This window comes from Heptranchias perlo, chromosome 39 (genome assembly GCF_035084215.1).
Source record: "Heptranchias perlo isolate sHepPer1 chromosome 39, sHepPer1.hap1, whole genome shotgun sequence".
Taxonomy (NCBI): domain Eukaryota; kingdom Metazoa; phylum Chordata; class Chondrichthyes; order Hexanchiformes; family Hexanchidae; genus Heptranchias; species Heptranchias perlo.
In genome coordinates this window covers 17,205,399-17,277,487 of record NC_090363.1, presented here as the reverse complement: position 1 = coordinate 17,277,487, position 72,089 = coordinate 17,205,399, and the positions used below count along the sequence as shown (strand labels likewise).

At 44.8% G+C, this 72,089-nt stretch overlaps 1 protein-coding gene across 2 annotated transcripts; it reads left to right on the top strand.

Annotated features, from left to right (window-relative positions):
- Positions 1 to 40,315: 40,315 nt before the first annotated feature.
- LOC137304951 (uncharacterized) lies at positions 40,316 to 71,178 on the top strand. Of its 2 annotated transcripts, XM_067973731.1 has the most exons (8): positions 40,316 to 40,396; positions 45,014 to 45,379; positions 55,321 to 55,626; positions 57,548 to 57,601; positions 68,740 to 68,786; positions 69,304 to 69,333; positions 69,433 to 69,476; positions 69,866 to 71,178. In XM_067973731.1, the coding sequence occupies exons 1-8, from the start codon at positions 40,345 to 40,347 to the stop codon at positions 69,867 to 69,869; spliced, it is 903 nt and encodes a 300-aa protein (XP_067829832.1). In that variant the 5' UTR covers positions 40,316 to 40,344; the 3' UTR covers positions 69,870 to 71,178. The 2 variants fall into 2 exon arrangements, with proteins under 2 accessions (XP_067829832.1, XP_067829833.1); XM_067973732.1 differs by lacking the exon at positions 57,548 to 57,601.
- The last annotated feature ends 911 nt before the right edge of the window (positions 71,179 to 72,089 follow it).

The following is a 72,089-nucleotide window of genomic DNA, read 5'->3' as shown; positions in this document are numbered from 1 at the left end:
TGCAGCAGGTGATCAAGAAGGCCAACGGAATGTTGGCGTTTATTCCTAGGGGGATAGAATATAAAAACAGGGAGGTATTGCTGCAGTTATATAATGTATTGGTGAGACCGCACCTGGAATACTGCATACAGTTTTGGTGTCCATACTTAAGAAACGACATACTTGTTCTCGAGACAGTATAAAGAAGGTTCACTCGGTTAATCCTGGGGATGAGGGGGCGGACATATGAGGAGAGGTTGAGTAGATTGGGACTCTACTCATTGGAGTTCAGAATAATGAGAGGCGATCTTATTGAAACATATAAGATTGTGAAGGGGCTTGATCGGGTGGATGTCGTGAGGATGTTCCCAAGGATGGGTGAAACTAGAACTAGGGGGCATAATCTTAGAATAAGGGGCTGCTCCTTCAAAACTGAGATGACGGGAAACTTCTTCCCTCAGAGGGTTGTAGGTCTGTGGAATTTGCTGCCCCAGGAAGCTGTGGAAGCGACATCATTGAATAAATTTTAAACAGAAATAGACAGTTTTCTAGAAGTGAAGGGAATTAGGGGTTACGGGGAGCGGGCAGGAAATTGGACATCAATTTAGATTTGATGTTAGGATCAGATCAGCCATGATCTTATTAAATGGCGGAGCAGGCTCGAAGGGCCGATTGGCCGACTCCTGCTCCTATTTCTTATGTTCTTATGTTCTTATAAGGTGAGGAATGGGGATGTTCACTGACGATTGCACAGTGTTCAGTTCCATTCGCAACCTCTCAGAAAATGAAGCAGTCCGTGCCCGCATGCAGCAAGACCTGGACAACATCCAGGCTTGGGCTGATAAGTGGCAAGTAAATTCGCGCCAGACACGTGCCAGGCAATGACCATCACCAACATCAGAGAGTTTATCCCCATCCCCTTGACATTCAAAGGCATCTCCTTCGCCGAATCCCCACCATCAACATTCTGGGGGTTACCATTGACCAGAAATTTAACTGGATCAGCCACATAAATACTGTGGCTACAAGAGCTGGTCAGCGGCTGGGTATTCTGCGGCGAGTGACTCACCGAACTCCCAAAAGCCATTCCACCATTTACAAGGTACAAGTCAGGAGTGTGATGGAATATTCTCCAATTGCCTGGATGAGTGCAGCTGCAACAACACTCAAGAAGCTCAACATCATTCGGAACAAAGCAGCCCGCTTCATTGTGTCCCAATCCACCGCCCAAAACATTCATTCCCTTCACCAGCGGCGCACCGTGGCTGCAGTCTGTCCCACCCAGTGCAGGATGCACTGCAGCAACTCGCCAAGGCTTCCTCGACTGCTCCTGTAAGACCAGAAGGACATGATGTGGAGATGCCGGTGATGGACTGGGGTGGAAGGAGAAAGCCTCCGAAAGCTTGTGATTTTCAATAAAACTGTTGGACTATAACCTGGTGTTGTAAGATTCCTTTCCAGAAGGACAAGGCAGCAGACGCATAGGAGCAACACTACCTGCAAGTTCCCCTCCAAGACACACACCATCCCGACTTGGAAATGTATCGCCGCTCCTTCATCGTCGCTAGGTCAAAATCCTGGAACTCCAGATCTAACAGCACTGTGGGAGAACCTTCACCACACGGACTGCAGCGGGTCAAGAAGGCGGCTCACCATCACCTTCTCAATGGAAATTAGGGATGGGCAGTAATTGATGGCGTTGCCAGCGACGCCCACATCCCATGAACAAATATTAAAAAATCAAATGGAAACTTAGCCCTGGACCTGGATGGTGCTATCAAATTGACTTTGATCTCCAGATTGGTGTGAGCGGGGAGAGAGATTGTGAATGTTACTGCTCGCTACAAACCCGAGTGATGAGTGGGAGTGTGGAATTTACTGCTCACTGTAATCCCCAGTGATGAGTGGGAGGGAGAGTGAGGAATTTGCTGTTCACTGTAATCCCCAGTGATGAGTGGGGGAGAGAGTGTGGAATTTACTGCTCACTGTAATCACCAGTGATGAGTGAGAGGGAGAGTGTGGAATTTACTGCTCACTGTAATCAACAATGATGAGTGGGGAAGTATGGAATTCACTGCTCACCGTATTCCCCAGCAATGATTGGATGAGAAAGTGCGCAATTTATTGCTCACTGTAATCCCAAATGACGAGTGGGGGAGAGAGTGTGGAATTTACTACTCACTGCTCTCCCCGGAGATGTGTGGATTTGAGAATGTTGACAGTCCTGATATCTCCTCTATTTCCCGCCCCTGTAACACACGTGATACCAGCACCTTTGATCGTTGTTTATTTTATTACATTTTAAATTCTCCAATATGGTGAAATATTTAGTGCAATTAGCTGCGACATATTATTTTACAACTTATACTTTCTTGAGATATAAACTTTGATAAGCGCTGTAAATGAGTTGATAAAGTACCTCATTTTATAGTTGAGTATAGAACACATAGTGTTTGCAGGACGACAGCTGACTGGAGAGAAAATCAGATACCGAATGAGAGAAACCTGATTCTGCTCTTAGAAAGTCTTCTGATCTTCTCATTATTTCAGGAAATTAAAAATTGCAGTAAAGGGATATTTCACCACATTCTTCAACTGCGTTCTGAATATAGCCTGTGTCACGACATAAATACATGTGTTCGTGCAGCAACTCAGGAGCTGGAGCATGACTCCCAGTTCTTGTACAAAGTCAGGTCCAAATACAGACCCATACACAAAAAGCATCATCAGGTTCCATATAGAATTCAGAGTAAACACTGACCATAACAGGTTAAAGTTCGCTGATATAACAAACAGTAAAATTATGGATTTCTTTCGGCTTTCCATCTCTGGGTCATTTGGACTCTCCCCAGTGCTGTGAGCCGGATTCTCCTGCGGGCTCTGTTGGCCACTAAAATGTGTCTCACGGTGAAAGCATTGAGCAGCAGAATCAGAACGAATGGGACAGACGGGGTGAGGATGTTCGATTGCTGCCCACAATAGTGATTCTAAAAAACTGGTTGTTGCCCCACAAAACCAAGGTTGATTGGAAAGTATATACCGATACCTGAACATAAAGTACCAGAACATGTTCTTCAAACAGCCCATTACACTCACTGTTCCCATAACCACAGCCGCCCTTCTCTCGGTGCAATATTTACTTTTTATCTTCTCTCAAAAAATGGCCACCAAACGATCAAAGGTGCAAGTAACTGTGAACCAGACAGAACAGCCCAAGGCCGCAAAAAGCAGGACGGCGTTGATATTGCACACTGGGATTGAATCCAAGAACTGAAAATAACCCTGATAAGCAATCGGAATCTGCCTGAGTATCAGATCAGTGATAACGACCACTAGATCTCCCACTGCCATGGCCAATATGTTACGAGTGCCACATTTGGAGATACCGCACTTTCCTCGAGAGTGGATCATAATCGTCAATAACTGAACTGCAGTGAAGGGAAGTAAACAGGGCAATTATACATCAGGCTGGGACCCAATGTAAATATTAGAACTGTCTCTCGATCCCCTGTAATTATTAGTACTGGCTCTTGATTCCCTGTAAATATTACTATCATCGGCTGATCGCCTGTAAACATTAGTATGATCTCTGGATCCCCTGAATATATTAGTACCATCACTGGATCCGCTCTAAACACTTTAACAATCTCTGAATCCCCTATAAATATAGTTCATTCACTGAATCCCCTGTACGTAATAGTACCGTCTCTGGATCCACTCTAAATAGTAGCACGAACTCTATACCCCATGTAAATATTAACACCGTCTGTGGATCACGTGTAAATTTTAGTATCGTCTCTGGACCCCAGTAAATATTCGTACAACCTCTGGAACAACTTATTAATATTCGTATAATCTGTGGCTCCCCTGTAAATATTTATCCCGTTTCCGGATCCCCTGCAAATATTAGAACAGTCGGTAGATCACCTGTAAATGTGAGTACGATCTCTGGATCACCTGTAAATATTGGTGTTATCTCTGGACCCCTTTAAATATTAGTATAGACTCTGGATTCCATGAGTATTATTACCATTTCTGGGCCCCCGTAAATATTATTACCATATCTGGATGACCTTTAAATATTAGTAATGACTCTCGATAATCAGTAAATATTCGCAACATCTCTGGATTCCCTATAAATATTTGCACATTCTCTGGATGACTTGTAAATATTAGTACCATCTCTCGATCGCCTGTCAATATTCATAACATCTCTGGATCTCCAGTAATTATTTGTACAGTTTCTGGATCCCCTGGAGATATAAGTACTGTCTCTGGAATCCACGTAATCATTAGTACGATCTCTGGACCGATTGTAAATGTTAACACCTTCTCTGGATTCCCTGCAAGTATTGTACCATCACTGGATCCGCTGTAAATAAAGGTCACACATGTGGATCCCCTGTCAATATTACTACCTTTTCTGCATCTCCTTTAAATATTCGTACCGACCCTGGATTGCATGTGAATATTAGCACCATCCCTGGATCCAGTGTAAATATAAATACCATCTTTGGATACTCCGTAAATATTAGCACTGCCTCTGAATTACCTGTAAATATTAACATGAACTCTGCAACCCTGTAAATATTTGCACAATCTCTGCACCCCCTGTAAATATTAGCATCGTCTCTGAAACTCCTATAAATATTAGTACTGTCCCTGGATTCCCTGTAAATATTAGTCCCGACTCAGGATCCCCTGTAAATATTAGTAACGACTCAGGATCCATTGTAAATATGAGCACCGACTCTGTAACCCCTGTAAATATTAGTACCGTCTCAGGACCAATGTAAATAGTAATAACGTCTCTGTATCGACCTGCAAATATTTGTAACAACTCTTGATTCCCTGAAGATATTTGCACGATCTCTGGATGCCCCTGTAAATATTAGTACCGTCTCTGGATCGCCTGGAAATATTGGTACATTTTCTGGATTTCCTTTAAATATTAGTACTGTCTCTGGAACGGCTGTAAATATTAGAATGGGTGACCACCAGGAAGAGTAAGAGATGCAGGCAGGTAGTGCAGGGGTCCCCTGTGGCCATCCCCCTCTCAAACAGATATGCCACTTTGGATGCTGTTGGGGGGGATGACTTATCAGGGGAAGGCAGCAGCAGCCAACTTCCTGGCACCACGGGTAGCTCTGCTGCACAGGCTGGGAGGAAAAAGAGTGGCAGAGCTATAGTGATAGGGGACTCAATTGTAAGGGGAATAGACAGGCGTTTCTGCGGCCGCAACCGAGACTCCAGGATGGTGTGTTGCCTCCCTGGTGCAAGGATCAAGGATGTCTCGGAGCGGCTACAGAACATTTTGGAGGGGGAGGGCGAACAGCCAGCTGTCGTGGTGCACATAGGCACCAACGATATAGGTAAAAAAGGGGATGAGGTCCTAAAAGCAGAATATAGGGAGTTAGGAGGTAAATTAAAAAATAGGACCTCAAAGGTAGTAATCTCAGGATTGCTGCCAGTGCCACGTGCTAGTCAGAGTAGAAATAGGAGGATATTTCAAATGAATACGTGGCTAGAGGAATGGTGCAAGGGGGAGGGATTCAAATTCCTGGGACACTGGAAACGGTTCTGGGGGAGGTGGGACCAGTACAAACCGGATGGTCTGCACCTGGGCAGGGCCGGGACCGCTGTCCGAGGAGGAGTGTTTGCTCGTGCTGTTGGGGAGGGTTTAAACTAAAGTGGCAGGGGGTTGGGAACCTGAGCAGGGAGAGAGAGGAAGGCGTAACAGGAAGGGACAGAAGGTATGGAGTAATAGGTAAAGTGTTAAAAAAGGAAAAAGCAGGAACTAAGCGTCACAAAACAGATTTGAAAGTTCTTTATCTGAATGCACGTAGCATTCGTAATAAAATGGACGAGTTAACGGCACAAATAACTACGTATGGGTATGATCTTGTGGCCATTACAGAAACATGGCTGCAGGGTGACAACGACTGGGAATTAAATATGCCAGGGTATTTAACAATCAGGAAGGACAGGCAGGAAGGAAGGGGAGGTGGGGTGGCTATGTTAATAAAGGAAGGAATCACTGTAATACAGAGAAATGATATTGGGATAATGAAACAGTTTGGGTGGAGATAAGGAATAATAAGGGAAAAAAAACATTAGTGGGCGTAGTATAGAGGCCTCCTAATAGTTGCAACTCTGCTGGAAGAAGTATTAATCAGGAGATAGTCGGGGCATGTAATAAGGGAACAGCCATAATTATGGGGGATTTTAATTATCATATTAACTGGACAAATCAAATTGGGCAGAGCAGCCTTGAGGACGAGTTCATTGAGTGCATCAGGGATGGATTTCGTGAGCAGTATGTAACTGATCCTACAAGGGGGCAGGCAACCTTGGACCTGGTCCTGTGTAATGAGTCAGGATTAATTAATAATGTCCTAGTTAAGGATCCCCTTGGAACGAGCGACCACAACATGGTTGAATTCCATATCCAATTAGAGGGTGAGAAGGTTGATTCTCAAACAAGCGTACTGAGCTTGAATAAAGGAGACTATGATGGTATGAGAGCAGAATTGATTAAAGTGGACTGGGAAAATAGATTAAAGGGTAAGACGGTACATGAGCAGTGGTGTTCATTTAGGGAGTTATTTTACAACTTTCAAAATAAATATATTCCACTGAGGAAAAAAGGGTGTAAAAGAAATGACAGCCATCCGTGGCTAAGTAAAGAAATCAAGGATAGTATCCGACTAAAAACAAGGACATATAAGGTAGCCAAACTTAGTGGGAGGATAGAAGATTGGGAATTCTTCAAAAGACAGCAAAAAGTAACTAAAGGATTGATTAAGAAAGGGAAGTTAGATTATGAAAAGAAATTAGCAAAAAATATAAAAACAGATAGCAAGAGTTTCTATAGTTATATAAAAAGAAAAAGGGTGGCTAAGGCAAACATAGGTCCCTTAGAGGATGAGACCGGGAAATTAATGGTGGGAAACATGGAGATGGCAAAAATGCTGAACAAATATTTTGTTTCAGTCTTTACAGTAGAGGACACTAAGAATATCCCAACACTGGACAAACAGGGGACTCTCGGGGGGGAGGAGCTAAATACGATTAAAATCACTCAGGAGATGGTACTCAGTAAAATAATGGGACTCAAGGCGGATAAATCCCCTGGACCTGATGGCTTCCATCCTAGGGTCTTGAGGGAAGTGGCAGTAGGGATTGTGGATGCTTTGGTGATAGTTTTCCAAAATTCCCTGGACTCAGGAGAGGTCCTGGCAGATTGGAAAACTGCTAATGTAACACCGTTATTTAAAAAGGGTAGTAGGCAGAAGGCTGGAAATTATAGGCCACTTAGCTTAACATCTGTGGTGGGTAAAATTTTGGAGTCTATTATTAAGGAGACAGTAACGGAACATTTAGATAAGCATAATTTAATAGGACAAAGTCAGCATGGCTTTATGAAGGGGAAGTCATGTCTGACAAATTTGCTTGAGTTCTTCGAGGATATAACGTATAGGGTGGATAAAGGGGAACCAGTGGACATAGTGTATTTCGACTTCCAGAAGGCATTCGACAAGGTGCCACAGAAAAGATTATTACTTAAGATAAAAAATCACGGGATTGGGGGTAATATTCTGGCATGGGTGGAGGATTGTTTATCGAACAGGAAGCAGAGAGTTGGGATAAATGGTTCATTTTCGGACTGGCAACCAGTAACCAGTGGTGTTCCACAGGGGTCGGTGCTGGGTCCCCAACTCTTTACAATCTATATTAACGATTTGGAGGAGGGGACCGAGTGCAACATATCAAAATTTGCAGATGATACAAAGATGGGAGGGAAAGTAGAGAGTGAGGAGGACATAAAAAACCTGCAAGGGGATATAGACAGGCTGGGTGAGTGGGCGGAGATTTGGCAGATGCAATATAATATTGGAAAATGTGAGGTTATGCACTTTGGCAGGAAAAATCAGAGAGCAAGTTATTTTCTTAATGGCGAGAGACTGGAAAGTACTGCAGTACAAAGGGATCTGGGGGTCCTAGTGCAAGAAAATCAAAAAGTTGGTATGCAGGTGCAGCAGGTGATCAAGAAAGCCAACGGAATGTTGGCTTTTATTGCTAGGGGGATAGAATATAAAAACAAGGAGGTATTGCTGCAGTTATATAAGGTATTGGTGAGACCGCACCTGGAATACTGCATACAGTTTTGGTCTCCATACTTAAGAAAAGACATACTTGCTCTCGAGGCAGTACAAAGAAGGTTCACTCGGTTAATCCCGGGGATGAGGGGGCGGACATATGAGGAGAGGTTGAGTAGATTGGGACTCTACTCATTGGAGTTCAGAAGAATGAGAGGCGATCTTATTGAAACATATAAGATTGTGAAGGGTCTTGATCGGGTGGATGCAGTAAGGATGTTCCCAAAGATGGGTGAAACTAGAACTAGGGGGCATAATCTTAGAATAAGGGGCTGCTCTTTCAAAACTGAGATGAGGAGAAACTTCTTCACTCAGAGGGTGGTAGGTCTGTGGAATTTGCTGCCCCAGGAAGCTGTGGAAGCTACATCATTAGATAAATTTAAAACAGAAATAGACAGTTTCCTAGAAGTAAAGGGAATTAGGGGTTATGGGGAGCGGGCAGGAAATTGGACATGAAGCTGAGTTCGGATCGGTCAATGCCCTGTGGGTGGCGGAGAGGGCCCAGGGGCTATGTGGCCGGGTCCTGCTCCGACTTCTTGTGTTCTTTAGATTTGTGGTTGGGATCAGATCAGCCATGATCTTATTGAATGGCGGAGCAGGCTCGAGGGGCCGATTGGCCTACTCCTGCTCCAATTTCTTATGTTCTTATGTAACAGTCTCTGGATATCCTGTAAATATTAGAACCATATCTGGACCCCTTGTAAATATTAGTATGATCTCGGGATCCACCTGTAAACAATAATATCGTCTGTAGATACCCTGTAAGTATTAGTACAGTCTCTGGATCTGTGTACAGTTCTGTTCACCACATTTCGGAAAGATGTGATTGCACTAGAGAGGATACAGAGGAGATTTACAAGGATGTTGCCAGATCTGGAGATTTTTATCTTGAGGTAAGATTGGATAGGCTGGGGTTGTTCTCTTTGGAACAGGGGAGGATGAGGGTTGACTTAATTGAGGTGTACTAAATTATGAGGGGCCTAGATGGAGTGGATAGGAAGGGGCAATTACCCTTCGTAGAGAGGTCAATAACTAGGGGTCGTTGATTTAAAGTAATTAGTAGAAGGATTAGAAGGGAGCTGAGGCAGAAACTCTCAACTCATTTAAAAAGTACCTGGATGTGCACCTGAAGGGCTACGGACCAAGTGCTGGAAAGTGGGGTTAGGCTGGGCGGCTTATTTTCAGCTGTGCAGACACGATGGGCCGAATGGCCTCCTTCTGTGTGGTAAACTTTCTATGATTCTATGGTTCACCTCTAAATATTATTACCGTCTCCTGATACACTGTAAATATTATTATGACCTCTGGATCCACTGTCAATATTGTCATGAACTCTGGATCACTGTAAATATTAGTAGTGCTTCAGGATCCCTTGTAAATATTGGTACCATCCATGGATTCCCTGTAAATATTAATATCGCCTCTGGATCCCCTGTCAACATTAATACCGCCTCTGCATACCTTGTAAATATTAGTATCGCCTCTGGATCCCCTCTAACTATTACTACCGCCTCGAGATACCCTGTAAATATTAGTACCGCCTTTGGATCCAATGTAAACATTTGTATCTCCTCTGAATACTCTGTAAATATTAGTTCCCCCTCTGGATACCATGTAAATACTAATAGCGCCTCTGATCCCCAGTAAATATTAGTGATGTATCTGGATCTCCTGTAAATATTAGTACTGCCACTGGATCCCGTGTCAATATTATACCATCTCGGGATATCCTGAAAACATTATTAACGTCTCATGATCCCCTGTAAATATTGTACTGTCACTGGATCCCCTGTCAATATTAGTACCGCCTCTGGACACCCTGTAAATATTCGTGATGTATCTGCTGCCCGTGTTAGTATTAGTACAGCCACTGGATCACCTGTCAATAATATTGCCGTCTCAGGATATCCTGTAAATATTATTAACGTCTCTTGATCCCCTGTAAATATTAGCAATGTATCTGGATCCCCTGTATATCTAAGTGCCGTATCTGCATCACCTGTAATATTAACATGAACACTGGATCCAATGTCAATGCTAGTATCTTCTGTGGATCTAAATATTAGCACCGCCTCTGGATCACCTGTAAATATTATCACACACTCTGGATGACCTGTCAATAGTGGGTCCCTCTGTTGATCCCCTGTAACAGTTAGTACCGTTACTGGATCTCCTGTAAATATTAGTAACATCCTCGAATCCACTGTGAACAATAGAAAACTTTCTGGGACTTCCGTGAATATTAGCACCATCTCTGGAACCCCTGTAATTATTAGTATCTTCTTTAGATCCACGGAAAGTACAAGTACCGTATCTGGATTCACTTTCAATATTATTAGAATCTCAGAATTTCCCGCCGATTATTAATACCATCTCTGGATGCTGTGCAAATATTAGCACAAACCCTGGACCCCCGGTAAATACTATTGTCATCTTTGGATCAAATGTAAATATCAGTTCGGTCTCAGGATCGGCTGGAAATTTTAATGCCGATTCAGGATCCCCTGTAAATATTAGTGCGATCTCAGGATCCCCTGTGGGTATTTGTACCGTCTCTGGATTCCGTGTAAATTTTAATAACGTCTCGGGATCACCTGTTAATATCTGTGCCTTCTGTAGATCCACTGTAAATAATAGTATCGTCTCCGGATCCTCTGTAAATATGTGTAACATCTCTAGATCCCCTGTAAATATTAGTACCGCCTCTGGATCCCCTGCAATTACAAGTACCATCTCTGGATCCAATAACAATATTAGTAACAACCTTCGATCCCTATGTACATATTAGTTCCGTCTCTGGATGCCCTGTAAATATTTTACCTCTCTGGATCCTCTGTAAAGATTAGTAAAGTCTCTGGACCCATGCAAATTTTAGTAAAGTCTGTGGATCCCCTGTATATATTATCACCATCTCTGGGTCCCCTGTAAATATTAGTATGATCTCTGGATCCCCTCTGAATATTCGTATGTTCTCTGGGTCCCTTTTAATTATTAGTACCGTTCGTTGTACATCTAAAAATTAACACCGCTTCTGGATGGGCTGTAAATATTAGTACTCTCTATGTAAATATTAGTACCGACTCTGGATCCACTGTGAATATTAGTACCGTCTCAGCATCCACACTAAATATTTGTACAGTCTCCGGCTCCCCACAAAATATTAGTCGCATCTCTGGAATCCCAGTAGATATTAGCAACATCTCTGGATCCAGTGTAAACATTCGGGGAGAAAAATTGGATCGGGGCTGTTTTGTGGCACAGGTAACGTGATGTGCTGTTGTCCCGCGCCCAATGGCCTCTGCGCAGACAGGACACGACTTTCGACCAACCCGAAGACTCTGCTGCAATCAGCGATCCTTTCCAGGCCTTGCACGTGGAATCAATGCAATTCGCACTTTGCACCAACAGAGGGAGCTCAATCTCGTAAAGGGAGGATGTCTCTTCGAGATCTCTGAAAGGCAGCTGGTCCCTGTTACTTGCTTAAAATAACAGACCACTGTTTGCACGGAGTCTGAACGGAGATAAAACATCACACACATAAAACAGGTCCAATCCCTAATTTAACACACTGATGAGTTATGTTAAAACATTGAATAAAGCTTGTGCATCACTAAATCCCACACCCTTCAAAATGCAGGACAGACCTCAACAATTTGCCGATCTGAGTTGGTACCAGGCCTGCGAGAGTGCGTGCACCAAAGTTCTCTGCTGAAGCACTAGAGACCTTGGGTGCAAGAGGTGGACAGAGGGAGAGACATCCTATATCCACAGAGGAGTAGGGGTAAGAAGCCCTCTAGGCAGATACTCAAAAGGCAGTGGGAGGCAACGCGGACGAAGTCAATGTCAGGCACACAGCATCATGAACATGGGTGGAGTGCAGGAAGAAGTTCAATGCTTTGATATGAGTGGTCAAGGTGAGTGCGGTCAACTGTCAAGTGGTTTCTCCTACCAACTGCACCAAGCACTGCACACCCCGTCACCCATATACCAACAAACTCTTTCCATCAGTACTCAACTCTTCCGATCAGATGCTTCCTCTCACTCTGACACAGCATCACTGTTTCAAGCAGCCCACCCACAACTCACAAGCCACACACACTGTTAGCTATTCAACTATGACAGGCACATCACCCAGACATACGTCCTGCTTTCTTGCAGGAGAAGGTGGTGCATATCAAGTGGCAGCAAGTGACAGTGGCATTTAGCCCCTCGAGCATGTTCCGCCATTGAATGAGATCATGGTGGACCTGTGAACTAACTCCATATAACCGCTTTAGCCCCATATCCCTTAATATCCTTCGTTCACAGAAATCTACCAATCTCAGATTTAACTTTCACAAGTGAGCTCGCATCAACTGCCACCTGTGGAAGAGCGTTCCAGTCGTCTCACCCCCTTTGCGTGTAGAAGCGTTTCCTAACTTCACTCCTGCACGTCCTGGCTCTAAATGTTAGGCTATGTTCCCGTGTCCAACTATTCAATTCTTGGAGACCTCCAAAAACAGTTACAAATGTCTCTGCAGCCGGAAGCAATAATCCAGCCACTAACCTGTAAATCGTGCATGGTCCCTTTAAATAGTACTGGTGGGGGTCCTCCAGGCACTCTAAGACACGTTCAAATGGTCAGGGTTAAGAGTGTCCGCTGAGTTGAGAGTTAAGTCCCAAAATGTTGTCAACCACTTCAAATCAGCGTTGTACACTGATTGAAGCCATTTTCTCCCTACTTTACATGCTTCCAGCGTTCATTAACTGCGCCTGCCCCATCTCCTATACAAAGATATACAGGAATACTGCATACAGTTTTGGTGTCCATAATTAAGAAAATACATACTTGCTCTCGAGGTAGTACAAAGAAGGTTCACTCGGCTGATCCTGGGGATGAGGTGGTGGACATATGAGGAGACGTTGAGTAGATTGGGACTCTACTCATTGGAGTTCAGAAGAATGAGAGGCGATCTTATTGAAACATATAAGATTGTGAAGGGGCTTGATCGGGTGGCTGCAGTAAAGATGTTCCCAAGGATGTGTGAAACTCGAACGAGGGGGCATAATCTTAGAATAAGGGGCTGCTTTTTCAAAACTGAGATGAGGAGAAACTTCATCACTCAGAGGGTAGTAGGTCTGTGGAATTTGCTGCCCCAGGAAGCTGTGGAAGCTTCATCATTAAATAAATTTAAAACAGAAATAGACAGTTTCCGAGAAGGAAAGGGAATTAGGGGTTCCGGGGAGCGGGCAGGAAATTGGACATGAAGCTGAGTTCGGATTGGTCAAGGTCCTGTGAGTGGCGGAGCGGGCCCAGGGACTGACTGGCCGGGTCCTGCTTCTACTTCTTCTGTTCTTTAGATTTGAGGTTGGGATCAGATCAGCCATGATCTTATTGAATGGCGGAGCAGGCTCGACGGGCCGATTGGCCTACTCCTGCTCTTATTTCTTTGATCTTATGTTCTTAAGATGGCGTCCGGCGCACGTCACGCTGCAAGCATGCGTGCGCATCCACGACGCCATCTGGGATGTCGGAGAGGACAAGTTGGGCCGAAACAAAGGGCGTTCCATGGCCCAATTTCCCACCCAATGATTCAGAACCCAACTTCAATAATAGATTAATTACAATGCTCGCTTTTTCCATGTTTGTTGCAGAAGCGTTTTCTCTGGAAACTTCAAAGATTGTGGGTATTATCCTGGCGATTACTACTGTTTTTATCATTCACAAGAAACCAACACCTATTCAGCAAAACCAGCCTGGTAAGTGTCTGATTGATATGCGAATATGCTGATGAAATATATCAGAGAAAAACAGAGGCAGCGAGTTGCCCATATGCCCTGAACATGCCATGATGTTGTTTGCTCTGCTTCGTTTTGTTTCGGAATCAAAAGACCTCACCGTAGGCAACATGGACTAACTGCTCAGTCAGTTAATTCACAATATGATCGCACAAATGATTTCACTCTAGAGGTGCATCTAAGATCAAATTATGCACATCAATTATGCTGATGACGTATGCAAGTAATAATGCAAGCAGGGGTGAAAATGGACATGGGCGGGACGCAAAACAGGCGGTATCGCATCAATCGCCCGTTCTATGACCTGCCCTAAATTCGCTCCCAGTGACTTCAATACAAATGAATGTCGGGCGTGTCATATAACAAGCGGAAAAGCGATTCCACCTGTTTTGCTTCCCGATCCCTGTCCAAGTTTACTATTATTTGTCCACTGTGAGCTATTTATCGGGAAAGTAAAAACCTAAATTTAAAGGAGTGGGACGGTCTTCGGCCTTAACAGATGTTTGTGTGTGTAGATTTGAAGCGATTTTAGAAAGGAAGTTTGTAACTCGCCATTTTTCTATTGCAACGACATGACAGGCGATAACTGGAAATGTTAGAAGAAGCCAAATGCTGTGGTTGCTGGAAATCTGAAATATTAACATAAAATGCTGCAAATGCTCAGCAAGTCAGGCAGCGTCATTTTTATATTCGCACATGGGATGTGGGCGTCTTTGGCAAGGCTGGCATTTATTGTCCATCACTAATTGCCCTTGAGAAGGTCGTGGTGAGCCGCCTGCTTGAACCGCTGCGGTCCGTGTGGTGATAGTTCTCCCACAGAGCTGTTAGGGAGGGAGTCCCAGGATTTTGACCCAGCGACGATGATGCAACGGCCGATATATTTCCAAGTCGGGACGGTGTGTGACTTGGAGGGGAACTTGCAGGTGGTGCTGTTCCCCTGTGCCTGCTGCCCATGTCCCACTAGTTGGTAGAGGTCTCGGGTTTAGGAGGTGCTGTCGAAGAAGCCTTGGCGAGTTGCTACAGTGCATCCTGTAGCTGGAACACACTGCAGCCACGTTGCGCTGGTGGTGAGGGGAGTGAATGTTAAAGGTGGTGAATGAGGAACCAATCAAGAGGGCTGCTTTTTCTGCATGGTGTCGAGCTTCTTGAGTGTAGTTGGATCGACACTCATCCAAGCAAGTGAAGAGTATTCCGTCACATTCCTGACTTGTGCCTTGTAGATGGTTGAAAGCCTTTGGGGAGTCAGGAGGTGGGTCACTCGCCGCAGAATACCCAGCCTCTGACCTACTCTTGCAGCCACGGTATTTATGTGGCTGGTCCAGTTAAGTTTCTGGTCCATAGTGACCCCCAGGATGTTGATGGTGGGGGATTCGGCGATGGTAATGCCCTTGAATGTCAAGTGGAGATAGTTAGACTCTCTCTTGTTGGAGATGGTCATTGCCTGGCACTTGTCTTGTGCAAATGTTACTTGCCACTTATCAGTCCAAACCTGGATGTTGTCCAGGCCTTGCTGCATGCGGGCACGGACTGCTTCATTATCTGAGGGGTTGCGAATGGAACTGAACACTGTGCAATCATCAGCGAACATCTTAATTTCTGACTTTATGGTGGAGGGAAGGTCATTGATGAAGCAGCTGAAGATGGTCGGGCCGAGGACTCTGCCCTGAGGAACTCCTGCAACAATGTCCTGGGGCTGAGATGATTGGCCTCCAACAACCACTACCATCTTCCTTTGTGCTAGGTATGACTCCAGCTACTGGAGAATTTTCCCACTGATTCCCATTGACTTCAATTTTACTCGTGCTCCTTGGTGTCACACTCGTTCAAAAGCTGCCTTGATGTCAAAGGCAGTCACTATCACCTCAACTCTGGAATTCATCTCTTTTGTCCATGTTTAGATCAAGGCTTTAATGAGGTCTGGAGCCGAGTGGTCCTATGTCTGTGGGGGAAGAAACAGAATTCACGTTTCCGGTCGAAGACATTTCATCAGAACTGGAAGAAGATGAAGAATTAATTGTTTTTAAGCAAAAACAGAGCAAGGGAAAGAGGTGGGGAGGGAGGAGGGAGTGGAGGAAAGAACAGAATGGAAAGTCTCTGGGGGTGGAGGCCAGCAGTGATTAAACGTCAAAAGTGATGATGGTGCATGGCATGGAGGGCAGTAATGGGACAAGTTCAGAAACAAAAAATAGTTCTAGAGGAACTGTAAATTACAATAACAGAATCATAATTAGGAGTTGCTCTCTCACAAAACAATGGGAGCTGTGGTTATAATCTGAAGTTATTGAAATCAATGTTGAGTCTGGAATCTTGCAAAGTGCTAAACGAAAGATGAGGTGCTGTTCCTCGCGGGATGCAATATAATTATTGCAGTTGTGGAGTGGGAAACTATGGGAAATTAAGGAAAACAGCGAATTGAACATCAACATTCAGTAACACAGTCATTGCTGAATATCTTTATCCATGTGCATCTTCAATATTTAAATTGTTATTTTCCGTTACCAACAGGAAATGCGTCAACGATCCTCTTCAACCAGCGTGGTCCAATCAGGTAAACTCAACTCACGGAAGCTACATTGGAGGGAGGGGGCTTCCTCTGAGCGGTAGCTGTACCAAAATCATAAACTAATTCTTCATGCTGCATTTGACGAACAGGTGGAATCTCGTGATACGTTTGTTTTAGCATTGAGTGTCTTGGAGAACTGCTTCACCGGAAGCTCTTTAACGTGAATTTCCGGCCGCCAATTTGTCCCAAATGTGACCCCTTCCCAAAACTGCGGGAGGGGATGGATCATAAACATAGCAGGGATAAACCGGGGACTTTTTGTTTTTTATAGTTCTGTATATCACAAGGCAGTGCTTTAGTCAGCAAAACCTTTCTCAAAATGAGTGCAAGCAGAACCTATATCCCGAATGTCCTCGTTCCATTATGATTTGTCAACCATTCCTGAAGCAACTGCATCTTTCGGCCCAACGTCTCCCATTTGTAATGATAAATAATGAACTAATTACAGACTATTTTTTATACCAAAATTTTTATGTACACGGTTGCACATATGCCTTAGTATTTGCACAGATGTCGATGCAAATTGTTTGTATTTTCCATACCTATGTTCACATTGTGTTGCAGAACACATCTGAGTTGAGCTCCACACACATGGTGAGTGTGTTTGAGAAAAATGCAGCTTCCATTGCAACCTTATTTTAAACAAATTAATCGCGGTTTGAACGCGTCATGTCTGCTTTGTATTTTTTATAAACAAACAGTCGTTATACAACCAGCTATAGAAGTAGCATTCATTAATTTACCACATATCCACATTGTCTGTCTCCTTTGTTTCGATCACTCAGTAATTCTGTCAAAGTGGCAGATAGAGTTCGGATCAATTGTTCGGTCTTTCAATGTATTCCACACACACAAGCAATTGCAAACGACCTTGTAACTATTTATGGGTTGGTGTTTTCAGTTGGATTTTTGCAAATTCTGTATTATGTAGAAGCTTTACACAGTGTAAATTAAGTTTCTTTTCCATTAATTACCCAGGCAATAAATTATCTCATAGATAACCTATCATTTGATGCTCGGGACCGTGTAACATAGTTTCTGAATGTTGGAATAACAGCATTATATCAAGTGTCCCGCGATTTGCATCGCCATCAGAGGCGCGACCTCTCTCATTCCAAAGCTACGACCAAAAGTGTTTCTGTGATATTTTCGCAGCCAGTTGTCTCCCCTCAGTTAATCACCCGAAGGCGTTCAATCTTTGCTGCGGGACGGCTTGTCAGATCTCGTCATCCTTAACCAGGAAAGAACGCGCACTTACGTAGGGCCTGCCACGCCTTCAAGGCGACCATAAAGCGCTTCAGAGACAATGAATTCCGCCGATAAACTGTCCTTCATGCTTCTTCCGTCTCTGCTCAAGGCTGGGCTCGCTCTGATATTGTTAATATTGAAAACATGGAAATAAAGTGAAAGAGATAGAGAATAGTTTCCTTTTTTTGTTTGATTTTCCTGTACCTGGCTAACGTAAAGCAGGTTATAAATTAGACTGTATATACGTGCAATTATAATTAATTCAGCAACAAATAATATTATTATGCACATCCGATTATCAAAGGGGTCCTTCCTGTCCGCTTGAAGCGAAAACTTGGGAGTGGGGTTAAATCGTCAACTTGCCGCCTGGGCATAAAACTGGCGTTGCGGCTTGGCAATTTTAAAATGAACCCCGTATCCTCTGATCGCACATCGTTGTTGGAGATAAAACCTGGCCGTATAGAATTTTAACCATGATCGGTTTCGGTGGTTCAGAGCAGTCCCGAGAGTCACGATAGTTGTGACTTACGCAAATTTGAAATATTTACACGTGGCAGGTAAATTAAATCCATATGTACAGTACTGCCTTCTGTAAAGTTTACATACAGAGTCTGGGAGCGCCCCAGCTCATCGTTATCTACATATCACATGTATTTATTATTTGACTTTACATATTTATATATCAGTACACGTCTGAAATGATTCATTTGATGATGTATCACATGATTTTAAATCTATTGACTATTTATTACATTATCGGGATAGTTTGTTTGTTATCAGCTTGGATGAAGCGAAATATTTTGGCAATAAAGTTTTGTGTGTGTGACCAACGTGACATTTAAGGATTATTGAATCGCTACTTAGGAACAGTTTGAGCTGGTTAAGCAGAATCTGTCTCCAGTCACTGAGATGTAGAAACGAACCCGGGTCGATGCACCCGCGAAACAAAAAAAATTACATTGGAATAGAGTACTTCACGTCCTCGGGACGTCCCAAATAGAGCCAATCAATCGCTCTTTGAAGTGTAGTCACGGCAGTATTGTGGGCAAGCGCGGCCGACAATCCGCGGGCGGTTTGATCCAACAAACAGCAACGGAATGGAAAGACGCAAATTATGGAGGTGAGCCGCAAACGTACACGCGCGCCTGCACAGATATACACATTTACATGAGTGCGCGTGTGTGATTTTCCACGCACGGTTTACTGAGTTCATAGAAATCATAGAATATTTACGGCACAGAACGAGGCCATTCGACCCAACATGCCCATGCCGGCCGGAAATGAGCCACCCAGCCTAATCCCACTTTCCAGCACTTGGCCCGTAGCCCTGTAGGTTACGGCACTACAAGTGCACATCCAGGTACTTTTTCAAATGTGATGAGGGTTTCTGCCTCTGCCATCCTTTCAGGCAATGAGTTCCAGAACGCCACCACCCTCTGGATGAAAAAAATGTCCACAGCTCCCCTCTAATCCTTCTACCAATTACTTTAAACCTATGCCCCCTGTTCTTTGACCTCTGCGCTCACGGAAACAGCCTCTTCCTATCCACTCTATCTAGTCACCTCATAATTTTATTTACCTCAATTAAATCTCCCCTCAGCCTCCTTTTATCGACGAAAGACAACCCCAGCCTATCCAATCTTTCCCAAAAGCACACATTCACCAGCCATGGCCACATCCTCGTAAATCTCCTCTGTACCCTCTCTGGTGCAATCACATCTTTATTGTAATGTGGTGACCAGAACTGTACGCTGTACTCAAGCTGTGCTTAACTAATGTTCTATACAGTTCCAGCTCAACCTTCCTGCTCTTATATTCTATCCTTGGCTAATAAAGGAAAGTTCCATTAGTTCCCTATCACATCACATATGTAATCAACAACCCTCTTAGATGCATTTCAAAATGAGCAATCAACGTTCTATTGCATGGTAATAAACGATGAATGGCGCCTGGGAATGCACAGATGTTTATTGACTCCTCTACATGAATCATCGACGATGGGAAAAGTGAAGAATCTTTTGTATTTTCCGACGAATCCCCCACCATCAACATCCTGGGGGTCACCATTGACCAGAAACTTAACTGGACCAGCCATATAAATACTGTGGCTACGAGAGCAGGTCAGAGGCTGGGTATTCTGCGGCGAGTGACTCACCTCCTGACTCCCCAAAGCCTTTCCACCATCTACAAGGCACAAGTTAGGAGTGTGATGGAATACTCTCCACTTGCCTGGATGAGTGCAGCTCCAACAACACTCAAGAAGCTCGACACCATCCAAGATAAAGCAGCCCGCTTGATTGGCACCCCATCCACCACACTAAACATTCACTCCCTTCACCACCGGCGCACTGTGGCTGCAGTGTGCACCATCCACAGGATGCACTGCAGCAACTCGCCAAGGCTTCTTCGACAGCACCTCCCAAACCCGCGACCTCTACCACCTAGAAGGACAAGGGCAGCAGGCGCATGGGAACAACACCACCTGCACGTTCCCCTCCAAGTCACACACCATCCCGACTTGGAAATATATCGCCGTTCCTTCATTGTCGCTGGGTCAAAATCCTGGAACTCCCTTCCTAACAGCACTGTGGGAGAACCGTCACCACACGGACTGCAGCGGTTCAAGAAGGCGGCTCACCACCACCTTCTCGAGGGCAATTAGGGATGGGCAATAAATGCCGGCCTTGCCAGCGACGCCCACATCCCGTGAACGAATAAAAAAAATAAAAAATAATCACATATGTAATCAACAACCCTCTTAGATGCATTTCAAAATGAGCAATCAATGTTCTATTGCATGGTAATAAGCGATGAATGGCGCCTGGGAATGCACAGATGTTTATTGACTCCTCTACATGAATCATCGACGATGGGAAAAGTGAAGAATCTTTTGTATTTTCCGACGGTTCTGGTCCGGTATTGCACGCCTGCTTTTGATCGGTGCTGGAGCCACAAAACAGTTTGTTGGGATGGGAAACGACGTTCCCCAAACCACAGTAGAAGCAGCATTTAGAATTCTCAATAGGGCGAGGAGCCGTTGCCCAGATCGTTTACATCGTCACTAAACAGATTAACAGTCCGGAAAGACTGAATTCCTTCTCGCAAAACTAGGCGCAGGTTGCTGTATGATGCAATGGATTGAATATCGTGCGTTGTTTATACCCTAATTTAGAATGACAATATGCACTACGAACCCCCAAGTTCTTACGCCGTTCGCGATGAGGAGGAAAATCACTCTTAAATTTCGTACTTTGAGAAATTTGTCATAACGTCATTTAGATACCTGCACTGTCTAAAACACAACTCCTAGTATTGGAGTCTGTTTGGGAATTGACTTCCCTGGTCGTCTATTAGATAGACCTATTGTCCAAATTCTAAGAGGATGGGAAGCGGAATTTGAGTTTGCGCTGCATTGGACACAGAAGAAGCTGACTGAAATTGTGACGCGTAATAAACATTGCAGTGAAAATTCTTCCACTGCCATCCATTTCGCAATACTTCGCTTATTGTTAACGAGGAACGTCTAGAATCCTGTTTTGTGTTGTGCTGAGTCGATTTTAATTAAACCGTTATTGTTATGTCAAACTTGAATATTTTCCACACCACATCTTCTGATCGGCATATTACCGATTTCGGTATGTGATGGGTAAATTGCGATATGTAATCATATTAAAGTGGGGAAGTTTTCTTGCAAAGGAACAGAGAACTTGGCGTTTCTAATTCAATCATTCGGCTGTCTTTGGCTTCGCGGCGCAGTAGCAGACGTGAAATTTGGGCCCCCCACTGTCTTTTGTTTATTCTCAGCACAGTGAACACACGTCTGGCGCATTAAAATTCCATTTAATGCAATTCAAAAACCATTTATGGTTGCCTAGGTACGTGAGAATGCATTTATAAAGCAATGAATCCATTTCTATCGGGCGATCTGATGATTTATTGCACAAGAACGGTGAACTGAAAATTTGGAGTTATGCTAACATGCAAACTTCGAGTTTAAAAATAAACTTAGTTAAAAACACCACGTATGAAATTTTATTTTGAATATTCGAAACAGCTGCCCAGCTATTTGTGTTTTATTTCAAACGACTGCAGAGACCGCTGCACCAGGGAGCATACAGAATACGTGGAAACCCAACAAGGCATCTCTCACTCTTTTGCATTGATGCATTGGTTTCTGAGTTGATCCACGATGCTGTCCTTTTGTACAGTGGTTGGTGGGACCGAAGTACTTTTGCAGATGGGCGTGTTTCATGTTCAAATGTTCCTTAAAAGCAGAACACTTTGCTCGAGGGATGAGTCTGCTCAAGCTCCAGATGAGTTAGAAACCCACTGAAGATGTTGTGTGACTTTTCAAACGTTTCATTTACTTGCTTTTCGGGATTATCCCCTCATAAGCACTCATAAAAGAGCAACTAATTAGGGGAGAGAGTTATACATTACTTATATAAACAGAAACGCAACAGCAACATCAAATTCCATGAATGTCGGAAAATATCCAAACCCGCATTACAAAGACGTACTCAGAAATAAATGCATGCTGAGACAAAATAATAATTATCAGGAAGGGATGATCAAAAAGCTTGGACAAGAGCAGGATTTTAAGGAGGGTATTAGAAGGGGAACGGGGTGCAAAGGCGGAGAGGCTTAAGCAGGAAATTCGGGAGCTTGGGGCCTAGGCGGAGATTGAAGGATATAATGGTTTAGCGTGGCGAGGGACATGAGGAAGTGGTCGGAGAAACTCAATCAAATTGATCAAGAGGGAGAAAATTCAATCTGAGAATAAACTAGCAAGAAATATAAAAACACATTGTAACATTGTAAAAGCTTCTGCAAGTAGGTAAAAAGGAAAAGATTAGCGAAAGTAAACGTTGGACCCTTAGAGGCAGGGGCAGGAGAAATCATAATGGGGAATAAGGAAATGGCAGAGACGTTAAACAAATATTTCAAATCTGTCTTCACAGTAGAAAACACAAGAAACCTACTGGAAATAGTTGGGGTACGGAAGCATAGTGGTTATGTTACTGGACTAGTAATCTGGAGTCATGAGTTCAAATCCCACCACAGCAGCTGGGGAAATTAAATTCAATTAATTATTTTTTTAAAATCTGGAATTAAAATACTAGTGTCAGTAATGGTGGCCAAGAAACTACCGGATTGTCGTAAAAACCTATCTGGTTCACGAATGTTCTTTAGGGGACTGAAAACTGCCATCCTTACCCGGTCTGGGCTAAATGAGACTCCAGACCCACAGCAACGTGGTTGATTCTTAATTGCCCTCTGAAATGGCCCAGCAAGCCATTCATTTGTAAAATCTCGCTTAAAAAAGTCACAATAAGTAATAGAACGGGACAGACCATCCGGTATCAGAACACGAGGCACCGGACACGACAACGGCAAACCAAGCCCAGTCGACACTGTAAAGTCCTCCTCACTAACATCTGGGAACTTGTGCCAAAATTGGGAGAGCTGTCCCACAGACGAGTCAAGTAATATCCATACTCACAGAATCACATCCTTCAGCCAACGTCCCAGACTCTTCCATCACCATCCCTGGGTATGTCCTGTCCCACCGGCAGGAGAGATCGACTAGAGTTGCAGGTACAGTGATATACAGTCAGAAGGTAGTGGCCCTGGGAGTCCTCAACATTGAGTTTGGACCCCATGAAATCTCATAGCATCAGGTCAAATATGGGGAAGGAAATCTCCTGCTGATTACCACCTACCGTCCTCCCTCAGCTGATGAATCAGTCCTCCTCCATGTTGAGCACCACTTGGAGGAAGCACTGAGGGTAGCAAGGGCACAGAATGTACTCAGGGTGGGGGACTTCAAAGTCCATCACCAAGAGTGGCTCGGTAGCACAACTACTGACCGAGCTGGCCGAGTCTTGAAGGACATAACTGACAGACTGGGCTTGCGGCCGGTGGTGAGCGAATCCAACACGAGGGAAAAACTTACGTGACCTCGTCGTCACCAATCTACCTGTCGGAAATGCATCTGTCCATGAAAGTATAGGTAGGAGTGACCACCGCACAGTTCTCGTGGAGATGAAGTGCCGTATTCGCTCTGAGGGCACCATCCAACGTGTTGTGAGGCACTACCACCGTGCGAAATGGGATACATTCAGAACAGATCTAGCAGCTCAAAACTGGGCATCCATGAGGCTCTGTGGGCCATCAGCAGCAGCTGAATTGTATTCCAGCACAATCTGTAACCTCATGGCCCGGCATATTCCTGATTCTACAATAACCAACAAGCTAGGTGTTCAACCATGGTACAATGTGGAGTGTAGAAGAGCATGCCAGGAGCAGCACCAGGCGTACCTAAAAATGACGTGCCAACTTGGGGAAGCGATAACTCAGGACTACATGCATGCGAAATAGCGGAAGCAACATGCTAAAGACAGAGCTAAGCGATTCCACAACCAACGGATCTGATCAAAGCTCTGCAGTGCTGCCACATACAGTCGTGAATGGTGGTGGACAATTAAACAACTAACGGGAGGGGGAGGCTCTGCAAACATCCCCATCCTCAGTGATGGCGGAGTCCAGCACGTGAGTGCAAAAGACAAGGCTGAAGCGTTTGCAACCATCTTCAGCCAGAAGTGCCGAGTGGATGATCCATCTCGGCCTCCTCCCGATATCCCCACCATCACAGAAGCCAGTCTTCAGCCAATTCGATTCACTCCACGTGATATCAAGAAAGGGCTGAGTGCACTGGATACAGCAAAGGCTTTTGGCCCCGAAAACATCCCAGCTGTAGTGCTGAAGACTTGAGCTTCAGAAATAGCTGTGCCTCTCGCCAAGCTGTTCCAGTACAGCTACAACACAGGCATCTACCCGAAAGTGTGGAAAATTGCCCAGGTATATCCTGTCCATAAAAAGCAGGACAAATCCAATCCGGCCAATTGCCGCCCCATCAGTCTGGTCTCAATCGTCAACAAAGTGATGGAAGATGTCGTCGACAGTGCTATCAAGCGGCACTTACTCACCAATAACCTGCTCACCGATGCTCAGTTTGGGTTCCGCGAGGACCACTCAGCTCCAGACCTCATTAAACGATTAGTCCAAACATGGACAAAAGAGCTGAATTCCAGAGGTGAGGTGAGCGTGACTGCCCTTGACATCAAGGCAGCATTTCACCGAGTGTGGCACCAAGGAGCCCTGGTAAAAATGAAGTCAATGGGAATCAGGGGGAAAACTCTCCAGTGGCTGGAGTCATGCCTAGCACAAAGGAAGATGGTGGTGGTTGTTGGAGGCCAATCATCTCAGCCCCAGGGCATTGCTGCAGGAGTTCCTCAGGGCGGTGTCCGATGCCCAACCATCTTCAGCTGCTTCATCAATAAACTTCACTCCATCATAAGGTCAGAAGTGGGAATTTTCGCTGATGATTGCGCAGTGTTCAGTTCCATTCGCAACCCCTCAAATAATGAAGCAGTCCGAGCCCGCATGCAGCAACACCTGGACAAATTCCAGGCTTAGGCTCATAAGTGGCAAGTAACGTTCGCGCCAGACAAGTGCCAGGCAATGACCATCTCCAACAAGAGAAAGTCTAACCACCTCCCTTTGACATTCAACGGCATTACCATCGCCGAATCCCCCACCATTAACATCCTGGTGGTCACCATTGACCAGAAACTTAACTGGACCAGCCATATATATACTGTGGCTAAAAGAGCAGGTCAGAGGCTGTTTATTCTGCGGCGAATGACTCACCTCCTGACTCCCCAAAGCCTTTCCACCATCTACAAGGCACAAGTCAGGAGTGTGATGGAATACTCTCCACTTGCTTGGATGAGTGCAACTCCAATAAAATTCAAGAAGCTCAACACCATTCAGGACAAAGCAGCCCGCTTGATTTGCACCCCATCCAACAGCCTAAACATTAATTCCCTTCACCACCGGCGCACAGTGGCTGCAGTGTGTACCATCCACAGGATGCACTGCAGCAACTCGCCAAGTCTTCTTCGGCAGCACCTCCCAAACCCGCGACCTCTACCACCGAGAAGGAGAAGGGCAGCAGGCACATGGAAACAACACCACCTGCACGTTCCCCTCCAAGTCACACACCATCCCGACTTGGAAATATATCGCCGTTCCTTCATCGTCGCTGGGTCAAAATCCTGGAACTCCCTTCCTAACAGCACTGTGGGAAAACCGTCATCACACGGACTGCAGCGGTTCAAGAAGGCGGCTAACCGTCGCCTTCTCAAGGTCAATTCGGGATGGGCAATAAATGTCGGCCTCGCCAGCGACGCCCACATCCCATGAACGAATGGAAAAAAAAGAAACCAAGGATCTAATGGTACTCATGAACTTAAAGTAATTTCGATTCGTAAAGGAAAAGTATGGAAGCAATTAATGGGACGAAAAGCCGACAAATCCCCGGAACGTGATATCCTACATCCTACGGTTTTAAAAGTGGTGGCTGCGGAGGTGCGGGATACATTAGTTTTGATCTTGCAGAATTCCCAAGATTCTGGAACGGTCCCAGCTGATTGGAATGTGGGAAATGAAACCCCGCTATTCAAGAAAGGAGGGAGAGAGAAAACAAGGAACTATAGGTCAGTTAGCCTAACATCAGTTGTAGCGACAATGCTGGGATCCATTTGACGGCAATGCTAACAGGACACTTCGAAAAAAATAATATGATTAGGCAACACGGTTTTATGAAAGGGAAATCATGTTTGACAAATTTATTAGAGTTTTCTTAGGATGTAACTAGCAGGGTAGATAAAGGGGAACCAGTGGATATAGTACATATTTGAATTTTCAAAAGGCATTCGAAAAGGTCCCTCACAAGAGGTGGTTGCACAAGATAAGGGCTCAGGGGTTGGGGGTAATACATTATCATCGATTAAGGATTGGTTAACGAGCAGAAAACAGAAAGTATAAATAAACGGGTTATTTTTGGGTTGACAGGCTGTAACTATTAGGGTACCGCAAGGATCATTGTTTGGACCTCAGCTATTTACAATCTATATTAATGACTTCGATGAGGGGACGGAATGTAATGTATCCAAGTTTGTTGATGATATAAGCTAGGTGGGAAATTAAGCTGTGAGGAGGACTCAAAGGGATATAGACAGGTTAAGTGAGTGGGCGAGAAGGTGGCAGATAGAGTATAATGTGGGGAAATGTGAGGTTATTCAATTTGGTAGGAAGAATTGAAAAGCAGAATATTTTTAAAAGATGAGAGACTAATAAATGTTGGTACTCAGAGGGATTTGGATGTCCTTGCATACTAATCACAGAAAGTTAACATGCAGATACAGCAGGCAATTCGAAAGGCAAATGGTACATTAGCCTTTATTTCAACGGGGTTGGAGTATTAGAGTAAGGAAGTCATGTTGCAATTCTATAGAGCTCTGGTAAGACCACACCTGGAGTACTGTGTACAGTTTTGGCCTCCTCGCCTAACGAAGGATATACTTTCCTTAGAGGCAGTGCAACGTATGTTCATTTGATTGATTCCTGGGATGAGAGGATTGTCCTATGAGGAGAGATAGAGTAAAAGGGGCCTATATTCTGTGGCGATCAGAAGAATGAGAGGAGTTTTCACTGAAACATATAAAATTCTTAGAGGGTTTGACAGGGTAGTTACTAAGAGGTTGTTTTCCCTGGCTGGAGCTGAGGTAAAATACAATAGTAACATAGCCTACAGGTATTTCAACTTAGTGCTGGGATTTAAAAGTTCTCCGCTCCACTTTCCAACTTTCTTCGAGGTGTTCAGTTTCCTGATCTTATCTAAAACCAAAAGAAAAATAAGAATTTATCCACTCTGTATGTGTAGCGATCGTGTAAATGTGTTCTTCAAGAGATCCTATGTTGGTTATGTCAGCGAAGCCTTGGCACTATCGCCTCTCCCCTCCATGCTCACCTCCCCTCTCCTCCCCTCTGTTCTCCTCATCTCCCCTCTGCACTCCTCGCCTCGTCTCTGGCCTCCTCGCCTCTCCTCTGATCTCCTCGCCTCTCCTCTACTCTGCTCTGCTCTGCTCTCCTCTCCTGTCCTGACCTCCCCTCACCTCTCCTCTACCCCTCACCCCTCATCTACCAATGTTGGAATGTTGATATGATACCTCATGTTATTTTGCTTTGTAAATGAGTTTCTGGCATGTGTGTTGTTCTTAGTAGCACGCTGAGTAATGTGCTGAATGGCCCCCACATCAGTTGACTGCAGACATTCAGCTCCTCCAGTATGTCGGGCAATTGGCAAAACATTTTATCCTATTGAGACTTTTGTCCTTCATTATTAATTCGAAAATACTGTTTGAGAAATTTGCGTAGCCACGCTTACCGCCTTGCTGTGACATTCTTTAGAGTGCTGCTGTATCATAGGCTTTGGCTCGTTTCATTTACATGGAGTTTTAAATCCGTGAAACTCACACGAAATTCTACCCAATAATCACGTGACCAAGTCTGATATTTTTAAGGAACGAAAACCACATCTTCCTCTTGCATTGTCAGCTGACACGCTGGACCATCTCTCTCTATGTTTAGTACACACTGAACAGCAGCAAGTATGAAGTGTTTCATCCTCGGCATCGCCCTTCTACTCGGCTTTCAAAATTCAGGTATGTTTTCAGAGCAAATTTGCATGTTTTTCATTGATATAGCGACAACCATGGTCTCTCTCCCTCCCGCTTGTGTGGATATATCTATCCCTATCGATCTAATTATTCGGTGATGCGGTCTCAAAACGGTAGCTACAGTTCAAAGTGGTCTTTGGTTATATTCTGCTCGGTATTGGCGAAGGCGTAACATGAATTATGAAATTCGTCTCAAAGTTATTTTCAACGTGAAAATGACAGAAAATGTAATTTCCTTGATATTACTGACAATCCAATCCGGCCAATTACTGTCCAATCAGTCTACTGTCATTCATCAGTAAAATGATGGAAGGTGTCGTCGACAGTGCTTTCAAGCGGCACTTACTCACCAATAACCTGCTCACTGATGCTCAGTTTGGGTTTCGCCAGGACCACTCGATGGATTTAGCTTGATTTCAGTTTAATTTGTAACGAATTATTTTTGTTTATTAACTTCTTTATTTTGGAATCCCCTTAACTCCTATTTATTATTTATGGATATCATATTTTTATTTAATGCAATCCTAATCCTTTTAACCTTGGTATCCTCTATTTAGTTAATTTTAGCCCCTTAGATCAAATTAATTACTCTGATTATTCTTTATAAATTTACTTATTTACCGTTGCCCCTTGGTTTAAATCATGTTGCGAGCTAGATTTTTCCTTCCATTAACTTGAACACAAAGTAAAATCGGGCGTGGCTCAAAACGGACGTTTAATTGGCTAGCGCCCATTTTACATAGTCGTCAAAAGTTATCATTACCCCATCTCCAAATCTCTGCTAATTTGTCAATCGAGAGGGAGGCGTAATGAAAGCCACTGCGGTGACTCATCGTCTAAGTTTCTCTTGGACAAAGTGCAAGAAAAAGCTTTTATCTGAATACAATGTTTTCACAATTCTAGTGTACAGTCTCTATCCCTCTCTTTCAATCATTCTTCACACTCTCTCGCTGACAATCTCTCTACCTTTCTCTATCCATCTATATCTATCTGTCGATCTATCTGTTGATCTATCTATCAATTCATCTATCTCTAGCTCTATCTCTCTATCTATCCGCCTCTCCATCTGTCAATCTCGATCTATCTATCTATCTAAATCTTCTTCATAGTTTTACTTTCCCTCCTAATCTGAACTTCTAATGTAGGACATTATATGAATATTAAATTTAGATTGATTGACGTGGAGTACGTATATAACAAGAAAAAGAAAATCACAACAAATGTTTGCAACAGAGGTCAGGAATACTCCATCCATTTTTTATAGTGAGATGTCTTCGTTGCCTTCTTCCCAGCGGTTATTGGTCAATCTGGGCTTCAGAATCTCAGTGTGATGCGCATTGGTGATAAATGTTACGTCTATATTGACAGCAGTGAATAATGAGCCTCCTCTTATTTGAATCTTGCAGTGGAATCTTTGACGTTAACCTGATAGGGCAGACAGGGCCTCGGTTTAACGTCTCATGTGAAAGACTGTACCTCCGTTAGTGCAGTGCTCCCTCAGTACTACACTGAAGTGTCAGCCCAGGTGACATGTTCAGGTCTTTGGAGTGGGACTCGAACCCACAACCTTATGGGTCAGGGGTGAGAGTGCTACATAGAAGCGAGGCTAACGCCTATTTTCAGCACATATCTTTAAAACTCCACCCTACCCCCTACAATTAAACATCTGATACTTGAGTCTCAGTGGGACGGTAGAGTCAGATGTAATAATGGCAGGCATTATCAGTCATCAGCGCCACTTTGCAGACTCGTTTCATAGAGGCACAGAATCTATTCTGGGATAAAGTTGGGAATGCTGGAGATACACACCCAGTCTGTGAATGTCTGTAGAGAGAAATGGCAGAGAGTTTTATACGCTTCTTCAGAATTGATGAGCTGGTTTACATCAGATAATATCTAGCATTTATCAGGCAGAACAGCAAACGTGAATTTGCAATGATTGAAGCCTACTACTTTAAGCTTTCATGGGACCCGACATCAACGTTCCTCTTCAAAGGAAGAAAACTGAGCAGGTAAATCCAATCCTGTATTGATAATTTGTCAATCCGCGCTCCTCTTTGAAAGGTGTCCCTTGAAATGTTGACAAACTGAATCGTCTGCTTCCAAAGGTTTATGAACAAAACCGATTCCTTAAACACAAACTCACTGTCGAATTATTGTTTAAAGCAATCGTTTAGCAACTCATAGCGCATTTCACATAAACGATTTCACTTCTTAATTAAAATAACAAGCCAACAGCTTAAAACGCGGCTGAGCCTTCCCTCGCTGTTATTTTATACAGTTATCTCTGATCGATATCGCCGCACATCAATTGCATCGTTTTGCATCGTTCCTCAGCAGTTCCTTACAGAAGATGAATTAATTCTGTCTGTTGATTTCGTCTACAGAGCTCCTGCAAGTGTTTAGTTCTGTAGTTTTGAGATCATTGTTCATTGAACACATTTAGACACGCCTCTTTCCATGTATGTATCGCCATTCTGTCGATTCCAATGTCTGAATGCTCCTGAATTTAACTGTATTAACGTTATGTTCCAGGATTAGACTGATGTGAACTCGACTTACATGGTAAATGTACAGAACAGACTAACCGTTTCCAGCGTAACCTAGTTTTAACTGAATTGTCGAGCGATCAAGAATTCTCACTTTTTGCTGTAACTTTTCACAGGGTTTGAACTAAGAGGAACAGTCAATTGCAGAGGTATGATTCACACACTGCTAATCTATCTATTTATCTATCTTTCTATCTAAGTTTCTATCTATCTCTCTATCTATCTGTCTGTCAAAAAATCTCTCTGTCTTTCTATCTATCTATTTATCTATCTATCTGTCTCTCTATCTATCTATCTGTCTATCTGCCTGTCCAGCTATCTTTGTATCTCTCTGCCTGTCAATCTGCCTGTCTATCTATCTATCCATCGATCTATCTGCCTGTCCATCTATCTCTCTATCAATCTATATATCTATCTATCTGTCCATCCAGCTATCGATCTCCCCAAATTTTATTGATAGCATTTCTTACCTTCCTAATCTGAACGACTTTACGAATTTCCACTCAGCTCAATTCCTCCTGGTATTCTCTTATAAATAACTATTGCACTGTGTCCACTTATTCTGCACATATTGCTCCTCTCACCGTTACACGTCTAACTCTTTTATTTATTTCAGATAAGGTGCTCGTATATTTGTTGGAAATGTGAGAACAAAGACAACGCACCCAGACCCCAGAGAGTGTCCAATTCTCCACTGGGTGTTGCTCCTTGTATTCAATTATATGGGCTCCCTTGTGGAAATTGCGTTCCAAAGGACACTCTATATCAGCGCTTATGCTACCAGACCAGTAAAACGGACGTCGTGAGTTTAAATCCCACCATGCAACTTCGGAAAACGACTTCGATAAATTTAATAAATTGTGAGTTATGTTTTGCTACTTCGTGCTCCAACTCTTGAACACCAGCGAACCTTGTGTTAGATTTCCAAATTCTCAATTCTGTTTTGTATCATATCTTTCAAAGATCGGCAATCATATTACGGAGAACAGTTTACAATGCATGCTGGGTAAAGATGATGAATGTTGTATTTTGATCGCCACAGTGACGATAGTAATCAGTGTGGCGGGGTTCCTGTGATCATTGACTTGATGCAAACAGATCTGTATCGCTGAAATCGTGAACAGGACACTGAGTCTGGCGGCTACACAGAACAACGAAGGATGCACAAAATCTGTGATTGTCAATAGACTTCGCAATCCCCCCAACAGCTCATTGATGCTTATGGCAACATGTACAAACAAAACAAAAATCAGTGCAGCGAAATCGTTCCTCAGAGAGTCTCCTGATGCTGCACCTCTTTGCACGTTGTAGCCAAATATGAATTTCGTGACAGTAATGTCCTTACCTCTGAAGCTGATGTTTCTGAGCAAAATGGAAAGCAAAGATGAAGTGTTGAAGCGCCAGGTTTTATTTACTTCTGAAAAGTTTTTAGAAGTGATTGAACACAATTTGCCAATTTAGACGGGAATCTCTTTAATTCGATACTTGACTAGGTACTCCTGCAGGCGCTTCTGAAACACTCCTGCAGCGTTTGCCTCGAGCGAGAATAAGTCTGAGGATTGGTTGGTGTGCCAGGGGCCGAAAGGAAAAATGAAATAAACCTCGTGTTTCAAAATTCATCCAGTCTCGGTTTGTCACGTTCTTAAAGATTTCCTATGTTGTGGTATTTTAGTGAAGCATTGGAATATCACTGGGAATATGGAGCAGAGGAAATGTTCACGGACAAACGTTGGATGTTGCAGCCTGTTGTAACCAGAGCAAATATTATCCCAGACGTGTTACAGAACGTAAACTGTAACCAAATTTCAGTCCGTCAAACTCAGCCGCAAAGTTCCTATGTTTCTGGTCATGCAGCTTTTCGGATGTGTCTCCTGAACGATCTGAATATGTGTCGCTTTAATGTTTGCACATACAAATACACAAGAATGCTGAGACTGCATTTTAAGAGATGTAATTTATTGTAGATGTGCTCTTCAACAATCGATTATATGATAAACCGATGTGCTCTCCCCGGTCCAATGCTCCGGCAACAGGACGTGGCGTTGCACGCTAATGTCACGTGACACGTAGACGACCGTGAGATGTCACCTCATTTCACATGACAGTCCGCCACAGAGGCCTAAATATGCAGAGTCAAAGCTAATGACAATTAAATCGTGACATGCGTCGCCATAAATTATCCTCCATAAAAATTATCGTTAAAGTGACAAGCAGAGCAGGAATCAATCTCACCGGATATAATGTACGCAATCTCAAAACAGTCTGCCTGAGCCTTTCCAGTTGTGCGAGGCAATAGGAACAATCGCCAGCCTCTCTCATGAGATACAAAAAATCAAATGAGACATCCCTCTTCTACCCACAAAGGCAACATTTACTCCCAGCAAACCGCCACCCCTCCATCCTTGGATCCCCTCACAGAATCAGGCTTCAATCAAAACGAGCGCTGAATGTGAAGAAATAGTGAACTCAGTTTGAGTGATATTCAGTGCAAGAACAAAACTCAGTGAGCCAGGAAACAATCACTCACCAACCGACCTGCCCAGTGACACCCACTGGACAAAGAGAAGGAAATCATCCAAGGCAAACTCCCACACCCCGCTGTGACGGTGATTGCCCACTGCTGCCTCCAAACTGAGTTCAAGAATTCCACCTTACAATGGGTCTTGACCCTCCAGTCCACTGACAGCAGATTCAGCCGCTCGCCCCTCTCCCCCATGGCTAAAAAGCATCACACTTCCCCACCTCTGGCCACTTTCACTTTCCCTCAATTTTCATCTTCCTCCACGATCTCGCCCTTCCAACTCCAAACCCCTATTTTCCCTGCTCCCACGGTTCTGCACTTCCTCCTCGCACTCCACTAACCCTCGTCCCCATTCCTCCCTTGCATCTAACCCCCGCCCCACCCCCTTCCGCCCTCTTGCCCTTCAAGGCAGTTTCTGACTTAATCTCCGACCTTCCGACCTTCCGCTCGATGATCTCTTCTTCCCCTCTCCCCATCTGCCCTATTGTGTTCCTCATATCCACTTTCCCCTCTCCTCTTCTCCACGCCTCCAATCTCACATCTTCTCTGCTCTTTACCGTTCCACCCCTAAACTTACTTGATTCCCAAATGTATCTCCTTCTCGATCTCCACTCTCTCTCTACATCCCGCCTACTCCACTCTCTGTTTCTCATCTGCTCTGTACGTCTCCCTTCCAATTCTCTCCGCTTCTACCAGCTTCTCTCTGCCTCCTCTCCCTTTTCTGATCGCAGTATTTTGCCTAACTTTCCCTCCCTCCTCCTCACTTCCCCCCTTCTCTCAGACTCTCTTCTCTCCTCCCTCTCTTCCCTGCTATCCACGTCTCCTACACTCTCGCCTTTCCTCTCCCCTCCCCACTCCACCTCGCTTCAAAATTCCCCTGGCCCTCTTTCCTCTCCTCTAGCCCCCGACCTACCTGGCTTTTAATGTATATGTTATAATTGATATTATTTTGCATTGAAGATGAATTTCTGACCTGAATGATGTACTCAGTAGCGCCCTGTGGAATATGCTGAATGGGCGCCACGTCAGGTGAACTCAGACATTCAGCTCCTCCAATATGTCGCTCAAGTGCCAAAATCTTTTGCTCTCATGAAACATTTGCCCTTCATTGTAGTTTTGAAATTACCGGTTTACATACTGGTGTTGCCGCCCTTAACGCCTTTCCGTGACGTTAATTTCAATGCTACATTATAGAATCATAGAATCATAGAAGTTACAACATGGAAACAGGCCCTTCGGCCCAACATGTCCATGTCGCCCAGTTTATACCACTAAGCTAGTCCCAATTGCCTGCACTTGGCCCATATCCCTCTATACCCATCTTACCCATGTAACTGTCCAAATGCTTTTTAAAAGACAAAATTGTACCCGCCTCTACTACTGCCTCTGGCAGCTCGTTCCAGACACTCACCAACCTTTGAGTGAAAAAATTGCCCCTCTGGACCCTTTTGTATCTCTCCCCTCTCACCTTAAATCTGTGCCCCCTCGTTATAGACTCCCCTACCTTTGGGAAAAGATTTTGACTATCGACCTTATCTATGCCCCTCATTATTTTATAGACTTCTATAAGATCACCCCTTAACCTCCTACTCTCCAGGGAATAAAGTCCCAGTCTGTCTAACCTCTCCCTGTAAGTCAAACCATCAAGTCCCGGTAGCATCCTAGTAAATCTTTTCTGCACTCTTTCTAGTTTAATAATATCCTTTCTATAATAGGGTGACCAGAACTGTACACAGTACTCCAAGTGTGGCCTCACCAATGCCCTGTACAACTTCAACAAGACATCCCAACTCCTGCATTCAATGTTCTGACCAATGAAACCAAGCATGCTGAATGCCTTCTTCACCACCCTATCCACCTGTGACTCCACTTTCAAGGAGCTATGAATCTGTACTCCGAGATCTCTTTGTTCGATAACTCTCCCCAACGCCCTACCATTAACGGAGTAGGTCCTGGCCCGATTCGATCTACCAAAATGCATCACCTCACATTTATCTAAATTAAACTCCATCTGCCATTCATCGGCCCACTGGCCCAATTTATCAAGATCCCGTTGCAATCCTAGATAACCTTCTTCACTGTCCACAATGCCACCAATCTTGGTGTCATCTGCAAACTTACTAACCATGCCTCCTAAATTCTCATCCAAATCATTAATATAAATAACAAATAACAGCGGACCCAGCACCGATCCCTGAGGCACACCGCTGGACACAGGCATCCAGTTTGAAAAACAACCCTCGACAACCACCCTCTGTCTTCTGTCGTCAAGCCAATTTTGTATCCAATTGGCTACCTCACCTTGGATCCCATGAGATTTAACCTTATGTAACAACCTACCATGCGGTACCTTGTCAAATGCTTTGCTGAAGTCCATGTAGACCACGTCTACTGCACAGCCCTCATCTATCTTCTTGGTTACCCCTTCAAAAAACTCAATCAAATTCGTGAGACATGATTTTCCTCTCACAAAACCATGCTGACTGTTCCTAATTAGTCCCTGCCTCTCCAAATGCCTGTAGATCCTGTCCCTCAGAATACCCTCTAACAACTTACCCACTACAGATGTCAGGCTCACTGGTCTGTAGTTCCCAGGCTTTTCCCTGCCGCCCTTCTTAAACAAAGGCACAACATTTGCTACCCTCCAATCTTCAGGCACCTCACCTGTAGCGGTGGATGATTCAAATATCTCTGCTAGGGGACCCGCAATTTCCTCCCTAACCTCCCATAACGTCCTGGGATACATTTCATCAGGTCCTGGAGATTTATCTACCTTGATGCGCGTTAAGACTTCCAGCACCTCCCTCTCTGTAATATGTACACTCCTCAAGACATCACTATTTATTTCCCCAAGTTCCCTAACATCCATGCCTTTCTCAACCGTAAATACCGATGTGAAATATTCATTCAGAATCTCACCCATCTCTTGTGGTTCCGCACTTAGATGACCTTGTTGATCCTAAAGAGGCCCTACTCTCTCCCTAGTTACCCTTTTGCCCTTTATGTATTTGTAGAAGCTCTTTGGATTCACCTTTGCCTGATCTGCCAAAGCAATCTCATATCCCCTTTTTGCCCTCCTGATTTCTCTCTTAACTCTACTCCGGCAATCTCTATACTCTTCAAGGGATCCACTTGATCCCAGCTGCCTATGCATGTCATATGCCTCCTTCTTATTTTTGACTAGTGCCTCAATCTCCCGAGTCATCCAAGGTTCCCTACTTCTACCAGCCTTGCCCTTCACTTTATAAGGAATGTGCTTACCCTGAACCCTGGTTAACACACTTTTGAAAGCCTCCCACTTACCAGACGTCCCTTTGCCTGCCAACAGACTCTCCCAATCAACTTCTGAAAGTTCCTGTCTAATACCATCAAAATTGGCCTTTCCCAATTTAGAATATTAACTTTTGGGCCAGACCTATCCTTCTCCATAGCTATCTTAAAACTAATGGAATTATGATCACTGGTCCCAAAGTGATCCCTCACTAACACTTCTGTCACCTGCCCTTCCTTATTTCCCAAGAGGAGGTCAAGTTTTGCCCCCTCTCTAGTCGGGCCATCCACATACTGAATGAGAAATTCCTCCTGAATACACTCAACAAATTTCTCTCCATCCAAGCCCCTAATGCTATGGCTGTCCCAGTCAATGTTGGGAAAGTTAAAGTCCCCTACTATTACCACCCTATTTTTCTTGCAGCTGTCTGTAATCTCCTTACATATTTGCTCCTCAATTTCCCGTTGACTATTTGGGGGTCTGTAGTACAATCCTATCAAAGTGATCTCTCCCTTCTTATTTTTCAGTTCTACCCATATGGACTCAGTGGGCGAACCCTCGGATATATCCCCTCTCACTACTGCCGTGATGTTCTCCCTAATCAAGAACGCAACTCCCCCTCCTCTCTTACCTCCTGCTCTATCTTTCCTATAGCATCTGTACCCTGGAACATTGAGCTGCCAGTCCTGCCCCTCCCTTAGCCATGTTTCAGTAATAGCTATAACATCCCAGTCCCATGTACCCATCCATGCCCTGAGTTCATCTGCTTGCCCATCAGACTTCTTGCATTGAAATAAATGCAGTTTAATCTAGACTTCCCTTGGTCTTTGTCCTGCTTTCTCAGACCATCTGTCCGGTCATGTTCTGTACACTCTCCCTTACTGCCTTTTGTTTCTGTCACCACTTTATTTCCCACTGACTTCCTGCATCGGTTCCCATCCCCCTGCCAAATTAGTTTAAACCCTCCCCAACAGCACTGGCAAACACTCCCCCTAGGACATTGGTTCCAGTCCTGCCCAGATGCAGACCGTCCAATTTGTACTGGTCCCACCTCCCCCAGAACCGGTTCCAATGGACCAGGAATTTGAATCCCTCCAGCTTGCACCATCTCTCAAGCCACGTATTCATCTTAGCTATCCTGTCATTCCTACTCTGACTAACCCGTGGCACTGGTAGCAATCCTGAGATTACTACCTTTGAGGTCCTACTCTTTAGTTTAACTCCTAACTCCCTAAATTCAGCTTGTAGGACCTCATCCTGTTTTTTACCTATATCGTTGGTGCCTATATGCACCACGACAACTGTCTGTTCACCCTCCCCCTCCAGAATGTCCTGCAGCCGCTCCGAGACATCCTTGACCCTTGCACCAGGGAGGCAACATACCATCCTGGAGTCTCGGTTGCGTCCGCAGAAACGCCTGTCTATTCCCCTTACAATCGAGTCCCCTATCACTATAGCTCTGCCACTCTTTGTCCTGCCCCCCTGTGCAGCAGAGCCAGCCACGGTGCCATGAACCTGGCCACTGCCACCTTCCCCTGGTGAGTCATCTCCGCCAACAGTATCCAAAACGGTACACCTGTTTTGGAGGGAGATGACCGCAGGGGACCCCTGCACTGCCTTCCTACTCTTCCTCTGTCTGTTGGTCACCCATTCACTATCTCCCTCAGTAATTTTTATCTGCGGTGTGACCAACTCACTGAACGTGCTATCCACGACTTTCTCAGCATCGCGGATGCTCCAAAGTGAGTCCATCCGCAGCTCCAGAGCCGTCAAGCGGTCAAACAATAGTTGCAGCTGGACACACTTCCCGCAGGTGAAGGAATCAGGGATACAGGAAGGAGCCCTGAATTCCCACATCCCACAAGAGGAACATGACACGGCGCTGGGATCTCCTGCCATGACTTAACCCTTAAATTAGCTTAAGAACAACTACAATGTCAAGAGAAAAAAAAAGGAAAGAAAAACTACTTACCACTCCCTTTAAGGAGTTTACTCCTTTAAATTGTTCTCAATTTAGAGAATGTTAACTACACTGGGGACCTTGATTCACTAAAAAATAAACGCTACTTCCTATAAGACCTGCAGACCTTCCCTTTCCTTTTACTTCAGTTACTGTAGATAAGGAGAAATACTCACCTGAACCTACTCACCAATCAGGTGCCTCCCCTGTGTCGCGTCCCGATCTGATTCCTGACGTCACTTCGAACTCGGTCGCAGCTCCGCTCGGCTCCTCTCAGCGCTCTGAAATCCCGCCTTTTATCGGACGCAAGGGGTTTTATCTCCTTAAAGTGCAGAGAACTGACGAACTAACCTTTTATATCAACACCGCCAATCGTAAGTTCTTGGGAGATCTGTCATGATCTTTCCATGATAGGAATGTGTTGCAATGCGTCTCAGTATTGGCGCAGTTAATCCACGTCACTTCCTTGAGAGATAGAAGCAGACAGAAGCAGAGGAATTCTGATATGTTTCTCTGAGATCGATATGCTGCCACTGCCGGCTGGCCGCAACCAAAGAGGCTCACCAAGCAGAAGATAAACAGTTGAAGTTAACAGATAAAACCTCCTGATGTTGAATCGTGAAGACAACGGTATTCAAAAACTGACGAGTGCTTTCCCTCCACTGGCGCTGTTTTGGCAACTCTGTAAATAGCAAAATCGTCAAAGTAATGTAAAGGGATTTAAAAACGAAGTCGGTAGAAATCACGAGCAGTGGGCACCTTGCCCAATTTTAAAGGTTTTTAAAAGTTTCTTCGTGAAATTGAGGTGATTCGGGCAAGGACCCATTTCTATTGCCCAACCCCGGTTGCCCTGAGAAGGTGGCGGTGGGAGTCCTTGGACCGCCGGTGCTTTTGTGTTAATGGTGACCCCGCCATGGTGTTATGTAGCGAATTACAGGATTTTGATCCAGCGCTGATAAAGGATCGGCGATATATGTCCAAGTCAGGATGGTCTGTCGCTTATAGGTGATAGTGTTCACATCATCCTGCTGCACTTGTCCATCTTAGTGGTAGAGGCTGTGGAGTTAGGAGGTGCGGTCAAGTAAGCTTGGTGTGATTCTGCACTGACTGAGTAGATAGTACTCAGTGTGCAGGTGATAGAGAGAGGGCTTATTGAGTCCAGTGGCAGGAGCGAAGATCAAACAAACTTATTTTTCCTTGATTATATTAAGCTTCATGAGCGCTGTTGGGGCTGCAGCCATGCCGGCAAATCGTAAAATTACATAAGACTCTCCTGACTTGCGCTTTGTAAAGAGCGGAGAGAAAATGAGGGGTCAAGAGGTGAGTCACTCGTCGCAGAGTCCTCAGCCTCTGCCCTGCTCTTGCAGTCACTGTGTTGTTACGCTCGCTCCAGTTCAGCTCCTACGCACTGATGACTCCCAAGAAGTTGTTGGGGTCGTGGCAATGGTGGTGCTGCTGAGGGTGTGAGGTGATTGTTGCGTCATTGACTTCATTGAAACTGAATTTTGGACGGCGCAATAACTGGCGGCCTTCGCGGAAATCGAATTTCACCCTGATGTCGAAAGAACTATCTTTGGATTCCGTTTCGTGACTGAGGAAATGCTTACCAATAATCATGTGATGGAGCCTCATACAGTTCCAAGAAACGGAAACGAGAACTTAATCTACTTTTGCGAAGAGACATGCTCGGTCATTTCCCCATACTTAGTTTGCACTCTTTACCAGCAGGTATGAAATGTCTGATTCTCGGCGTCTCCCTTCGACTCGGACTTCTAAATTCAGGTACGCTTTAAAATCAAACTAGCGTTTTTTTCATTTATGCAGTGAGAGTCATCGTCTCGTCCTCTCCCAGTTCTGTGCATGCATCTGTCCCTATTCACCACATCTGGAGTACCGTGTACAGTTCTGCACACCGCACCTTAGAAAGGATACATTGGCATTTGCAGCAGTGCAGCGCTGCATCACCAGAATATAACCAGGGCTCCAAGGGTTAAATTCTAACATGAGATTACATAAACTAGGCTTGTATTCCCTGGAATATAGAGGTGATTTGATTGAGGTTTTCAGACTTTTGAAGAGGTGAATGATCGGATAGAGAGAGGGACACGTTTTCTGCTAGTGCGGGAGTCCAAGGCAAGGCAAAATATCCTTAAAATCAGAGCCAGGCCCGTTAAGAAAGAAATTAGCAAACATTTCTTCACACAAAGGTGGTAGAAGTGTGGAACTTTCTCCCCCAAATAGCAGTAGATGCGAGCTCAAGTAATAATTTTAAAACTGACATCGATATATTTATTGTAGCCAAGGGTATTGAAGGATAGGTTCCCAAGACGGGTCAATGGAGTTAGGGTGCAGATCAGCCATGATCTCAGTGAATGGCGGAACTGGCTCGAGGGGCTGAATGGCCTCCTAAGTTGATGTTCCGATGGACGTATATTCATTCATGTTACGGTGTCAAAAAGGCTCAAAGTGGCGTGTGTACATACTCTGTTCGCGATCACGGAATGCGATTTATAAAATTACTCTCGATGCTCCTTTAAACTGACAGATGAGTGCAAATGTGACTTCCTTGATCAGACTCTCGAGCTGTGCAGAACCAGCCCTTCATGAAAGCGAGAGGCAAAGTATTTGCACGATCTCGCAGTCACTCGGTGTCCTTATTCGCTAACTTTACCATCAATGAAGAAGCAGTAACTTAATCTAAAGGCAGATTTATTTCCGCCTAGGGAAACTTTACGTTGGACAAGGCAGCACATTTTGCAATGTGATCTGAGTGGGGAGGCTCTGTAATATTCAGTGAAAAGGCAAAAGATGGCGCCAAGGTGGATTTCAGGAAGTTATGTTTTCAGCTAATCTTCGTGCTTCCTGGTCGGAGCCGAGACCCGCCATTGTCATGTGAGGTGGCACCGCGCTATGGGATGACACAAAAAACATTAATTGTACGATACCATCGTGGTAAAATAGGGGAGAGGCGAATTTCCTAAGACGTGTTAATGCTTTCACTAACAGCGCGGCCATCAATTATTTGTTCCGACCTCTGTTGTTAAATTGACACCGTGACCGTTTTACTAAAACATACAGTCCTTTCCATCCCAGTATGATCCAAACACATCACACTTTACGTTTGAAAGTATTTCCCTATTTACATCGATTTGATCCAGGCTGGAGAAGAGACACCAAGAAACTGTCAGTCTCCAAGTTCCGCTTTTTCTGACCACACAGGACACAGCTGTCAGTATCTGATAGCAACACACAGTGTCGCGGATGATTCAATGTCCAACGTCTAAGGAGATGAACCAGATAATGAGATACTGAGATCCACTCAATGCTGGAGTGTGGGGGAGGCGGCGGCACAAACAAGCTGAAATTTGCCCCTGGAATTTGGATTCTTCAACTAAAATGACAGCGCTTCACCGACGAGACCTCGCATTGGTCCAAATATATTATAGCAACAATAAAAGGCCATATGTGAGGTACCGCCTCGAATGGGGCTGCACAAGGAAATTTGAAAGCTGCAAATTATTGTTTCAAGTTTAACGTAGAATATACGAACATACAAATTAGGAGCAGGAGGGGGCCATTCGTCCCCTCGAGCCTGCTCTACCATTTGATAAGATCATGGCTGATCTGATAATGACCTCACCCTACTTTTCCATCTACAAACAATAACCTTTGACTCCCCTGTTAATCAGGAATCTATCGAACTCAGCCTTAAAATATTCAATGACCCTGCCTCCACCGCTCTCAGGGGAAGGGAGTTCCACAGACTGACGACGCTTTCAGAAAAAAAAACTTGTCGTAATCTCTGTCTTAAATGGAAGAAACCTTATTTTTAACTGTAGCCCCCAGTTTTAGTCGGGCCCACAAGGGGAAAAATCCTCTCAGCATCGACCCCTTCTAATCCCCTCAGGGTCTTACATGTTTCAATAGGATCACCTTGCATTCTTCTAAACTCCGGTGTATAGAGACCCAACTTGTCCAACCTTTCCTCATAAGATAATCCCCTCAACCTTTCCTCATAAGATAATCCCCTCATCCCAGAGTGAACCTTCTCTGGACCGACTCCAAAGCAACTATGTCCTTTCTTAAATTTGAAGACCAAAACTGCACACAGAATTCAAGATGTGGTCTCACCAATGCCCTGTACAACTGTAGCAAAACATCTCTACATTTATATTCCATTCCCCATGCAATAAATGACAACATTCCATTTGCCTTCTTAAACACTTCCGGTACATGCATACTAACTTTTTGTGATTCATGTTAGGTCACCCACATCCATCTGTACCTCAGAATTCTGCAATCTCTCTCTATTTAAATAATGTACTGCTTTTCAATTCCTCCTGCCAAAGTGGACAAGTTCATATTGTCCACATTATTCTCCATCTGTCACATTTTTGCCCACTCATTTAACCTATCCATATATCTTTGCGGACTCCCTATGTCCTCTTCACAACTTATTTTCCTACCTACCTTTGCGCCATTAGCAAATTTAGCAACAGGACATTCAGTGCCTTCATCCAAGCCATTGATTTAGATTGTAAACAGTTGAGGCCCAATCCCTAATCTCTGTGGCACTCCACTCGTTACATCTTGCCAACCTGAAAATGACCCATTTATGCCTACACTCTGTTTCCTGTTAGCTAACCAATCCTTTATCCATGCTAATCTGTTACCCCCTACACTATGAGCTCTTATTTTGTGTAGTAGCCTTTGATGTGGCACCTTGTCAAAAGCCTTCTGGAAATCCAAGTACACCACACCCACAGGATCCCCTTCATCCACGTTTCCTCAAAGAACTCTAATAAATTAGACAAACACGATTTTCCTTTCACAAAGCCGTGTTGACGCTGCCTGATCGCATTTAGATTTTCTGAGAGCCCTGCCATAACATCCTTTATAATAGTTTCTAGCATTTTCACCATGACAGATGTTAAGCTAACTGGCCTGTAGTATCCTGCTTTCTGTCGACCTGCTTTCTTGAATAGAGGAGTTACATTCGCTATTTTCCAATCTGATGGGACCCTTTCAGAATCTAGGAATTTTGGAAAATTAATCCCAGTGCATCTATTTTCTCTGCAGCCACTTATTTTATGATCCAGTGATGAAGTCCATCAGGACCTGAGGACTTGTCAGCTTTTAGTTCTAATAATTTTTCAAAACTTCCTAGTGATTGTAAATGTAAATCTAAGTTCCTCCCTCCCTTTCACCACTTGATTCACCATATTTCTGGCATGTTATTTGTATCATCTACAGTGAAGACGGATGCAAAATATCTGTTCAATTCATCCGCGATTTCCATGCTCTCCATGATTAATTCCACAGACTCACTCTCTAGAGGACCAACGCTCAATTTATTAACCCGTTTCCTTTTTAATTACCCGTAGAAACTCTGACTATCTGTTTTTATATTTCGATTGAGCTTTCTCTCGTACTCGAATTTCTCCCTCCTTATTATTCTTTTCGTCATCATTTGCTGTTTTTTACATTCTGACCAATCTTCATCGAAATCCTACACTTACCAAACTCTCATGTTTATCACTGTGTGCTCGCTGCACTCACAGGCCCCTGTATTATACTGTGTGTGACTCAGATGAGTCAGCACCGCTCTGCTACTGTTACATGAACACAGTTTAAACTAGCTAACTAATTAACGAATTACAGCAGCCCTCCATTTGGAGAGCTTTATTGTTTGTCTCCACTTAAGCCTGACAAAAACTTAAAAATTTAAAGTTTAAAATGTAACTTGATCAGTTGATCTTACTTAAAAGCTAATAGCAATTACTACTAGATTTTAAAAGAGATTAACCCTTACAAAAGCGATTAACCCTTAAAACTCCCACACTTTCCAACTTCTCAAGTTGCTCACTCTGTGCCCACTCAGAAACTTTTACCGTGTTTGTTTGGCGTTAATCCATCAAGTCACTTAACTGAAGTTTGGTGTCTTTTTCATTTGTTTTTAACGCATTAACGACTCCGTTAAACTATTGGACAGAGTAATGTCACATCAATGAGCTGAGCGCCTCTACTATAACATAGGCTGAAGTAGGTTTAAATATTTTGAAAGTTAGAGGCCGGCCAGGAGAGCATTGGAACAGTTGAGTCTAGAGGTAAAAAAAAGCATGGATGAGGGTTTCGGCAGATGAGCTGAGGGAGGGGCGGAGATGGGCGATGTTATTGAGGTGGATATAGGCGGCCTTGGCGATGGGGAGGATATGGGGTCGGGAGCTCAGCTCAGATTCAAACATGATGCCGAGATTGTCAACGGTTTGGTTCAGCCTCAGACAGTGGCCAGGGAGAGGGATGTACTCGGTTACTCAGGAAGGAAGTTTGTGGGTAAAGGCGGATCTTCATCCAGACGTGTACAGTCCCGTTTAATCTCACACTTTGCTTCCTGTGCAGGTACCGCTCAGGATGAACATTGCCATGAGATTGGAAATAGTCCCAGACTGGTTATTACCAACGGGTCCAGGCCAGTTTTGCTGCCTTGTTCCGACCCATCTCCCGATCAGATTACAAAGGTTCAGTGGATATTTTCACGTGCCCGGGGAAAAACTGGGATGAGACTTTGCACAGTTGATAAAAAGAACCCTCAGTGCAGCTCCCCGCAGTATCCAGATGTGAAACTGGCTGAGTCGGATGGTTTTAAGACGGGGAATTACTCTCTTTGGTTCACGGCGACAATGAGAGACGGCGGATATTACCGGTGCAATCTGTATGGTGAACCACGGAGAAAGGATATGGCAGCCGACGTTTGGGTGATTAGCGGTGAGTTCTAAAACAATTATATCGGATAGTTATATCTGTAAGAGTGTCTCTGATACAAACTGTTTACCCATTTTACGTCTTTGCACCAATAATGCATTAAACTCCGCGACGTTAAATTCAAGAATTTTGGTTATTTGTTCTGCAGACAAACGTAACATTAAAGAAGTGTTATTTTTTTTTTACTGGGCAGGTTATTGGAACACTCTAAAAACCCTTTTGTGCAGCTAATTGCAAACACTCAGCAATTTACATATCTTTCTTTGTGAACCCAATTAGAAATCCTGCATTTGCAAATAACGGGCCATAGAGCTGTTTGAGGCTCCCTTCTGTAAGATTGGTTTGACCTGAGGCAGCGAATGCCAGCCCCGTCTACACTCCAGGAAACCAGTCCTTGAGATAGCCTCTAAAAAGCAATAACTATTGCAGGACCCCACACTGAATGACCTGATTGCATCTCCTAACCACCCACCCCTCCCCTCCACACCCCACAATCGCTGATGCGAACTCTCGACCCGACCCGCATGATCTCCGGCCCCCAACATCAACCTCCGTGATCCCCATGACCGTGGTCCCCATGTTCTTTGATCAAGACCCTGACCCCAACGAGACCCTCAGCCTGGTCCTCGAACCAAGCCTCAATTCCCGATCCCTGAACCAGGCCTTGACTTCCCACATCCGTCCCAGGCCACGCACCCCTGACACAGATTTCGATTCCGACCCTGTGCCCTTTCCCCTACCCTAGTCCCAATACGGACTACTGATGCAGGCCCCAGTACCACAAACCCAAAAGGCCCCCATCCTGACCTCGTAACCGAAGTCCCGTTACAAGACCCAGGCATGCAGCCCGATTCCTAACCTTGATTTCTGACAACTGAGAAGCTGGCAGGGTCCCGAACATCGAATCCTCACCACCGCGTGGGTCTGTTGACAATCACTTTGAAATGAGGAGTGAAATATGTGGAGATCCTCAGTATTCAGGGACAGGGGTCGTAAATTGTGCCTTTGCCCCCCGTACCCCAAATTGGTGGCTACCCAATTGCGAGGCCATTTGCAGGTTGGCGGGCGGCGTGCGCGCACATTCTGAGACAGAAATGTGTAATCTTCCATATTGGAAAACACATCAAAAGAGACGACAGGACGCCAGCCTGAAACAAACATTTGGATATGCAAATAAGGAGCCTAAAATATGTTTGATGCGCTTTACCAAATTGTGTTTCCCTTAATTTAGCCAGCTGCATTCAGGAAAACATGTCCACATGCAGCCTAACCACGGCTTCTTAACGGGAATGTTGGGAGCCGCCACCAGTGAAGACATTCCGGAATATGGAGCTGGCAGTTGCACTCCTGCTCCTCCTGGCTCCACGTTAAAATCATGGGCAGCTGCTGGCCACTGATTGCCTCCTTGACCACGGCCTCCAATCCTCACATGATCCCCCCACTCCCCCACTCGACTTCCTTCTTTTTCGGTCGCTCCCTCCTCTAGTAAGACCTACCGCAGGGCCATTGTTCTTTTTGTGACTTTGTCCACCTGCCCTGGAACTTTCAAGGAATTAAGGGGTGAAATTGGTCTCCTGCCGAAAAAGTGAAATGGGCGGTAGCGAATTGGGGGTCTGTCTCATAGTGCCCAAATTTTCATTTTCATTGACTTCACCCCCAATGTCTTCAGTCCCTGGGTCTCTCTGTCACACAACACCCTAGAATTTCATTTGATTGCCTCCGCTTGTTCTTTGTTCCTCTTCACCAACTGCATCACCTCATATTCTCCCCATTAAATTGCATCTGCCACCGATTACCACCAGCCTTAGTAGCACCATCCAATTGTCTTTCTTCAGTCCATCCTCATGGATTTGGCCCTCACATCACTGTACATGTAAACAGTAACGCCAAATCCAGAACAAAAAAAATAATCTAACAACTCAAATTCATCTGTATCTTATAGTTAACTGCAATAATTAAGAATCGACCTTGTGCATGCCCGTATTACCTGTCTGCAGTGCTCGTTTAGTGATTCCTTTGCTCCGACGGCATGTTCCCCAGTTCCTACAGCTGATAAGAAATTGCTGAGATTCCACTGAGAAGTCTTTAGATGACCGTAGTTGGCAACTACGAGCAGCTGTGGGTCATGAGGGCTCGTCTACAGACTGCAGCATCTCGGCGTGGGCTGGGGCAGTCTGGCCCTAATGGCTGTGTGGCACTAACAAGTGAACTGGTGGAGGGGATGGTGGCAGTGCAGTCATCCTGAGAGGGGACAACAGGTACCTCTTCCATGGAACGAAGACAACTGAACAGGGTTTGCGTCTCAGCTCTGAGCGAGAACAGAATGCAGGACTGCTGCGATGCTTTGGAAGTCCGTGTCAACACAAGCGCCCAGAGACAGGATTGAAACTGTCTGGTCTTCATAGCGTCAGTGTGAGCTCACATGGAGTCTGTCAGATCTGTCAATAGAACTTCCATCAGGGTGAGAAGCACTGTCGTGTTCATGGAGCTGACCACTGCATCGATGTTGGACAGAATGGTCGCCATGCTCTGCGCGGAGCCTTGAGATAATTTAGAGCTGGACTGCTTCATGTTCTGAGCCATTGTGTACCAGTCGCTGGCAGGCTGCCCAATGCACCCAGCATTTCCTGGCAGATGTCCATCGGCCTTCTTTGGTAACGTTGGACAGGTAGAAACGCAGCACGTAGTGACACTTGGTGTTTGCATAATGAGGCTCTCCACACAACCTTAGGCAGCCACACACAAAGGTGACCATCAGGATCAGTGCAGCATTGGGGACGCTCTTCCCCCGTTTTTCTGGGGGCTTGTATACGGTGGCTCTGCGAACGCATTCTACCTTGGACCTCCAGATATAGTAGGAGATAGCTTGGGTGACTGTGATGGCAGAGTTGTGGGGAATGAACTAAACCCTGGCCACGTAGAGCAACACCGCGAGTACATCACACCTTATGAGGAGGCTCCTGATGGTTATGGAGAGGGATCGCACCCCCTCCACATACCCAGCTTCTGTTTGGCCTTGGAGATCGGCTCCTCCCAGTTCTTCATGCAGGCCAGGGCCCCCACAAACCAGATCTCTCGCACCTTCAGGTAGTTGGACCTGACGTTGAAGCGGACGAAGGTTCGGGCCTCCCAATTGACAAAGAACAAGGCTTCGCTTTTACTTCAGTTCACTCTGGCCCCCTGAGGATAACTCGAATCAGTCGCAGATGCCCATCAGTGAGTGGACCGACTGCTGTTCAGAGCAGAAGATGGTGACATCATTCATGTACAGGGAGGCCTGCACCAGAGAGCCTCCGCTGCCTGAGATCGTCACCCCCTGATACCTGCGTCCCTCCTGATGAACGCGACAAATGGCTCGACATAACAAACGAACAAGATCGTGGAGAGAGGACAGCCCCTGCCTGACTCCTGATCTGATCGGAAAGCTCCCCGACTCTCACCTGTTGATTCGGACTGTAGTAAGGATGTCCGCGTAGAGCAGCTGGGTCCAATCGCAGATTGCCCCCCAAAACCCATTTTGGAGAGCACATCCATCATGTCCGTGTGGGATATACTGTCAAAGGCCTCCTGGTCAAGGCTGATGAGGCAGCTGTTCATCCTCTGTCCTGCTCGTAGGTGACCATATCCCTGAACAGCGCAAGTCTATCAGAGATCTTCCTGCCGGGTATAGTACAGAACTGATCCGGGTGGAACACCCGCTCCAAACCACACTTGAGCCTGTTGATGATGGCCGAAGAAAGAATCTTGTAGCCGACATTTAGCAAGGAAATATGTCACCAATTTCTGATTTCCTCGCCATTCCCCTTCCAATTGTAGTTGAGGGTGATGATGCCTTTCGTCATGGACTCTGGCATTCTGCCTGCAAGAAGCAACACTCCCGTACAGTTCCATCATGTCTGGGCCTATCCAGTCCCACAGCGGAGAGTACAACTCGAACGGTAAGCCATCGCTTCCGGTAGTTCTAGTCTTCTCAAAGGACCGGACGGCCTTTGTCAGCTCGTCCAAGGTCAATGGCTGATCCATGCTCTCCTACTCACTGTCCTCTAACACTTCCAGGGTGGAGGACAGGGAGGACTGGGAGGCGGTGCTGTCTGTGGGTTTCACGTCGTACAGCCCAGAATAAAAGGATTTGCTGGCCCTCAGTATGTCGGCCTGGGACGACTTCCTTCTTCAGGCTGCTGATTACAGAGGTCTCTCTGTGCAGTTTCTGGAAGTAGCATTTCTCATCCTGCTCTATGGAGCCGACTCTGGACCAGAAGATAAACTTTGAGGCCTCAAAGGTGAAGAGCGAGGCTTGTTGGCCCATCGCCTCTCTGAATTCCTCCTTTTCATCGAGGCCAATCGAATGCAGATGGACCAGATCCTGCATGCTTTTCTGGACCTGTGACACTTCTCTCTGTCTCCATCTCGCCTTCTGAACACCTTTGAGGATGACGAAACTTATGATGTTGGTCTTGATTGCTTTCCACCAGTCCACCGTGGAGTTGAAGAGGGGTTTCATGGTCCTCCAAACTGTGTCATCCCTCTTTAGTTCCTCGATGTTCTCAGGAATCAACAGTCTGTTGATCAGCATCCATATCCCCTGCCCGCACTCTGGTCCTGCTGCGATTGACAGTCGGCCAGTCGGAGGCAGTGGTCAGAGAAGAACATCGGCTGGACGTCGGTGGATCTGACCTTGAGCATTGGGGACACAAAAAAGAGATTTTTTTTTTCGTTCATGGGATGTGGGCGTCGCTGGCGAGGCCAGCATTTATTGCCTAATACTAGTGACCTCGAGAAGTTGGTGGTGAGCCGCCTTCTTGAACAGCTGCAGTCCGTAGGTGAAGGTTCTCCCACAGGGCTGTTCGGAAGGGAGTTCCAGGATTTTGACCCAGCGACGATGAAGGAACGGCGATATGTTTCGAAGTCGGGATAGTGTGTGACTTGGAGGGGACGGTGCCGGTGGTGCTGTTCCCATGTGTCTGCTGCTTTTGTCGTTCTAGGTGGGAGAGGTCGCGGGTTTGGGAGGTACTGTCGAAGAAGCCTTGGCGAGTTGCTGCAGTGCATCCTGTGGATGGGACACACTGCAGCCACTGTGCGCCGGTGGTGAAGGGAGTGAATGTTTAGGGTGGTGGATGTGTTGCCAATCAAGTGGGCTGCTTTGTCCGGGATGGTGTCGAGCTTCTTGAATGTTGTTGGAGCTGCACTCATCCAAGCAAGTGGAGAGTATTCCAACGCACACCTGACTTTTGCCTTGTCGATGGGGGGAAAGGCTTCTGGGAGTCAGGAGATGAGTGACTCGCCGCAGAATACCCAGCCTCTGACCTGCTCTTGTAGCCACAGTATTTATATGGCTGGTCCAGTTAAGCTTCTGGTCAATGGTGAACCCATGGATGTTGATGGTGGGGGATTCGGTGATAGTAATGAAGTTAAATCTCAAGGGGAGGTGGTTAGACTCTCTCTTGTTGGAGATAGTCATTGCCTGACACTGGGCTGCGGTGAATGTTACTTGCCAGTTATCTGCTCAAACCTGGATGTTGTCCAGGTCTTGCTGCATGCGAACTCGGACTGCTCCCTTATCTGAGGGGTTGCGAATAGAACTGAGCACTGTGCAATCATCAGCAAACATTCCCATTTCTGACCTTATGATGGAGGGAAGGTCATTGATGCAGCAGCTGAAGTTGGTTGGGCCTCGGACATTGCCCTGACGAACTCCTGCCGCAATGTCCTGGGGCTGAGATGATTTGTCTCCAACAACCACGAATATATTCATTTGTGCTAGGTAGGACTCCAGCCACTGGGGAGATTTCCCCATGTTTCCCATTAACTTCAATTTTACTCGGACTCCTTGGTGCCACACTCGTTCAAATGCTGCCTTCGTGTCAAGTGCAGTCACTTTCAGCTCACCTCTGGAATTCAGCTCTTTTGTCCATGTTTGGACCAAGGCTGTTGTGAGGTCTGGAGCCGAGTGATCCTGGCGGAACCCAAACTGAGCATCGGTTAGCAGGTTATTGGTGAGTAAGTGCCGCTTGATAGCATTGTCGACGACAACTTCCATTCCTTTGCTGATGACTGAGAGTAGACTGTTGGGGTGGAAAATTATCGGATTGGATTTCTCCTGCTTTATGTGGACAGGACATACCTGGGCAATTTTCCACATTGTCGGTAGATGCCAGTATTGGAGCTGTATTGGAACAGCTTGGGTAGAGGCAGCGCTAGTTCTGGAGCCTAAGTCTTCAGCACGACAGCCGGAATGTTGTCGGGGCCCATAGCCTTTGCTGTATCCAGTGCACTCAACCGTTTCTTGATATCACGTGGAGTGAATCGAATTGGCTGAAGACCGGCTTCTCTGATGGTGGGGATAGATGGAGGAGGCCGAGATGGATCATCCACTCGGCACTTGTGGCTGAAGATGGTTGCAAACACTTCAGCCTTGTCTTTTGCACTCACGTGCTGGACTCTGCCATCATTGAGGATGGGAATGTTTCCAGAGCCTCCTCTTTCCGTTCGTTGTTTAATTGTCCACCACCATTCACGACTGGATGTGTCAGGACTGCCGAGCTTTGATCTGATCCTTTGGTTGTGGAATCGCTTCGCTCCGTCTATCGCATGTTGCTTCCGCTGATGAACATGCATGTCGTCCTTAGTTGCAGCTTCACCAAGTTGGCACCTCAGTTTTAGTTCCGCCTGGTGCTGCCCCTGACATGCTCTTCTACACTCCTCATTGAACCAGGTTTGATCCCCTGACTTGTTGCTAATGGTAGAGTGAGGAACATGCCGAGCCATGAGGTTACAGATTGTGCTGGAATTCAATTCTGCGTCTGATGGTGGCACACAGTACATCGTGGCTGCCCAGTTTTGAGCTGCTAGATCTGTTCTGATTCTGTCCCATTTAGCACGATGGTAGTGCCATACAAAACGTTGTATTGTGTCCTCAGTGCGAAGATGGGACTTCGTCTCCACGAGAACTGTGCGGTGGTCACTCCTACCAATACTCTCATGGACAGATGCATTTGCGACGAGGTGGTTTCGGACGAGGTCAAGAAAGTTGTTCCCTCATGTTGGTTCGCTCAACAACTGTGGCAGGCCCAGTCTGGCAGCTATATCCATCAGGACTCGGCCAGCTGGGTCATTTGCGGTGCTACCGAGACACGCTTAGTGATTGTCATTGAAGACCATCACTGTGCCCTTGCTACCATCAGTGCTTCCTCCAAGTAGTGTTCAACATGGAGAAAGACTGATTCATCAGTTCAGGGAGGGTGGTAGGTGGTAATCAGCAGTAGGTTACCTTGCCCATGTTTGACCTGATGCCATGAGTTTTCAGGGGGTCCAGAATCAATGTTGAGGACTTCCAGGTCCACTCCCTCCTTGCTGTTTATCACTATACCGCCACCTCTGGTCCGTCTGTCCCACAAGTGGGACGGGACATACTCAGGGATGGTAATAGAAGAGTCTGGGACGCTGGCTGAAAGGTATGATTCTGAGAGTATGGCTGTTTTAGGCTGTTGCTTGGCCAGTCTGTGGGACGGCTGTCCCAGTTTTCGCAAAGTCCCCAGATGTTAATGAGGAGGACTTTGCAGGTTCGACTGGGCTTGGTTTGCCTTTGTCGTGTCCGGTGCCGAGTGGTCCGATGCCGGGTGATCCGTCCAGTTTTGTTCTTATTATGACTTTTTTTCTAGCGAGATTTTACAACTGAGTGGCTTGGTAGGCCATTTCAGAGGGCAATTAAGGATCAACCACATTGCTGTGGGTCTGGAGTCACATATAGGCCAGACCGGGTAAGGACGGCAGGTTTCCTTCCCTCAGGGACATTAGTGAACCAGAAGTTTTTTTTCCGACAATCTGGTAGTTTCATGGCCACCATTACTGACACTGGTAATTTAAATCCAGATTTTATTTAATTAATTGAATTTAAATTCCCCAGCTGCCGAGGTGGGATTTGAACTCATGACTCCGGATAATTATTCCAGGCCACTGAATTACTCGCCCAATAACATAACCACTATGCAACCGTACCCCAAAAAAGGAGATCGATCCTGCTACGGATGGTCCCGTCTGGCCTGGACCAATTGAATCTCTGCGGCGCTCCGTCTGCAGGGTTGCTGAAGACATCGCAAAGCTTTGCGTCTTTCACCACCTCCATCAGGAGTGGCGGCCAGTATTCCGTCGTCACTGCTGGAACGTCCATCCGCATCGATGATGCAGTTTAAGTCTCCGGCGAGAACGATCGGACTGGAGGTCGCCAGCAGCGTCGGGAGATGCCGGAAGGCCTCCCTCAGCTTGCTCCTCACGGTCAGGGCATTCACATTGATCAGCCAGAGCGGGGCTTTCTTGTACTGAACTTCTGTTACAAGCAGATGGCTCCACCACACACCCCCACCCTGCCCCCCACACCCCCACCACCTCCTTAACCTTGGTGATGGTGAATTGGCCTCCTTGCAACAGAATCCCCAGGCCTGAGGAACGACAATCGTTGCATCCCCACTAGATCCACTGCCCCTGCGTCCATATGTGTCACATTTGCTGGTTTTTATTGAGCTGCGGGATCCCGTACTCCTGCAAGAACAGCAGGTCCCTCTTTACCCTGGACAGGTAGTCCAAGGCCATAGCACACCTGATTGTCGATTTGCGACAGCGCACGCCTTTGGATACGATTTCATAGATTCATACAACACAGGAGGAGGTCATTCGATGCGTTGAGTCTGTACCGGATCTCGGCAAGGGCAATCCAGCGAGTCCCACATCCAGCCCCTTCCTCGTATCCCTGCTATTTTTTGCTCCCTTCAAGTATTTGTCCAATTAAATTATGAAAGCCACGATTGAATATGCCTCCAGCACCCCGTTGGGCAGTTCATTCCAGACCTTAACCACTCCCCGTGTAAAATTGTTTTTTACTCATGTTGCCTTTGGTTCTTTTGCCAATCACCTTAAATCTATGCCCTCTGTTTCTTGACTCTTCCGCCAATGGGAATTGCTTCTCTCTATCTCTTCTTCTGGACCCCTCATGATTTTGAATACCTCTATCAAATCTCCTCGCAACCGTCTCTGTTCCAAGGAGAACAATCCCAGCTTCTTCAGTCAATCCACGTAACTGAAATCCCGCATCCCTGGAATCATTCCAGAAAATCTCTCCTGCACCCTCTCGAAGGCCTTCACATCTTTCCTGAAATGCGTTGCCCAGAACTGGACATAATACTCCAGTTGTTCCCGAACCAATGTTTTGTACAGGTACATCATAATCTTCCTTGCCTTTGTCCTCTAAGCCTCTATTTATGAAGCCCAGGATCCCATGTACTATATTTTAAAACTGAGTTCTCAACCTGCCCCACCACCTTCAACCATTTGTGCACATATACCCCCAGATCTCTCTGTCCCTGCACCCCATTTAGAATTGTACCGTTTCGTTTATATTGTCTCTCCTCGTTCTTCCGACCAAAATGTATAACTTCGCACTTTTTTTGCGTTAAATTCGATCTGCCACGTGTCCACCAGCCTGTCGATATCCTATTGAAGTTTATCACTATCCTCCTCACTGTTCACTACACTTGCAAGTTTTGTGTCATCTGCAAAATTTGGAAATTGTGCCCTGTACACACAAGTCCAAGTTATTAATATATATCAAGAAAAGCAGTAGTCCTACAAGCAACTCTTGGGGAACACCACTGCACACCTCCGTCCAGTCCAAAAAACAACCGTTCAGCATTACCCTCTGTTTCCGGTCACTTAGTCAATTTCGAATCCCTTGTCCCAACCTAAAACAGGCCAATGAATAATGGATGTAGTGCTGGTTGTACTTGAATTATTTTAATGAGGTCCCAGCACGAATTTAATGTGATGACTGGGACGATGTGAAGATGCGCGTGCAGCATCTTCCCCTGCTCGTAATCGGCCGCGATCGAAATTCTAGACCGCGATTTAAACTACGATGGCTTTTATCAATTTAACCGATTATCCTTTTTCCACAGTGTCTGTGACCCCGGCCGGTCCAATTTCCCTAGGAAGCTCCGTCAGCCTGACCTGTGAGATTTCCGGCCCGTCCTTTTTTAAGAGCCTGGATTGGAAAATTAAAAACACCAGTGTAACTTCGAGATGGGGTAAAATCGAATGGAAACGGAACAGAATGCTGATTCATCAAGACAAACGACACAAGTTCGACTTCAGGAGTTTACACATCAACAAATTTCAACACAGCGATGCGGGACGCTACACGTATACGATAATGTTGAAGGATGGAATGTCTTGGTGTTACAGCCGCCTCTTGGAGATACCAGGTTCGCACACATCTCAAACAATACTTCCATTTGCCAGGGATGATTCACAATGTCCATAAATATCCTCCCAGTTTCAAGTTTAGAACGTGGTGTCAGCAGACTGCTCTGTCATAGAAACATAGAAACATAGAAAATTGGAGCCGGAGGAGGCAATTCGGCTTTTCGAGCCTGCTCCGTCATTCAATATGATCATGGCTGATCCTTTATCTCAATACCATATTCCCACTCTCTCCCCATACCCCTTGACGCCTTTTGTGTCCAGTAATCAACCAAGCTTCTTCTTAAATATATTCAGTGACTTGGACTCCACAGCCTTCTGTGGTAGAGAATTCCAAAGGTTCACCACTCTCTGAGTGAAGAAATGTATCCTCATCTCTGTCCTCAATGTCCTACCCTTTATCGTGAGACTTTGACCCTCGTTTTGGACACCCAGCCAGGGGAAACATCCTTCCTGCATCTAGTTTTTCTAGCCCTGTCAGAATTTTATATGTTTAAATGAAATCCCCTCTCATTCTTCTAAACTCGAGTGAATACAGGCCGAGTCGACCCAATGTCTCCTTATACGACAGTCATGTCCTGCATGTTGTTGAGCTCCCCGGGTGCTGCTCTGGTTCCTTACATCCAGCTTACTGATGATTATTCCATTGCCCTCCCTCCTTGAGTACTGAAGAGGGAGCAGAGCCTTTGAAAGGTCAGGAGATGAGTGGGTCATCTTACAGTACCTTCATGTACCCACAGTTTCCTCTTTAAGCTTCTGGTCGGTGGTGCCTCCCAGGATGTGAACACTCTATCCATGGCTGTAGCTATCTTCATACAAGCCAACAGGGTGATTACTCCTGTCTGGAGGGAAGGTCTGATGGGCACCCACAATCTCAAGGATGTGGCGGGTGGGGGGAGGGGGAGGCGCCCACATCCACCGGAAGCATGTATCCCGCTGGATGTCGAACCTGAGATCCGCTCCCAGGATTCAACCTTCTGACTCACAGGTGGCAATTCTCCCACTAATCCAAAGGCTCGGACCGTCCAAAGAGTAGTAACTGAAAGAATGAATCAGATGATGAGACTTTGGGAACCATTCAGTTTCGGTGTATGTGAGGGGAGGGGGGTGGGCAATTGGGGATGAAGTGAAATGTGCACAGGAAAATGGATCCTTCCATTAAATGGGCAGCACATGACAGGCGGACCCACGCATTGGTGCAGATATGATAGAAACATGAAACCAAGACCTGCTGTAAAGTAACGGTGGCTCTGAGACTATATCTACAGGATCCATTTACAGACTGAAAGCACCTGACATGCTAAGAGCTAGCCCTTTCCCCGTGTACACATGGCGGAGCTCACTGTTTGAAAACTGGATATTATTGTGTTAAGTTGAAGGGTGGCAAGTCTGCCCTGTTTATTGAATAGTGTCACCGTGCCCAAATTTTTAACTGATGTTTGAACACTATTTTGAATAGTGGCGCTATTTCAACAGATCAACACCGTCCTTAAATTATTGGACCGAAGAATATTAATTAATGTGTTTCTTGCCCGTACGCTACCATGCGCTGTTTTATGTTGAAGTGTTTGCGGAGTTAATATAGTCCTGAACACGTTTTCAATTGTATTCGACACGTATTAGGATTTTATTGAAAAAGCTTCCCAAACTCCAATTGTGTATTTTTTTTAGTTTGTTCTTTCGATGCGGACGGCACTGTTAAGACAGTATTTATTTTTCATTCCAAGTTTCCTCGTGGGCAGTAAAAGTTAACCACGTAGTTTGGGACGTGCAGCTCGGGTCCCGCCCTGAAGGACAATAGCCAATCATTTGGGTGGATTTCACACACAGGGAGCTTTCATCAGTTTTGTGTCAATTTTCAGCCCCGCTGCTTATTTTGATTAAATTCCTTTTCACCTATTAATTTGTTCTAATTTTCTGTAGAACCTTCACATGACGTCAATCCGATTGTGAAGACTCCAGCAACAACAACTTCAGGTGAAACATTTCTCTCATGAAACGGTTTCCTATTTGCTTCTTGCTGCCTTGTAGCTAAATGCACCTGGAGACAGCTGAGTGAAACGGCTGTGGTGATTTGCAGTCAACGGGTGTTGACTTGACGAATTGCACCAGTTGATGTTATTTAGAAAGTGAGCAGAAAAGGACCAGCCAGGAAATGGGGAGATTCTACCATAGACCAGTCCACTTAGACATGGACAGTTTTAAGACTGGGGGAGGGAATGGAGGACATAGAGAAACCTGAACTAGTCCTGTTTTCTTCTGAACTATCAATGCATTGACACCAACTGTCTGGAGACAGCTTTTGGCTCAGTGGCAGCATTCCCACTTCTGAGTCAGAAAGTGCAGGTTTGGATACCTGCTCCACACAGCCCTGGCGACTGGAGACCCGAGCTCTGGCTCTGAATTATTGACATCCAGTGAGATAGGCGTGTCTGGTGGGTGTGGCTTTCCCCTCATGGCATATGTTGCACGAGCCCATAAAACCCACTCGTCATTTACGACTAACCTCCCCAAGGGAAGAGTTTGATGATACGAAAAGGAACAATTTGCTTCTCTCACCCTTTTATGGTGCTGAACTTTTGAGGTAACATCTGATACACGGAGCAATGATTTCTGGTTCTATCCAGTATAAATCTGAGTAGACGGACATCGAAATTGGTGCACACCCCGGAGATAAGCGTAAAGGACGATTTTTATTTCCTTTTGCACCCTGTAAAAGTCGTTTTGAACATTTTGAGAATGTTGCTGTTACTGGTTCAAACGTAAACAATTTTACAACACCAAGTTATAGTCCAGCAATTTTATTTTAAATTCACAAGCTTTCGGAGGCTTCCTCCTTCGTCAGGTGAACGATGTGAAAACCTGACGAAGGAGGAAGCCTCCGACACTCTAGGTGGTCATTATTTGGTAGTTTTGTGATGTGAATGTTACCGTTCATTTATCAGACCGAATTTTAATGGGATGCTTCATTACTGGCGGGGTGGGTGGTGGGGGGAGGGTGTGTGTGGGTGGGAGCTAAACACTGAAGAATGGCTTGTGAGTGATCCCACGAAAGTAAAATTAGTAGACATAAAATGAACTTTTACAAATGTCACAATGAACTTATGTGAATATTATACACGTTTAGTATTACATGGTTTAGTATGGTTTGGGCTCATTCATTGCCCAATCCTGTTCTTTCTGTGAAAGTGCAGCCTTCCTCGTTGACCCACTCAGTCCTTCTGGGCACGGTGATGCAAGATAATGGGCTTGGAATTCGAGATGATTGACCCAGCGAAAATGGAAGACGGGCGATGTATGTCCAATCAGAATGGTTTGTGCGTTGGAGGGGAAAATGGGGGTGATGCTGTTCCCATAAAGTTTCGACTCCTGCCCTTCAGGGTGTTGGAGGTCGGAGGGGAGGGAGGTGTTGTCGTTTAATGAGTTATTACAGCGTGTCCTGTCGATCAGGCATACGCCTGTCACAGTGCACCAGTGGTGGAGGGGTTGGATCTCGATTCCATGGGGCATTGATCAGACGACCTGCTCTAACCTAAAAGCAGCCTCGTTTGTTGTGTGTTGAAGCAGCACCAAATCTAATTAAAGATGGGTGTTGCATCACACTCGGCATTTGAGCGTTATCATACTGGTGAGGCTTTATGAAATCAAGAAGTGAGCCACCTATCGCAGAGTGCCCAGCCCCTGTCCTGCTCGTCAAACACTGTTCATAGGGCGGGTACATTTCTGCTTCTGGTCAGTGATGACCCACGAATCATTGACTGAGGCTGGACCCTGGGGAGCTAGATGGGCTTTCTGTTGCTCTAGGTGGTCATTATTTGGTAGTTTTGTGATGTGAATGTTACCGTTCATTTATCAGACCGAATTTTAATGGGATGCTTCATTACTGGCGGGGTGGGTGGTGGGGGGAGGGGGTGTGTGGGTGGGAGCTAAACACTGAAGAATGGCTTGTGAGTGATCCCACGAAAGTAAAATTAGTAGACATAAAATGAACTTTTACAAATGTCACAATGAACTTATGTGAATATTATACACGTTTACTATTACATGTGGATAGTTAGTTGGACTTTGCGCTTCTTTTCTAATTGAGATGGTGTTTTCACAGCTTCGTCCACGAATTCAAAGAGCAAAATAATCATCGCAGGTGCTCTCGCCGGAGTGGCGGTGATTGCTCTTGCCTTGATTCTCTTAGGCTTACTGATCAAAACAAAATACAAACCAGCAGGTAAATATAACAAAAATAACATGTAAATCGAGTAGCTGCACCGCCTATAGGTATTTCCACTCAGGGCTGGCATTTAAAAGTTCTACCACTCTACTTTTCATCTTTCTTCTGGGTGCTCACATTCCTGGTCTTATTGTAAGGTCTGATCTCAACTTGAACTCTCACACTTGCTCCATGGGGAAAGCTTTTCTCTTTCCTTTCAACTGTTTACTTTCTCCCTAATTCACAACTCTCCACGGAGCTGAAACAGTCCATGTGTTGAAGAAGAGTCCCATTTATGAGGAGATTCCGGTCTCAACTCACTTGATCGACTGGACAGAAAAATAAATTCTAGCAACCAGGATGAAATTGTTCTCTGCCACAAGTGCGAAATGGACGGATAGCCAATCGGAAGCCAATTTGATACCCCGCCCTGTTAGCTTTTCACTGACTTCAATGGGGCAGGACATTCGGGCGGGTTGCAAACGGGCTGCTGATTCACGATGAGCACATTCCGGGTTATGGGCGTAGACAACGTTCACCCCACCACCAGCCTCTCGGTCCATCAGTCTCAAACGATGTTGAATATCTCCCTGGGGTAGAAACCTGTCCTGGGCGACACCGCGAATCGAGCGGTTTGACATTTACTGCCACTTATGCACCACCAGTGATGCCAGTGATCCTCAGTTCCACTGTTATGCTCGGAGGGGTAGGTGGTGATAACGGGGTTTGAATCACGTTGGTGCTCTTGTCCCTATTGGTGGTAAAGTTCAGAGTGGAGAGAGATAACCTGTGCGTCCAAAAGATCATAAAAACATTGTGCCCAAAGCTAGAGAGGTGGAGATTTGAGCCCAGTATCAAAGGCACCAATCAAGTGATCTCCTCTGCCCAGGATCGTGTTAATCTTCTTGAGCGATGTTGCAGCTGCCCATCCAGGTGTGCAGTGACAATTCTATCACTCTGCTGGCACTGTGCATCATTTCTGGATTCCAGTCCTGTGGGGACTGATAAAGTTATTGGCCTCCTTCCTGCGAGCTGCAAAGGCCCTACATGACATGAGTCTCATTGTGCTGAACCAGTTTCTGGAGGGTACGATTAACTCTCCAAACCTTTACACAGGCTCATAGTAACTTTGCAATTGACTGAACAGAGATAATAAGGGAAATTGGTTTGGGAAATGGGACTTATCACAGTGGCACACTGGGAGGGTTTTTTTCTGAGCTTGAGATTAAGTCGTGCTGTTGGACCACAGAACATGGAGTTTCGCACTGTTCTGATCTCTACCTAATTTGCGAGTGCATAATGCATTTATTGGGCAACCAAAGAAATTAGATTTCCCATGCCAACAACCCTCATCGCCCCCACTTCTCTGCATTATAAATCCATTGTCAATTTGTGCTGGAGTCTGGAGAGTTTATGATGTAGTTCTATACTTATAAGGAATTGTGATGTTTCTGTTTTTGAGAAGCAGAAACAAATCACCAAACGGGAAGTAAACAAACAGACTATTCAATGGATGTGAGATGAAATGGTTACATAGTTATACACACTGAGGCATCCTCTTTTGTATTTGCCCAGCTCCGAAATTGGATATCGCCACAACATAGTGAGGTGTGAAGTCTAGGGGTTAATTTTAACTTTATACCATTGTGTAAAATGGGTGACATTGAATTGGCCGCCGATGATATAGATTTACACCGAGTGAACAACACATTAACAGACCATTCGTCCCAACTAGTCTATGCCAGTATTCATGCTGCAAATGAGCCTCCTCCCTCCCAATTTATCTAAACCTATCAGCAGACCCTTCCATTCCTTTCTCTCTCGTATGCTTAGCGAGCTTCCCTTTAAATACATCTATGCTATTTGCCTCAGCCAGTCGTAGTGGCAACAAGTTCCACATTCTAACCGCTCCTTTGGGAAAGAAATTTCTCCTGAACTTCCTATTGTGTTTATTAGTGACTATCTTATATTTATGAGCACTAGTTTTGGACTCCCCCATAAGTGTAAATACTTTCTCTTCGTCCACCCTATCAAACCCTTTCTTTATCCTAAAGACTTCTATCAGGTCACCCCAGCCTTCTCTTTTCTGCAGAAAAGAGCACCAGCCTGTTTAATCGTTCCTGATAAGTATATTATCGCAGTACCAGTATCATCCTTGTGAATCCTTTTTGCACCTTTTCCAATGCCTCTATACCATTTTTATACTATGGATACCAGAACTTTTTACAATACTCCAAGTATTGTATAACCAAGGTTCTAAATAAGTTTAACATGACTTCTCTGCTTAACAATTCTAACCCTGTAGAAATAAACCCCAGGGCTTGCTTTGCTTTTTATGGCCGGATCAACCTGCATATATCTGTGATTTGTAAATCTGTGCCTCGAGATCCCTTTGCTCCTCTGCACCATTTAACTCTTATTATTCTTCCTATCAAAATGCACCATCTTTCACTTATCTATATTGAAATTCATTTACCAATTACTTGTTGATTCTACAAGTTTATTATTAATTTCGTGCATTCTGAAACATTCTTCCTTTTTTTATTAACTGCACCCCTGAATTTGGTGCTGTCCGCAAATTTTGAAATTGTGCTTCCGATTCCCGAGTCCATTCATTAATGCAAATTGTGAACAACAATGGTCCCAGCACCGATCCCTGTAGAACACTATTTCCCACCTTTTGCTCGTCTGAGAAGCTACCCTTAACCCCGACTCTCTATTTTCTGTGTTGCAGCCAGTTTGCTATCCATTCTGCAACTTACCCTGAGTCCACATGCTCTAACCTTAGTTATAAATCTATAATGTGGTTACTTATTGACGACCTTTTGAAAATCCAAATATGTTATATGTACTGAATTAACCTTGTCTACCGTTTCTGCTACTTCTTCATGGATTCAATAAGGTTGGTCAAGCATGACTTTCGCTTCTGAAATGCATGCTGACGGCTCTTTATTATATTTTCGTTTACTGGATTTTTCTGCTGCATCTTTGAGTAAAGATTCTATTATCTTTCCCACCACTGACATTAAGCTAATTGGTCTATAGTTCTCTGGACTTGTTCTATCTCCATTTTTAAATAAAGGAATCACATTAACTGTCTGCCAGTCTTTTGCACTATCCCCTTTTCCACTGAATGTTTTTATAGCTGTAGTAGTGACGATCCGGATTCTTTCCCCTCAGTCTGGTTCAGTAATAACTGAAGTCGAATACATTTTAAAGTCCAACACATCTTTAATAGCAGGGTTCTTAGTCTGCAGCATTGATTTGGACTCCTGATAGAGTCCCTCTATGCTGGCAGAGCAAGAACAACAACATACAGAAATCCACACGGTTTTATACAAATCAATAGGGTTGGAACATACTTAACGAGGGTCAACACCAATCATAAGCCGGGCATAGGTTGCCATGCGAGGTTACATTAATTCCGACCAATCATAAATCGTCCATGTGCTGATCATGCTGCTGTTAGACATCAAAGGGGATAACTTCCTCACTTTCCAACTTGGAATGTTCTTCCCTGTCCCTTCTGTTCCTTATCTCCCAACCTGCCCAACCTGGAATGTCTTTCAACTTTGGCTAAGCTCGTTCCCTATATTGATCTGCCATAAACATGGAGACATTCAGACCAGTCCTTGACTCACATCAAAGACCTATCATTGATAAGACAATGCAGGCCTGCTGACTAAGCAAACATATGGCCCAGCAGGAGGGCCAGGCCACTTGTATCAATCTCAGTTACTAACTAATTAACCCTTTCTAACCATTTTGCATTCTGCTTCTTTGCCACGTAGGCATCTTAATATTTTACCGAAAACTGACCACGTAGGGATTCTCAGTAGCGCATCTGCTATCTCTTCCCTTACTTGTTTTAATATGCGTGGATGCAATTCATCCAGAACAGGTGTTTTATCCTCTCCAAGCCTGAATATTGTATCAATTATCTCCCCCTTTCTATCTTAAATGTCTTAATAGGTCCCTTCTTCTACTATCATGCCCGGCTTGTCAGTCTCCCTGATAAATACTGAGGCTGGGAGAATGAAAATTATTTAATATTTCTGCCATTTCGCTGTCATTACCTTTTAGTTTATCTTGTGCACCGATATGAATAGGCCTTATCCCTATCCTGATTTTCTTTTGATATTTATTTATTGATATATGCTTTGCTATTTCTTTTTAAATTTCGTGATAATTTAATTTCGCAGTTCCTCTTTGCTTTTCTAATTGTTTTTTTTTTACTACTTTCCCAAACTCCTGGTATTCCCTTTTGACATTCTTTCCTTCATTGTCTATATATTGAGGGGATGAGAATGGAATTATGCCATTTTCTTTACTTTCAATTTTACCCTTGTCTCTTTATTCATCCAGGGGGTTTCATTGTTGGTTAGTTTGTTCTTGATTTTTAGAGGAATATATTTCTCCCGAACTCTATTTATTACCATTTTCAATATTTACCACTGCTGTTCTATCTCTTTGTCTGTCAATTTTGTTTTCCAATTTATCTTACCTAATTCCATTCTCATCCCCTCAATATTAGCTTTTTTTCTGAGCTTTTATTTTGACTTTGCCTTTGTCATGTCTTTCTCAGTCATTATTTTAAACATTATTATGTTTTCATCGCTATTGCCTAGATGTTCTCTTACGCTTACTTCACTTATCTGCTCTGGTTCATTTCCTATTACAAGACCCAGCAGCGATTCCTCTCTTGTTGGGCTTCTCATATACGGGGTAAGGAAGGAGTCCTATACACCCTGCACAAACTCCAATCCCCTTTCCCCTTCACCTACCTCTTCTTGACAATTTATCTGAGGCAATTGTAAACCCCTATGAATATTATTCAATTTTTGTATTCATTTCATAGATTCGTCTCAATCCATGTGGAATCTATTTCTATCTTAATATTACTTATGCCCTTTTTTTTCTATTGCCATTATGTTTTCTTTAATTGGTGCAGCTATCTCACCCCTTCTATCTTCCCAATCCTTTCTAAATATGTTATATCCTGCAATATTTAACTGCCAGTCCTTTTGGAGCCATGTGACAGTTATCCCTACTACATCTGGCTCCTCGCCACGAATTATTGCCTCCAGTTCTCCCGTTTTGTTTCGGATGCTGTGCATATTGCTGTAGAGGCAACGTAATTTGTTCCTCACTTAAGTTATATAACTGTGTTTGTTCCCTCACCGTTCATGTCACCCTTATTCCTTACCTTTGTCTGATTATTACTCTTATAATTTATTTTGTTTATCTTCAGGTTTAAATGATATTCCCCAGACCCCGGCCACTCTCGTCTTCCCAGTTTAACGTCCTATCCACAGCCCGATTTAGACTTTCTGCTCGGACACTGGTCCCATTCCGGTTCAGGTTGACCCCGTCGCAGCGGTACCGCTCCTTCTTGACACAATACCGGTGCCAGTATCCCATGAAATAGAACCCCGCCTTCCCACACCACTCTTTCAGCCACGCATTCACCTTCCTGATCTGCCTATCCCTATGCCAACTAGCCTGTGACTTGGGGAGTAATAGCGAGATTATCACCCTTGAAGTTCTCTTTTTTAAATTACTTCCTAGCTTCTGTTATTCTCTTAGAAGGACCTCCTCCCTTTTCTTCCCAATGTCATTGGTATCATCATAAATCACGAAAACTGGATCCGCCCATTCTCTTTCCAAGCTCCTCTCCAGTTGCTCCGAGATGTCCTTTACCTTACACCAGATAGGCAACACACCCTTCTGGGCTCTCGGCCCTGACTGCAGAGGTTGCTGTCTATCCTCTTTATTAGTGAATCCCCTATGACTACAACTTTCTATTCTGCTCCTACGCCACCCCGCCCGCAACCCCCGGACTACCTCGTGCTCCAAAGTGTCATGGTTACCATTCTGCCTGCCCAACCCCAAGCCTGAATCTTCATTTTGTGACAGATAGCAAGTACATTGTACCTGTTGGATAGAACCGCTGTCTGTCGGATCACTTTACCCACCTCCACTAGCTTTCCCACATCCAGCTGACTGTGAGTCCCACTCTCTCCTTCTTGTACCTGTGCTTTCCTCTGAGGTGTGACTGCACTCTGGAGAAAACGATCCAAATATTCTTCCCACTCTCTGAAATGTCAGATTGTCACTAACTCGCACTCCAGCTCAAGGATTCTGACCCGAAGTGTCTCAGGGCAGAGACATTTCCTGAAGGGCATAGCTGCCAGACTGGGCTTGTGGCAGGTGGTGAGTGAGCCAACACGAGGGAAAACCCTATTTGAACTCGTCCTCACCAATCTACCTGTCGCAGATGCATCTGACCATGACAGTATTTGTAGGAGTGAACACCAGACAGTCCTTGTGGAGACAAAGTCCCATCCTCACACTGAGGACACCATCCAACTTGTGGTGCGGCAATGCCATCGTGCTAAATGGGATAGATTCAGAACCGATCCAGCAGCTCAGAAATCGGCATCCATGAGGCGCCGTGTGCGATCAGCAGCAGCAGAATTGTATTCCAGCACAATCTGTAACCTCATGGCTCGGCATATTCCTCACTCTACCATTACCAACAAGCCAGAGGATCAACCCTAGGTCAATGAGAAGTGTAGAAGAGCATGCCAGGAGCAGCAAAAGGCATACCTAAAAATGAGGTGCCAAGCTGGTGAACCAACAACTCAGGACAAAATGCATGCTAAACAGTGGAAGCAACCTGCTGCAGACAGAGCTAAACGATTCCACAGCCAACGGATCAGATCAAAGTTCTGCAGTCCTGTCACATCCAGTCGTGAATTGTGGTGGACTATGAAACAAATATCGGGAGGAGGGGGTTATGTAAACATCCCCATCCTCAATGATGGCATATGAGTGCAAAAGACAAGGCTGAAGAGTTTGCAACCATCTTTAGCCGGAATTGCTGAGTGGATGATCCATCTCGGCCTCCTCCCGATATCCCCACCATCACAGAGGCCAGTCTTCAGCCAATTCGATTCATTCCACGTGGTGTCAAGAAACGTCTGATTGCACTGGATACAGCAAAGGATATGGGCCCGGAAAACATCTTGCTGTCGTGCTGAAGAATTGTGCTCCAGAGCTAGCCGCGCCTCTAGCCAAGCTGTTCCAGTACAGCTATAACACTGGCATCCACCCGACAATGTGGAAAATTGCCCAGGTGCGTCCTGTCCACAAAAAGCAGGACAAATCCAATCTGGCCAATTACTGCCCAATCGGTCTACTTTCACTCATCAGCAAAGTTACAGAAGGTGTCGTCGACAATGCTATTAAGTGGCTCTTACTCACCAATAACCTGCTCACCGATGCTCAGTTTGGGTTCCGCCAGGACCACTCGATGGATTTAGCTTGATTCCAGGTTAATTTGTAACTAATTATTTTTGTTTAGTAACTTCTTTATTTTGGAATCCCCTTAACTCCTATTTATTATTTATGTATATCAGATTTTTATTTAATGCAATCCTAATCCCTTTAACCTTGATATCCTCTATTTAGTTAATTTTATCCCCTTACATCAAATTAATTGCTCTGATTATTTGTTTCTGAATTTACTTATTTACTTTTGCCCCTTGGTGTAAATCATTCCGCATGCTAGATTTTTCCTTCTATAAACTTGAACACAAAGTAAAATCGGGCGTGGATCATAACGGTCGGTTAATTGGATAGCGCAATTTTTCACAGTCGTCCAAAGTTATCATTATCACCATCTCCAAATCTCTGCTAATCTTGTCAATCGAGAGGGAGGCGTGATGAAAGCAACTGCGGTGACTCATCGTCTAAGTTTCTCTTGGACAAAGTGCAAGAAAAAGCTATTATCAGAAATCATTGTTTTCACAATTCTAATGTACAGTCTCTCAATCCCGCTCTTTCAATCATTCTTCACACTCTCTCCCGCTGACAATCTCTTCTCTCTTTCTCTATCCATCTATATCTATCTATGGATCTATCTATTGATCTATCCATCTATCTATCTATAGCTATATCTCTCTCTATCTATCTGCCTCTCCATCTCTCAATCTCTATCTATCTATCTATTTATCTGTATTTCTATCTCTCTATATGTTCTTCAAAGTTTTACTTTCCCTCCCAATCGGAACTTCCAATGAAGGACATTTTATGAACATTAAATTTAGATTGATCGACGTGGAGTACGTATATAACAACAACAAAAATCAGAACAAAGTTCTCCAAAAGCGGTCAGGAATACTCTATCCAAGGTTTTTTTTTAAGTGAGATATCTTCGTTGTCTTCTTCCCAGCGCATATCGGTCAATCTGAGCTTCACAATCTCTGTGTGATGCGCATTGGTGATAAATGTTAAGTTTATATCGATAGCATTGAATAACGTGCCTGCTCCTATTTGAATCGTGCAGTGGGATGTTTGACGTTAACCTGAGAGGGCAGACAGGGCCTCGGTTTAACGTTTCGTGCGAAAGAAGGTACCTCCGTCAGTGCAGTGCTCCCTCAGTACTCCACTGAAGTGTCAGCCCAGGTGACATGTTCAAGTCTTTGGAGTGGGACTCGAACAGACAACCTTATGGGTCAGGGGGGAGAGTGCTAGCATAGAACCAAGGCTATCGCCTATTTTCAGCATATATGTTCAGCACTCCACCCGACCGCCCACAATTAAACATCTCATACTTGAGTCTCAGTGGGACGGAAGAGTCAGATATAAAAATGGCAGACATTATCAGTTATCAGCGCCACTTTGCAGACTCGTTTCATAGAGGCACAGACTCTATTCTGGGATAAAGTAGGGAATGCTGAAGAGCCACAACCAGACTGTGAGTGTCTGTTGAGAGAAAGGGCAGAGAGTTTTATACGCTTCTTCAGAATTGATGAGCTGGTTTACATCAGATAATATCTAGCATTTATCAGGCAGAACAGCAAACGTGAATTTGCAATGATTGAAGCCTACTGCTTTATGCTTTCAGAGGGACCCTACATCAACGTTCCTCTTCAAAGGAAGACAACTGAGCAGGTAAATCCAATCCTGTGTTGATAATTTGTCAATCCGCGCTCCTCTTTGAAAGGTGTCCCTTTAAATGTTGACAAACTGAATCGTCTGCTTCCAAATGTTTATGAACAAAACCAATTCCTTAACCACAAACCCACGGTCGAATTACTGTTTAAGGCAATAGTTTACCAACTCATAACGCATTTAACATAAACGAGTTCACTTCTTAGTTAAAATAACGGACACGCCTACAGCATAAAACGCGGCAAAGCCTTCCCTCGCTGTTATTTCAGACAATTATATCTGTTCGATATCGCCGTACATCAATTGCATCGTTCCTCAGCAAGTCCTTATAGAAGATGAATTAATTCCGTCTGTTGTTTTCGTCTACAGAGCTGCTGCTAATATTTAATTCTGTAGTTTTGAGACCATCGTTCATTGAACAAATTTAGACACGCCTTTTTCCATGTATATATCGCCATTTTGTCGATACCAATGTCTGAATGCTCCTGAATTTAACTGAATTAACGTTATGTTCCAGGATTCGACAGATTTGAACTCGACTTACATGGTAAGTGTACAGAACAGACATACCGTTTCCAGCATAACCAAGTTTTAACTGAATTATCGAGTGATCAAGAATTCTCACCTTTGCTGTAACTTTTCACAGGGTTTGGACTTAAAGGAACAGTCGGTTTACAGCCAAGTGCAGAGGTATGATTCACATACTGCTGATCTATCTATGTATCTGTCTATCTATGTATCTATCTATCTATCTATCTATCTATCTATCTATCTATCTATCTATCTATCTATCTATCTGTATATCTGTCTGTCTATCTATTTATCTGCCTATCTATCCATCTATCTATCTGTTCATCTATCTCTCTATCAATCTCTATCTATCTGTCTATCCAGTTATCTATCTACCCAAATTGTATTGATAGCATTACTTTCCTTCATAATCTGAACGCCTTTATGAATTTCCCCTCACATCAATTCCTCCTGATATTCTATTATAAATAACTATTGCACTGTGTCCACTTATTCTGCACATATTGCTCTTCTCACCCTTACACGTCTAACTCTTTTATTTATTTCAGATAATGTGCTCGTAAATTTGTTGGAATTGTGAGAACAAAGACAACTCATCCAGACCCCGGAGAGTGTTCAATTCTCCACTGGGTGTTGCTCCTTGTATTGAATTATATGGGCTCCCTTCCGGACATTGCGTTACAAAGGACACTCTATATCAGTGCTTATGGTACCAGACCAGTAAAACAGAGGTCGTGAGTACAAATCCTACCATGCAACTTAGGAAAAAGACTTCGATAAATTTAATAAAATATGCGTTATATTTTTCTGCTTCGTGCCCCAACTCTTGATCGCCAGCGAACCTTGTGTTAGATTTCAAATTTCTTAATTTTATTTTGTATCATATCTTTCAAAATTCCGCAATCATATTACGGAGAATGCATGCTGGGTAAAGGTGACGAATTTGGTATTTTGAACACCACAGTGACGATAGTAATCAGTGTGGCGGGGTTCCTGTGATCATTGTCTTGACGCAAACAGATCTGTATCGCTGAAAGCGTCAACAGGACACTGAGTCTGGTGGTAACACAGAACAACGAAGGATGCACAAAATCTGTGATTGTAAACAGACTTTGCAATCCCCCCAACAGCTCATTGATGCTCATGGCAACATGTCCACACAAAACAACAACCAGTGCGGCAAAATCGTTCCTCAGAGAGTTTCCTGATGCTGCACCTCTTTGCATGGTGCAGCCAGATGTGAATTTGGTGCCAGTAATTTCCTCACTTCTGAAGCTGATGTTTCTGAGCAAATTGGAAAGCAAGGATGAAGTGTTGAAGCGCCAGGTTTTATTTACTTTTGAATAGCTTTTAGAAGTGATTGAACACAATTTGCAAATTTAGACGGGAATCTCTTGAATTCGATACTTGACTGACTCGGTTCTCCTGCAGGCGATTCTGAAACACTCCTGCAGCGTTTGCCTCGAGCGAGAATAAGTCTGAGGAATGGTTGGTGTGCGAGGGGCCGAAAGGAAAACTGAAATAAAGCTAGTGTTTAAAAATTCATCCAATCTCTGTTTGTAACGTTCTTAAAGATTTCCTATGTTGTGGTATTTTAGTGAAGCATTAGAATATCACTGGGAATATGGAGCAGAGGAAATGTTCACGGACAAACGATGGATGTTGCAACCTGTTGTGACCGGAGCAAATTTTATCCCAGACGTGTGACAGAACTGTAATCAGTTTCAATCCGGCAAACTCAGCCGCACAGTTCCAATGTTACTGATCATGCAGCTTTTAGGATGTGTCTCCTGAACTAGCGGAATACGTGTCGCTTTAATATTTGCATATACAACTACACAAAAATGCAGAGACTGCAAGTAAGAGATGTAATGTATTGTAGATGTGCTCTTCTATCATCGATTATATGATAAACCGATGTTGTCTCCACATTCTAATGGCACTGCAATAACAGCTGGCGCTGAACGCTAATGTCACGTGTCACGTAGACAACAGTGAGATGTCACCTGACTTGACATGACAGTCCGCTGCAGAGGCCTCAATAAGGCAGATCCATTGCTAATGACAATGAAATCGTGACAAGCGTCGCCAAAAATTATCCCCTATAAAAACATATATTTAAAGGGACAAGCACAGCAGGAATCAATCTCACCATATATAAGGTATGCAATCTCTATACAGTCTGTCTGAGCCTTTCCAGGTGGCAATAGGAACTGTCGCCACCCTCTGTCCTGAGATACGAAGAATCAAATGAGACACTCCTCTTCTACCCACTAAGGCAACATTTACCCCCAGCAAACCCCAACCCCTCCATCCTAACATCCCCTCGCAGAATCAGGCTTCAATCAAAACGAGCGATGAAGGTGAAGAAATACTGAACTCAGTTTGAGTGATAGTCAGTGCAAGAACAAACCCCACTGAGTCAACAAACCATCACTCACCAACCGACCTGCCCAGGACGAAGCTTGCCCAGTGACACCCACTGCCCAAAAAAAACGAAATAATTCAAGGCAAACTGCCAAACCCCGCTCTGATGGTGATTGCCCACTGCTGCCTCCAAACTGAGTTCAAGAATTCCACCCTACAATGGGTCTTGTACCTCCAGTCCACTGACAGCAGATGCAGCCGCTCGCCCCTCAACCCCATGGCTAAAAAGCATCACACTTCTCCACCTCTGGCCACTTTCACTTTCCCTCAATTTGCCTCTTCCTCCACGATCTCGCCCTTCCAACTCCAAACCCCTGTTTTCCGTGCTCCTACAGTTCTCCACTT

Coding starts and splice junctions, on each gene's coding strand:
- LOC137304951 (XM_067973731.1), top strand. CDS start 40,345: ATGAAATGTCTGATTCTCGGCGTCTCCCTTCGACTCGGACTTCTAAAT. Junction 55,627..57,547: donor CCGCCTCTTGGAGATACCAG/GTTCGCACACAT, acceptor AATTTTCTGTAG/AACCTTCACATGACGTCAAT. Junction 68,787..69,303: donor AAAGGAAGACAACTGAGCAG/GTAAATCCAATC, acceptor GTTATGTTCCAG/GATTCGACAGATTTGAACTC.